The following is a 63,572-nucleotide window of genomic DNA, read 5'->3' as shown; positions in this document are numbered from 1 at the left end:
CTCTCCGAGTGCGGAGTCTGACATACGACGGCAGTTTTTTGTCTCCTGATAACGTGATCCTCCTGAGCAGCCTCGCCCGGAGATCCGAATGGGTGACTCGTTTACTTGATGGATATTTTATCCAAGAGGATTTCATCATACACTCCTGGAAATGGAAAAAAGAACACATTGACACCGGTTTGTCAGACCCACCATACTTGCTCCGGACACTGCGAGATGGCTTTACAAGCAATGATCACACGCACGGCACAGCGGACACACCAGGAACCGCGGTTTGGCCGTCGAATGGCGCTAGCTGCGCAGCATTTGTGCACCGCCGCCGTCAGTGTCAGCCAGTTTGCCGTGGCATACGGAGCTCCATCGCAGTCTTTAGCACTGGTAGCATGCCGCGACAGCGTGGACGTGAACCGTATGTGCAGTTGACGGACTTTGAGCGAGGGCATATAGCGGGCATGCGGGAGGCCGGGTGGACGTACCGCCGAATTGCTCAAGACGTGGGGCGTACATCGATGTTGTCGCCAGTGGTCGGCGGAAGGTGCACGTGCCCGTCGACCTGGGACCGGACCGCAGCGACGCACGGATGCTCGCCAAGACTGTAGGATCCTACGCAGTGCCGTAGGGGACCGCACCGCCACTTCCCAGCAAATTAGGGACACTGTTGCTCCTGGGGTATCGGCGAGGACCATTCGCAACCGTCTCCATGAAGCTGGGCTACGGTCCCGCACACCGTTAGGCCGTCTTCCGCTCACGCTCCAACATCGTGCAGCCCGCCTCCAGTGGTGTCGCGACAGGCGTGAATGGAGGGACGAATGGAGACGTGTCGTCTTCAGCGATGAGATTCGCTTCTGCCTTGGTGCCAATGATGGTCGTATGCGTGTTTGGCGCCGTGCAGGTGAGCGCCACAATCAGGACTGCATACGACCGAGGCACACAGGGCCAACACTCGGCATCATGGTGTGGGGAGCGATCTCTTACACTGGCCGTACACCTCTGGTGATCGTCGAGGGGACACTGAATAGTGCACGGTACATCCAAACCGTCATCGAACCCATCGTTCTACCATTCCTAGACCGGCAAGGGAACTTGCTGTTCCAACAGGACAATGCACGTCCGCATGTATCCCGTGCCACCCAACGTGCTCTAGAAGGTGTAAGTCAACTACCCTGGCCAGCAAGATCTCCGGATCTGTCCCCCATTGAGCATGTTTGGGACTGGATGAAGCGTCGTCTCACGCGGTCTGCACGTCCAGCACGAACGCTGGTCCAACTGAGGCGCCAGGTGGAAATGGCATGGCAAGCCGTTCCACAGGACTACATCCAGCATCTTCACGATCGTCTCCATGGGAGAATAGCAGCCTGCATTGCTGCGAAAGGTGGATATACACTGTACTAGTGCCGACATTGTGTATGCTCTGTTGCCTGTGTCTCTGTGCCTGTGGTTCTGTCAGTGTGATTATGTGATGTATCTGACCCCAGGAATGTGTCAATAAAGTTTCCCCTTCCTGGGACAATGAATTCACGGTGTTCTTATTTCAATTTCCAGGAGGGTATTTAACCATACAGTAGAGCTGAACGCCCTCTGGAAAGATTACGGCTGTTGTTTCCCCTGCTTTCAGTAGTTCGCAGCACCACCATATCACGGCCGTTGTGGTTGACGTTACAAGTTCGGATCAGTCAGTCATCGAGACTGTTGCCCTTGCAACTACTGAAAAGGCCGCGGCCCTTTTCAGGAACCACACGTTTGTCTGGCCTCTCAACAGATCTGTATCACTGAGACATGCAAACTCCCCACCAGTAACAAGATCCATGGTTCGTGGAGGAGACGTTGACATAGTTTTAAATAAAGTAAACCACTATGATTATCATAGGAGTATATTTAACAACTGTCTGCCAGCGAGGAAGCCCCTGTTTCTAATGTGAATGGACCATAGGTCTAGAATGTAAACGCCAGCACTGCTATATTTGAAGTAGGAAAAAAAAGGTTGGGTTAAGAAACTCGTGGATCTGAAAAGATTTCAAGATTTCTACTGCTTGCTCTACATATTAAGCTGGTCCCGATGATCAAAATGTTCAAGAACCTCTGTGAGAAGTTTCATCATCTCTCAGACGTGAAACTGAATGGAGCAGCGTTTTGGGGATTGACATATGAGAAAATGGCGAATAATCCCAACTTTCAATCAAGTGAGGGGAGATGATTGTCATTCAGGGAGATTGTTTCTTAATTATTAGGGAACAAAAGGAAAAAAAGAATCATTATATTTATGTTATAGCCAACATGCTAGAAAAGTTAAGGCAGTTTCTCTGTTTGATGGAACTCAACTGTCTTTTTGAACAGTCACGTTGATTTTTTTCCTCATCGTTTGGGAGATGGCATTCAGGAATAGGCTGAGCAGTTTCATAACAACATCAGAGCGATGGGAGACTACTACTGGTCACTCTATCAAATGGTTCAAATGGCTCTGGGCACTATGGGACTTAACATCTATGGTCATCAGTCCCCTAGAACTTAGATCTACTTAAACGTAACTAACCTAAGGACATCACATAACACCCAGCCATCACGAGACAGAGAAAAATCCCTGACCCCACCGGGATTCGAACTCGGGAACCTGGGCGTGGGAAGCGAGAACGCTGGTCACTCTATCGAGAACTGTATTAGGCAATGTAGTGAAGAAAAAGCTCTGTCCTATGGTTTAGAGACACGGATGGGTAACTGGCGACCGATGGGACTGTTCCTGCCCCGGTTGGTTTCAACACGGCCCGCGGAAGAAATTCGTGGGACAGAAAAAGAGGAGATCGCATTGTAATCCACCCGGGACACATTTTCCTATATTTCCACCGACGCAGTACCATTGAAGTTTATGCTTAATCTGCGCATGGGTAATATCGTTTCGTCGCCGCTAGTTTTGAATTAGGAAGAGAGGCACGTTTCCACTTTCAGCCCTGAGCTTGAAGTTACGGTCGATATGGTCATGCGCATGCTCAGAGAGAGAAACGGTTCACTACCTTGGAGGGGTGCGGGGATTAGTACTTTCGCCTCTGGATCACTGCTTACAACACACATACACGTAATTTTCTGCTTACTGCCTATGTCTTTGCCATAAACACATTAATAGTTTGCAATCACTGGTGGAAGGCGACAGTGGCACGAAAACTGCAGGAAAGTCAGGAAATGCGTCGAGTTGAACTGCGGCAGCATGGACAAACGTGGTGAACTCAGCTAGTTACCTACTGTCGGTTCACGCATAAAGTTCTGTGCTATAGCCGCGCGGGATTAGTCGAGCTATCTAAGGTGCTGCAGTCTTGGACTGTGTGGCTGATTCCAGCGGAGGTTCGATTCCTCTCTCGGGCGTGGCTGTGTGTGTTTGTCCTTAGGATAATTTAGGTTAAGTAGTGTGTAAGCTTAGGGACTGATGACCTTAGCAGTTAAGTCCCATCAGATTTCACACGCGTCTGAACCTTTTTTTCTGTGCTAATCGTTAATGTCGTGCAAGTGTTTCCGTACGTCCTTAATGGCTTCATTCGCAAAAAGCCTAGCATTAAGAAGAGAAAAGTAGATGTCGAATATCAACAGTTTCAGGAGAAATTGACGTGGGATTATTCCTTAACTATGTACAAATATATACCTAATGTGCAGTGAATCACTAGCAGAAATATAATATGAAAATGCCCTTTTTCTATAAAACACATTAGTCAACAACAGCTTACAGTGCAAATACGGAAAGATAAGACTAAGCCGGCCGTGGTGGTCTCGCGGTTCTAGGCGCTCAGTCCGGAACCGCGCGACTGCTACGGTCGCAGGTTCGAATCCTGCCTCGGGCATGGATGTGTGTGATGTCCTTAGGTTAGTTAGGTTTAATTAGTTCTAAGTTCTAGGCGACTGATGACCACAGATGTTAAGTCGCATAGTGCTCAGAGCCATTTGAACCATTTTGATAAGACTAAAATATTAATTTCCAATTTGGACAAGCAACAGCGTGTTTGCCAAAACGAGGGTAGCCACGTGGTCTTAGGCCCCTTGCCACGGTTTGCGCGGCTCCTCCCGATGGAGGTTAGAGACCTCCTTCGGGCATTGTGTGTGTTGCTTTTAGAGTAAGTTAGTTTAAATTAAGTAGTGTGTAAACCAACCACCGACGACCTCAGCAGTTTGGTCCCATATGCACTTACCACTAGCACGACAATGCAACGGGTTTGAAACAATGTTACACCTTACACCATACCATATCGTAGCCGCCCGGCTGTCCGCACGGTCTAACGTGCTGCTTCCCGAGATCCACCTGGTGGATTAGTGTCGAGGTCCGGGGTGCCGGCCAGCGTGTGGGTGGTTTTTTAGGCGGTTTTCCATCCACCTCGGCGAATGCGGAGTGGTTCCCCTTATTCCGCCTCAGTTACACCATGTCGGCGATTACTGTGCAAACACTGTCTCCATGTACGTGAACACCATAATTCTCTATCACGCAAACATTTGGTGTTACGCTCGTCGGGTGTGAGACGTTCCCGGAGGGGGGGGGGGGGGGGGGGGAGAGGGGGCTGCTGTGAGGTCCACTGTGGGCTGAACCGCACAATCACGCTGGATTCGGTGTGGGGCGGCGGTGGCGTGAGTGGACTGATGTAGCCTGTTATGGGGTTATGAACCAATGAGGGCTTTGGCGGGGACGAAGCCTCTCTGTTGTTTATAGGTCCCCTGTTTAATACACATACAAATACCAAATCTTTCTATATGAGACACACCGTCACAAATTTTGGTGTGTATGCACTCTGTCTGAAAGTCTAGATAAACGTATTTGGTGTACACATCATACCTGAGGACATTACGGTACCACAAAATGTATAAGGTAACGTAATCTATCTTGCTACTTCCCCAATATGTGACGAAAAGTATGTCGATAACTAAGCACTTGTGTCATCTGTCAGAAATCAAAATCCATCTACAAATCTAGTAAGACTGAAGTGCACTCTATATTGCCTGCAAAATCACTTGGTATTGTAGCTGTTGATACTGCTGTTCCATATCCGAACACTTGTGGAAGTAAAAAATACGTTACTGCTTTATATGACTTTTTTCCATGTTTGGTAGGCTATATGTTGCCAAGTCCGCTATGGCTGTAGCAATTATCAAAAGAATCTCAAATGATTAAATTCAACACAAGGCAAACACAAGTCCATACTAATAGACATCGAATCTTACATCACAGGCCATAAATGGAGACAATTCCTACAAGGTAATGGCTTACAAATGATTTTAATATGACATTTTAACCCGCAAGCAAATCGTTGTGAAGAGGTGCTCTGCGTTTATACATATAAGCAACACACCTGTTGGGTGCAGTATTTTGATTTGTTTGAGCAGGTAGTGAACCAGCTTTCTATTTATAATACGCAGTATACTAGCACAGACTTGATGTTGAATGTCCAAGGAAGCAACGAGTGGTTGCACCCACCTCTACAGTTTCCAAGACAAACACAATCCAAATGAAGAAAAGACAAAATCCATGGAATTTGCACAGACTGGTCAAGCGCCTCTTAGAAAACCGTAGTATGTCAAAAACTTTAAAACAACTAAAAATTAGGAAATAGAAAATTATATTTGACTCAAAACTCACTACAGATCTCCACAGATCAAACGAAAAAACAGCAAGTGGGTGCTGCTTCATGAAGAACTATTTGTCATTATGAGCGTGCCACACCACACAATGAGATTCAAGGTTTGTACCCACACAAAGACTTGTAGGAGTTTCACTGTACACAAAAGTAGTAAATTGTGGTGTGCGTACTGTAAGACCTTCGGTACACACACCATCAGATTATTTGACTTGTCGCTCTAACAAAGTAGGCGAGTGTCAGCATTATGTCTCGTGGTCTTATCGTGGCGTGTTTATCTTCTGCCGTTAGGTCAGACAATAGAAATGCCACTTGCACGCTTAGAGTAGCAGATTGATGGTGACCAACTTTAAACATTTTCGTGGCTATGTACAGGAATATGATAATCTTATTACGCGTAGACTAAAACTTGACTATTGACTAATGCAGACTAATGCAGACAAATGCAGACTGACTAATTGGAGGTCTGTGCACTCGTTATAATACCTCGAGCGTTCAGGAATCACTGCGCAAGTGTGATCTGCGGGGAGAAAAGGTTGTCCGTTAGCAGTAATCTCATTGGCTGCGTTACATATTGATACGCGGATCGGCAGAAGCAGAATTTGGTCCGTCTCTAAGGCAGTGCCATCTTGTAGTGCGGAGATGGACGAGCGCTGTGCCTGCGCTGTTGTCCTTAGCGGGGCGCGCTCTAATGGGAAAGTGGTGTGCGTGCTGACTATGTACACAATATAAATAAACGCTGTGAAATTTAAGTACTAACTATGACAATACTCCAAATCCTGATTGCCAGGTGAACTAAAACACATGGAACATCATGGTGTTGATTTCTCTGTTTGCATACATACACACACATTTATTTGAAGAACATGTGCAACTTTAAAAAAAAAAAACATAGTCTTTCGTTGCACATCAAATGATTCAAATGGCTGTGAGCACTATGGGACTTAACTGCTAAGGTAATCAGTCCCCTAGAACCTAAGATGTTAAGTCCCATAGTGCTGAGAGCCATTTTTTCTCGATCCCTGAGTCAACAGATGGGGACGATTGCAAGACAACAACCATCTGTGCGAACAGTTCGACGACGTTTGCAGCAGCATGGACTATCGGATCGGAGACCATGGCTGCGTTTACCCTTGACGCTGCATCACAGACAGGAGCGCCTGCGATGGTGTACTCAACGTCGAACCTGGGTGCACCGAATGGCAAAACGTCATTTTTTCGCATGAATCCTGGTTCTGTTTACAGCATCATGATAGTCGCATCCGTGTTTGGCGACATCGCGGTGAACGCACATTGTAAGCGTGTATCCGTCATGGCCATACTGGCGTATTACCCAGTGTGATGGTATGGGGGTGCCATTTGTTACACGTCTCTGTCACCTCTTGTTCACACTGACGGCATTTTGAAAAGTGGACGTTACATTTCAGATGTGTTACGACCCGTGGCTCTACCCTCCATCCTATCCCTGCGAAACCCTATATTTCAGCAGGATAATGCACGACCGCATGTTGCAGGTCCTGTACGGGCCTTTCTGGATACAGAAAATGTTCGACTGCTGCCATGGCCAGCACATTCTTCAGATCTCTCACCAACTGAAAACGTCTGGTCAATTGTGGCCGAGCAACTGGCTCGTTACAATACGACAGTCACTACTCGTCATGAACTGTGGTATCGTGTTGAAGCTGCATGGGCAGCTGTACCTGTACACGCCATCCAAGTTCTGTTTGACTCAATGCCCAGGCGTATCAAGGCCGTTATTACGACCAGAGGTGGTTGTTATCTCAGGATCTGTGCACTCAAATTGCGTGAAAATGTAATCACAGGTCAGTTCTAGTATAATATATTTGTGCAATGAATACCCGTTTAACATCTGAATTTCTTCTTGGTGTAGCAGTTGTAATGGCCAGTAGTGTACTTATACAGCTACCTAACTCAATCTCATTGTCGTGAACTTTATGTTATGATCTACACGTTACAATCTCGACAAAAAGTGTTTTACAAACAGCCCTCCTTGACTTAGTCTGTCCATAGCGGCACTTTTCGCATTCTACAAACCACGTATGTTCACAGCAGTTTGACCTTTAGAAATGGTTTCTGCGATGACTCTTGAGCTGCTAACTTTAACGTAGCCATCCCACACTGAAGCGCCGAAGAAACTGGTATAGGCATGTGTATTCAAATACAGAGATATGTAAACAGGCAGAATGCGGCGCTGCAGTCGACATCGCCTACATAAGACAAAAAGTGTCTGTCGCATTTGTAAGATCGGTTACAAGATTTAAGTGAGCGATGGGACACAGCATCTCCAGGTAGCGATGAAGTGGGGATTTTCGTGTACGACCAGTTCACGAGTGTACCGAGAATATCAGGAATCCGGTAAAAGATCATATCTCATACTGCGCTGCGGCCGGAAAAAGATTCTGCAAGAACAGGTCCAACGACGACTGAAGAGAATCGTTCAATGTTACAGAAGCGCAAACCTTCCGTAAATTGTGGCAGATTTCACTGCTGGGCCATCAACAAGTGTCAGCGTGAGAACCACCGAACAAAATTTCATTGATGTGGGCTTTCGGAGTCCAAGGCCCATTCGTATATCCTTGATGATTGCACGACACATAGCTTTACGCCTCGCCTGGCCCGGTCAACACTGACATTGGACTGTTGTTGCCTGGAAACATGTTGCCTGGTCTGACGAGTTTCGTTTCAGTATCGAGCAGATGGACACTTATGGGTATGGAGACAACCTCGTGAATCCATGGACCCTGCATGTCAGCAGTCGACTGTTCAAGCTGCTGGAGATTCTGTAATGAAATGGGGCATGTGCAGTTGGATTGATATGACTAGATACGACTCTAACAGCTGACACGTAAGTAAGCATCCTGTTTGGTCGCTTGTATCCATTCATGTCCATTCTGAATTCCGATGGACTTGGGAAATTCCATGTGGACAATGCAAGATTCATAGTGTCAGTTCTCTCCAGCACTATGACAGACATTAGTCGAGGCCATGCCCCGTCGTGTTGCGGCACTTCTGCGTGCTCGCTGGGGCCCTACGCTATAGTAGGCAGGTGAAGCAGTTTCCTTGGCTCTTCAGTGTATGTCAGTTTGCTGCACATTTTCTCTTACTCTTCTTGAACGAGTCACTCCTCAGTTCCTCATCATATTTTCTCAGTTTCCACTGTAACTCTGAGGTCATTGGCAGATGCTAGCCCATAGAATAGATCCACTGGTGGTTAATTCTGGCAATACCAAGGTGGTTGGGTAAGTACTTTGTGCCAACGTCTTGAAAATATTCGTCGGTTAGACCGTCAGTGAGACAGCACCGCGAGTTCCTGCTGCTAATAAGGCGAGTACGCCGTTTGTTTATGACATATTTTTTACGAGCTTCAAACAGGAGCGACTGCTTTCCATTTACCTTTGCAGTTACTAGTATATTTTTGTAATTTCTTTCGTGTTTGAGTGCTTACAAGGAGCAACCTTTCATTCTAAAAACAGTGTAGCGCACAGTATCGCCGTTGCTATCGACCACTGTATCGACCCATGTATCGTACAGCAGGCTTTCGTTTGTTTTGCTTAGAACAGTTCAGTGTCGGTTAGACCATCAGTGAGAGAGCACTGTGAGTTCTTGCTCCTAATAAGGCGACTACACAATTTGTTTATTAAATATCTTTATGAGTTTCAAACAGAGCGAGTTCAGAAATGGATGGGCACTGTGATTGCTGTGTATAGATGCGAGCTGAGTTGATGACGCTTCACTCACAGCTCCAGGCAGTGTTGGCTTCTGACACACAGCTAGAGGCGGCCACCAAGACGCATCACTGTGGGGGGTCGGATGTGGGGAAGCGAAGGGCGTCGAGCACGACCCACGTGTCCCCTGATCCCCTGCTGTGGCCACCCTGGTTACTGACTGCACAGAGGTTGTCCCCTCACCCATGGTCGAGTGGGAGATCACTCCGAATTCTGTCAGCAATGAAAGACTTTCTGGAGAGCCGATCGTAAGGCCTCCCTGTTTCGTTTGACAAACAGGTTTCGGGTGTTCTCTGTGGGTGAGAAAGTCTCTGAGCTAGATGCAGTCGTCCACCCCTTCTAGGCTCACAAGATCTGGGCATTCACAGAGAGTGGGTGTGCTGGTAGTAGGGAGCTCCAATATGAGGTGCATAGGGGGGCCCCCCTTAGGATTTTGGCTGCCAAGGAGGGGAAGGAAGTCAGTGTGCACTCCGCATGCATACCAGCGGAAGTCATTCCGGATGTGGAAAGGGTGTTTCGGGATGCCATGAAGAATACATGGTGCAGCTAACTGCAGGTGGTGGCCGATGCCGGTACCAATGACGTGTGTCGCTTTGGACTGGAGGGGATTCTCTCTGGTTTCAGGCGGCTAGTGTAAATGGCAAGGACTGACAGTCTTGCTTCAGAGTTTAGGCAGGACTCACCAGCTGCAGCATAGTCGACAGAAATGGCTGTTGTCCTTTGATACAGAGCCGAGTGGAGAGTCTGAATCAGAGGCTCAGGCGGTTCTGTGACCGTGTAGGCTGCAGATTACTTGACTTGCGCCATCGTGTGGTGGGTTTCTGGGTTCCACTTAATAGGTCAGGAGTCCACGACACACAGCAAGCGGCTACACAGGTAGCGTGAGCTGTGTGGAAGGGCCTGGGAGGTTTTTTATGTTAGACGATCTCATGGAACCACAGAAAGGGCGTCCGACTAAAAGAGGAAAGGTAAAAGACAGTAAGGTAGTTGTAGGAACGATCGGTATTGCAGTTGTAAAATGTCGTAACTGTGATGGGAAAGAACCAGAGCTCCAAGCCCTAATAGAAAGCAATGGAGCTCAAATACGTATATGTACAGAAAGCTGGGTAAAGCCGAAAATAAGATCAGCCGTAATGTTTTCAAACGATCTAACAGTGTTCACAAAAGATAGATTAAATACAGTAGGTGGTGGTGTATTTATTGCTGTCAGAAATAGTTTGCCTTGTAGTGAAATTGAAGTAGGTAGTTTCTGCGAAATAGTATGGATAGAGGTTATACTTGACAATCGGACTAAACTATTAATTGGATCGTTTCTCCGACCCCACGACTCAGAAGATATAGTTGTTGGTTCAACGAAAATTTGAGTCTCATTTCAAATAAGTACCCCGCTCATACAATTATAGTAGGTGGTGACTTGAATCTACCCTGAATATGCTGGAAAAATTATACTTTTAAAGCCGGCGGCAGGCATAAAAACACCATCCGAAATTCTACTGAATGCTTTCTCAGAAAATTATTTTTAACTATTAGTTCATGAGCCTACTCGAAGCGTAAATGGTTGCGAAAACATACTTGACCACTCAGCAACAAATAATCCTGAACGACTAGGGAGTATCATTACGAATACAGGGATTAGCGACCACAAGGCAGTTGCTGCCAGGTTGAATAGCGTAACACCTATAACCATCAAAAAGAAACGCAAAGTACATAGATAATATTGCGGGTAGAGCAAATCAAAGACTGCGATTCGTTGGCAGAACACTTGGAAGGTACAACAGGTCTACTAACGGCTTACACCACGCTTGTCTGCCCTATTCTGGAGTATTGCTGTGCGGTGTAGGATCCGTATCAGGTGGCACTGACGGATGATGTTGAAAAAGTTCAAAGAAGGTCGGCTCGTTTTGTATTATCGCGAAATAGGAGGGATAGTGCCACAGACATGATACGTGAATTGAATCATTAAAACAAAGGCGTTTTTCGTTGTGACGGGAGCTTCTCATGAAATTTCAATCATCAGTTTTCTCCTCCGATTGCGAAACCATTCTGTTGGCATCCACCTACTTAGGGAGAAATGATCATCACGATATAATAAGAGAAATCATTGCTCGCACAGAAAAATTTAAGTGCTCGTTTTCCCCGCGCGCCTTTCCAGGGTGGAATGGTAGAGAGACAGCTTGAAGGTGTTTCATTGAACCCATTGCCAGGCACTTAATTGTGAATAGCGGAGTAATCACGTAGATGTGGAGAGATGTAGATGTAATATAATGAATTACGTTATATTTAAATTATGAAGAAATATTTATTGTTTTAATGAATTATTCTACCAGATTCAATATATGTTTTAAATTTGTCTGATAAACGTAACCCAAAAATTTAAGTCTCTGTATAAGATCTCACCTTTACAATGAATGTTATATACATTATTTTCATGTGCAGGGCTTTACTTAACACATCAATATGTCATTAATAAGTATGTTGAGAGTAAAAGTCAACAACAACGAACTACTTGTGCATATTTTATTTTTGTTATGGTTCTCTGATGTGGGTGATACACGCTGTTGAATGTGCATTAATACTGCTAAGAGAATGTTAAAAGGTATTTTCAGGTTTGCATCACCTCGGTTCCCCGAACTCCTAAAGATAGACGTTGACTGTGGATATTCTATCACAGATAGATTGACTGTTCAGAGATGTCACTAAACCAGCCCAAAGATGTAAAAAACCATGCATGAGCAGGGCCTATTAGACAGCGGGGTCCGACAGCCGATCAGTTTCACCCATTCCGCCAGGAAGGAGGTACACGGCTCTTGTTGTCTGTAGTTTAACCTTGTCTAGACGGCCAACACCGCGGTTCGATCGCGTCCGCATTGTTACTTTGTGCCAGGAAGGGCTCTCAACAAGGCAAGTGTCCAGGCGTCTCGGAGTGAACCAAAGCGATGTTGTTAGGACATGGAGGACATACAGAGAGACAGGAACTGTCAATGACATGCCTCGCTCAGGCCAACCAAAGGCTAATACTGCAGTGGATGACCACTACCTACGGTTTACGTCTCAAAGGAACCCTGACAGCAACGCCACCATGTTGAAAAATGCGTTTTCGTGCGGACACAGGACGTCGTGCTACGACTCAAACTGTGCGCAATAGGCTGCAAGATGCGCAACTTCACTCCCGACGTCCATGGCGAAGTCCATCTTTGCAACCACGACAACATGCAGCGCGGTACAGAAGGGCCCAACAACATGCCCAATGGACCGCTCACGATTGGCATCACGTTCTCTTCACCGATGAATGTCCTATATGCCTCCAACTAGACAATCGTCGGAGACGTGTCTGTAGGCAACCTGGTCAGGCTGAACACCTTAGACACACTGTCCAGCGAGTGCAGCAAGGTGAAGGTTCCCTGCTGTTTTGGGGTGGCATTATGTGGGGGGGGGGGGGGGGGGCGATATACGCCGCTGGTGCTAATGGAAGGCGCTGTGACGGCTGTACGATACGTGAATGCCATCCTTCGACCGTTAGTGCACTTTGGCGAGGCATTCGTCTTTGTGGACGACAATTCACGTCACCATCTTGCACACCTTGTGAATGACTTCTTTCAGGATAACGACATCCCTCGACTGTTGGTTCTCTGGGCTAGTTTGTTTCTTGTTTATTTGGTTTTTTAAGTTGTATTTGTGTGTGTGTGTGTGTGTGTGTGTGTGTGTGTGTGTGTGTGTGTGTGTGTGTGTGTGTCGTTCATCGTTCAGCGTGTTAAGCTGAAAAGTCGTGGGATGGTCTCGGGTTCTTCAACTGGTAACTGATCTGACCGGATGCAGCGGGTGCAATATGTTGTATTATTGCTGGTTAGGCTTTATGGGATGAAGACTGAAAGAAAGACTGGATTTTCATTGACAGAACCGCTGTATAGCATCATTAAGAGGCTTAAGAGTTGAAAAAAGAAAAGAAAAAGCGTGCAAGTATACTGAAGAATTGCGATCTTCAACAGCACCCATAGAATGAAATAGCACCCCCTTTAAATAACACAGAGGCGCAAATGATCCAGTTAGACTCATGAAACGGAAATAAACACATATGGTGCCATAACTCGTATATGTCCTTTCTATGAACGGGCAGCAGTCAAATTTCTGGAAGAGTTCAATAATGCGATCAATCTCAACAAGCACAAGGACATAATTGGTAATGACCAAAGATCTAATATGCATAGTGAAGTGAAGCTAATATCCTTAATTCCTAGGGCCCATCGAATACAGCGCATATGGTAAATGAAAATCGTGTTTGAAGAACGCTTAACCACGAGTAGATCATTAGACGAATGCGCAAAGTGTTAGTACTAGTGAGGAAAGCACAAAATCCCGTCACGTACAGTCTTCTACGCTAAAGAATAAGGACTGCAAATTTTATAGAGATGGTTCAAATGGCTCTGAGCACTATGGGACTCAACATCTGAGGTCATCAGTCCCCTAGAACGTAGAACTACTTAAACCTAACTAACCTAAGGACATCACACACATCCATGCCCGAGGCAGGGTTCGAACCTGCGACCGTAGCGGTCGCGCGGCTCCAGACTGTAGCGCCGAGAACCGCTCGGCCACTCCGGCCGGCTTTATAGAGAACGTACTCCATTATGAGGTGGCTTAAAAAAGTAAGTTGCACATTATCATGGCTAGGTAAGTAACTTTTATTGAATGCTGCATTGCACCTCATAGTGACTCGGATGCGTGACACTATTTCTTAACATATTAAAAATGGTTCAAATGGCTCTGAGCACTATGGCACTTAACATCTTAGGTCATCGGTCCCCTTAGAACTTAGAACTACTTAAACCTAATTAACCTAAGGACATCACACACATCCATGCCCGAGGCAGGATTCGAACTTGCGACCGTAGCAAACCCACGGTTCCGGTCTGCAGCGCCTAGAAACGCACGGCCACAGCGGCCGGCTCAATATAGTCAACAAGTATCTGTAAGCAGTAGTCGGAACGTCGTACCAATCGTTCAACTTCTCGACGATGACGTTTTTTCTGATTGCGGAGAAAATGTAAACGGCATGGTGTAAGATCTGGACATCCCGATCATATCACCCACGTCCGTGCCGCGTTTTACCATTTTACCAAGGCGGGACTTGACGATCCATTTGGTCCATAAATCGCCAGAAATTAACAGTCAATCTGTGTGCAATACAGACGTTTTCTCACAAGAATCGTATAGTCCCTCGTTCTTCATTTATGCAGTGCGTTTCCACTTTTTGCGACGTTTCGCTCGCGCTCTGTGCTGCACCTGTTATTCGCACAGCAGCAGAACTGTGCCCGCAGGAAAACGAGGAACTGTTCTCCCTTCTGAAAATGCACCACTCTTGTTGCGCAAGGGTCTTAGTGTGGGTCGAAATGTGTAACTTACTTTCTGAAGACTTTATGTGCATGTGATGAAACTGCCTGGGTGAGTGGATCTTCGTGCCGGATGAGTGCAAGGACGACGATGCCGTACACTGAAAATTGCTCGAACCAACATACTACTCTATCACTTACTTAAGTGCAGGCTAACTTGCCTTTATCTACCATAGTTGTTCAAATGGTTCAAATGGCTCTGTGCACTATGCGACTTAACATCTTAGGTCATCGGTCCCCTAGAACTTAGAACTAATTAAACCTAACTAACCTAAGGACATCACACACATCCATGCCCGAGGCAGGATTCGAACCTGCGACCGTAGCGGTAGCTCGTTTCCAGACTACCATAGTTGTGTCTGTTCTGTATTGTGCAGGAACAACGAAATAGCAAGATCATGACGAAGCGTTCTTTAGAAACACGTGACAACCATATTTTCTGTACGCATGACAATGGGCGACAGATGGCTGAAAGTTCGTGGTCTTATGTTGTAGGAACTTGTCCACGTCACCGTGATTCTTTATTCACTACGGTAAGAGCCTGTTTAACTTACTCGTTTATTGCTCTTCGTCTTTTGTCTCATAATATCTTATCGCGACCGAAATAGTTTCTGAGCTGCTGTTTCTACCACCAAGAAGAGGCCCTCGTTAACATTCTTAGTCACTCATTATTGTGTGCAAGAGTAATGTACCGCAGTGATAAAGTTACTGGAGCAGTGTACATACATAGGGTCCAATCCCAGTTCGGTTGTCCTGATTTCAGTTTGGCTCGATTTTCCTGAAGTATTTCAGGTGAATCGCCGGATTTTTCCTTCAACACAACCACGTCTATTTTCCTTCTCCGTACTTCTCTAACGGAGTTTGTTCTCTCCATTGTTCATTAGCCTTCCTCGGAGAAATTTTTGTCCATATAAAGGTGCTACAATAAATAGCTTGCGTCAGGATACTTGATCTATCAAAAGACAACTGCTAATAAGTGGGCAAAGCGTAAATTTCTCGGCCTAGCCGTCCGCGTGTTTAGGTCAAGGCACTATTGCCCATTCCTTTTCTTTTTTCAACGAGTGGATTACATCCCCGAAGTCGATGTCTGCAATTCACCTGTCAACCGCTGTCATAAAATTTTATACGACTCAAAATATTTTCCAGGCATAAATTTCTTTGGAGGTAAGAATACGTGAAAGGGCATGGTTAAAAACTGGTAAACAGGGTGAAAGCTACATTTCCAATTCAACTCGCTTAGTCTTCCCATTTCCAAAGTATGTTTGTTAGCAGGCGTGTTGTGTTGGATACAGATGGATTTCTGTGGTCCAGGCCTCTTATAAAGTATTTAATCATCGAATTGAGCCAGAAAGTTGTGTTATGGTAACAACTTGCATAATAATGAAGAAGGATAATCTCAAAACTTAAATGGATGTAAACTTTGTGGAAAATCGACTTTCACGTTTGCCCCTGGTGACCTGACAATGTTAGAAAAGGATCAATGAAGTCTTCCCAAGATTACATTTACGAAACTTATGAGACATATCTTGGTTGATAAGGGCGACCTCAGTGTTCACTAACACTTCCTCTTAATCTAAATCTACTTTCTGGAACTTGTGTTGTGCTCATGTATTGTGACGATATTTTAGGAGGAAAATCTCGTTTAGAAGAATAAGAATTCCTATAGATCTTACGAATTTCAGTCCCTTTTTTCCTCCATGAGATACACAGTACTGTAGACATCAGCGCTCCGATCGATGCGATGCTCCTTGATTTCAGGAAGAGGGATGGCTCCTATTGGTCCTTCCCCACTACCACCGCCATTAAATATCCCCAGCATCCAGAGAGGTGACTTTTCGTTCTTAGTCTGTAGCTTGTAAGGTGTCAGGCAAATCCAACACCTTCCATGAAAACCCTGACATTATAAGCAAATCCAATAGTATGTCACATAGCTCTGAATAAATCGTGACATTAAATTAACCAAAGTAATACGAGTAACGAGTGAGCAAATGGAATACCACAGACTAACACAAGAATGCCTAAATGCATGTCGTACCTTACCACAGTGAGACTGACGCGGTTCCGAGGGGAGACACGAGAACAGAAGCCGAGAGCAGAACCGTGTTAAGTTAGAAGGGCCTAAGATAAGGGACGGACTGGACACCCACGTCGGCAGCCTACCGCTTAGACTATCACTCGCACATTTTAGCGTGAGACTTTTTCGCGCCTCTGTTACATCAAGGACCACCCCCCAGCCCATGTTAAAAGCTAGAGCCCTTCAGGAAAACAGTATAGATCTTACGATAACACAAAAAGGGCCACTACCACCTGCAAGTTTTAGGGTGAGACTTTTTCGCGTGTCTGTTACATTAGGACCACCCGCCAGCCCATGTTAAAAGATAGAGCCCTCCAGAAGAACAGTATAGATCTTACGATAACGCTAAAAGGACCACACCAGCTGCAGGTTTTAACGTGAGACTTTTTCGCGTCTCTGTTATGCTGCAAACTTTAAAAACATTGCCCCACCACGAAAAGTATAACGTTTCTCATTGAATAGACAGAATTTTTGTAGTCGGAGCTTAAGGTTAACATTGAGACCCTGATTGATCAGATCAAAACACAGCCAGATAGTTTTTTTTAAACCAACTTTGGGAAATTGTAGTAAAGAGAAGTTAGAGGAGAGTTGCCTCCGAGATGGCGAGGTGAGCGGAGCTGTGCTGCCCGGCCGCTGCCCTGACGCTGACTAAACACCGACAAGGTAATGAACGCACGCGATGCCGCACTTTTGAGCGCATAAGGCTTCACTCAGAACTGCAGAAGTCTCATCTGTTACATCCCCTTTTTTTCGGTAATACTAGTGTCGATCGTCAATTAAAGCTCATGGTGTTCACATTTGCCACTTGAAGTAAAGATCTGAAACGCGATGATTTTTCTATTTTATAGTTATTGAGAAGCCACATCAGCCACTGTAATTAACGACAGGTTAGATAAGTAATTAAAGATAATTGAGGGTCACTGAAGACCATTTTGATAGTTTTCTCTTTTGTGAAACTAAATTTAAACCTAGATTATAGATGTGATATGGCATAGGTCATCCTTCGATCCATTGTAGAACTTGGAAACCCATTCAGGGAACATCCGTTCACATTTTTGTTGTACGCAGTTGGTTTTTACCATCCTGTATTAAAACATTTGCTTTTATCAATAGTGCAATTTATAAACGATGTTTTGTGAGTAGAATAAAATTGCCAGTGGTAAACTTAACTTCTTTTTCGACGTTATTTTACCAGCTAACTAAAAATAGTAAAACCTTGAACCCTTTCCACTATATTTAGTTAGTATTAAGATTCTTTTAAAGGGAGTGCAGTGGAGCTGACGCTGAAATCATTAAGTATTTGGTTATATCATCGCTAGTCTCACTGAACTCTTCTGAATTCTACATGTCATGTGGGGTCTGGCGTCTCCTTACCAGCAACAGGTCCCAGGTTCAAACTAGTCAATTCCCTAAAAAACACGCTCAGAGCGTCGTTGCGCGAAAGTGGTAGGGAGACTAGATATAAGACAAACAGACACCACCATGAATGTTTAGAACCTCCCTCGAGCAATACCATGAAACATTTGCTATTTACAGCACAGTAATGCGACCCCTATGCTATTAACCGATTCTGTAAAGAATACACTTCTAAATATGGAACTTAACAGGACAGTGCACCAAAATACAGTCTTGCTACTCTGATAATATAGTAAATTACGTTCTTCCACGAGATTAGGGTTCAAATGGCTCTGAGAACTATGGGACTTAACATCTGAGGTCATCAGTCCCCTGGAACTTAGAACTACTTAAACCTAACTAACCTACGGACATCACATACATCCATGCCCGAGGCAGGATTCTAACCTGGGACCGTAGTGGCCGCGCGGTTCCAGACTGTAGCGCCTAGAACCGCTCGGCCACTCCGGCCGGCGAAGAGGGATGACTTCGTCCAGTAGTGGCGCATGAGCTTACCGAGTATCGGACCAGATCTGCAACTGCATTCATGTACTTCTTGTAGACAGAACTCAACACGCCACTCTTAACGGAACAAACACAACAGATTTAAAGGCAATTTCAGAAGTACCCAATGATGGTGTGATAGGACCATTATTGTTTACAATATACACTCTACAGTGAAAAAGAACGACGCACCAAGAAAGAATTATCCGAATGGATAGAAAATCGGTAGATGTGATGTATATTTGCAGATAAAAAAAACGATTACAATTTCAGAAAATGTAAATAATTTATTGGCATTTGCTGCGGGGTAAATGGATGTCCTCCTGAGGGATACTGTGCCAAATTATATCCAATTGGCGCCGTTACATCGTCAGAATCCCAAGTTGGTCGGAGGGCCCTGCCCATTGGGAGATACTGTGTGTATCTGGCGAACTTGCTGGGCAAGGCAGGGTTTGGCAAGCACGAAGACAAGCAATGGAGACTCTCACAGCGGACAGTGGGCATTATCTCGCTGAAATTGAAGCCCAGAGTGGCTTGCAATGAAGGGCAAGAAAACAGGGCATAGAATATCGTTGTCGTAGGACGTTCTGTAACGTTGTTGCTCATAACAACCAAAGCGGGCTTGCTATGAAAAGAAATGACAGCTCAGGCCATCACTCCTGATTGTTTGGCTGTGTTGCTGGCGACATTCAAGTTGGTATCCACTGCTCTCTGTACTTTTCCATACACGTCTTTGCTGGTCATAGGGGCTCATTTCGAAGCGGGACATATCCCTGAAAACAGTTGTACTTTAGTCAAAGGGATTCCAGACTGACCAGCTGAAAATGTGTTTTGTAAATTGTTTCTTCTTGGATGATTCCACTTTTCCCCCATATTCCCGTCTGTTGTGTACATAGTTCCGCGTAGTCAGTGCGTACACAACTTTCCCACTAGAGCGCGGCCCCCTAAGCGCAACAGTGCAGGCGCAGGGCTCGTCCATCTCCACACTACGAGATAGCGCTGTCTTAGAGATGGACCAAATTCTGCTTCCGCCGATCCGCGTATTAATATGTCTCGCAGCCAATGAGATTGCTGCTAACGTAGAACCTTCTCTCCTCGCGGATCACACTCGCACAGTGATAAGATTGTCAATTGTAAATAGCATCCAGTATCAAGTTAAGTAAGGTTAATGATAGTTATTATTTTAATAAATGTGCGTGAAAATTAATCAAGTTGTGTTTAAAGTTGGTCACCGTCAATCTGCTACTCTAAGCGTGCAAGTGGCATTTCTATCGTCTGACCTAATGGCAGAAGATAAACACGCCACAATAAGACCACGAGACATATTGCTGACACTCGCCTACTTCGTTAGAGCGACAAGTCAAATAATCTGATAGTGTGTGCACCGAAGGTCTTACAGTACGCACCCAACATCGCCCTTCCCCAAATTCTCCATTAAAACTTCATCCACCGATGTCCAGTTGTACAATGCAGTAGTAATATAGCCTTTCTTTCTGTATTCCGACATAATTCTCGTAAAATAGAGTTGCTATAATATACAAACATCAACAAAAGATTTGCGTCACCTCGATTCCGAGGGTTCCGATAGCTGTAGGGGAAATTGGAATAGAGATCAACATAAACATCATTTCCGCCCTTTTTATTGCTCATGAAAACCATACATTGCATGTTGTACCACCATACAGCGAGATCTTCAGACGTGGTCGTCCAGACGGCTGTACACACCGGTACCTCTAATACCGAGTAGCATGTCCTCTTGAAATTATGCTTGCCTGTATTCGTGGAGGCATACTATCCACAAGTTCATCAAGGCACTGTTGGTCCAGACTGTCCCACTCCTGAACAGCGATTCGGCTTAGGTCCCTCTGAGTGGATAGTGGGTACCGTCGTCCATAAACAGTCGTTTTCGGTCTATCCCATGCATGTTCGATAGGATTCATGCCTGGAGGACAAGCTGGCTACTCCAGTCGAGCGATGTCGTTGTCCTGAAGGAAGTCATTCACAAGGTGTGCATGATGGGAGCAAAAATTCCATCTACTACAAGTGTACTTTACTAGCAGTTTGTGTATTCAAAGAATAGTTCACACGAAAGTAACACTATCTAACTGCGTTCTAGTCGACCGCTACTTGTTGGTGGGTATTACAACGTTGCCTTCATCCACATTACTACAAAGTTTGTGGCTTTTGTAGGAGAGCACACATACCTCTCTATTGATAAAGAGGGTAAACTGAGAAAATGAGTAGAGGGATCAACTACTGATTGTACGTGAACACTCGTAGCAAAACAGATTGAATCCCACTTAGAAAATTAATGTAGAGGAAATGCAGCTTCTACAATTGTAGATGGAGAATTTATCTCTAACAATTTGTCCATTTTATTCGGACTGTTGAGCTCCGTGGCCGTGGATAATGATATTTCACTGAAAAAATACGGCAACCAGCCACTTTTTAATGCGTTTTTTTTTATTTACGCCAATATGCATTTCGGGTTTGCACCCATCTTCAGCTGGCAAATTACATGGATCTTCAGTTACTACAGTAGTACAATCTCGACAGCAGTTTGGATGCTGCAGCAGGCCTGTGCAAAAGCAACGACTCCAATCATTTACTTCAATTTCGCGAGTTTAAAGTCATACACTATCAGTTGTTCTTTTTACTTACATTCTCCTCTCCTTGTTTCTTCCTGGCTTTTCTTCTTTTTTGCAACAACACAAACACTTTTTATCACGTATTTTGCACAGGCGCACTGCGTTATCCGCCATGTTGTCGACTGACAGTTTTTGTTTACATACAGGATAAACCATTTGTATGTAAACAAAAACTGTCAGTCGACAGAAAAGCCAGGAAAAAACAAGGAGAGGAGAATGTAAGTAAAAAGAACAACTGATAGTGTATGACTTTAAACTCGCGAAATTGAAGTAAATGATTGGAGTCGTTGCTTTTGCACAGGCCTGCTGCAGCATCCAAACTGCTGTCGAGATTGTACTACTGTAGTAACTGAAGATCCATGTAATTTGCCAGCTGAAGATGGGTGCAAACCCGAAATGCATATTGGCGTAAATAAAAAAACGCATTAAAAAGTGGTTGGTTGCCGTATTTTTTCAGTGAAATATTATTAGCTCTTTCGCAAATTACTATCCGATTGGAACAATTGTGTTTCTTTTCTGTTTGGTTCTAACATTCCAAATACAATGAGATCATATGAGCACGACAGTAGCACTGACGAATAAAAATGGGGATACCAATTTTACGTCATATTCTTGTATTAACATTTTCGCATGTGGGCCTACATCTGAAGTAATTCGGATAATTCAGTGCAGTTCTACTTAAGCCGTGCTAAATATATCACTGAATGCACAACGTTAGAAACATTCTGATGAACGTATGTCCTCAATGAAGGATTGCGTATTTCATAAATTCGGTAGTTACGCTATAAAATACCGTTTCTTGCAAGACTGCTTCGATTCTGTGCCAGTGCTGTGACTGTTATTTTAGCTAGAAGATACGTCATTTTCATTTAGTTGTCAGCCATGTACGAGGAGATAACTGTTTATGAAAATGAATGGGAAGTAAATGATCAGGCATTAAATATTCGGGCTGATTGATATTCTGATTTTGCGAAACACAACAGTCCATTTTTATTTCTGTAATGTTTGTAAATTTAAGACTGTTGACAAAATGCTCAGAAGTGCTTGTGAACGTATTTTTGAATGTGTAAATAAACACGACTATGTGTGGAAATTATATCCTCTGCAGCAATTTGAAAATTTAAGGGAGTTTTCACATTCGTCTGGATCTCAGAATTCCTTGCTGGCCGCAATTTCTCTGATGATAACAAAACGTAAAGAACTGTCATCTGTTGGTTATCTTCGCCCGTGGAAAATTTCTGGAAAGAGGGTACACCAACAGCTGACATCATACGCAATAAGTGTAACAAGAAATAGGCAGTTATGTGGAGAAGTAGTAGAAGGAACTTACATACAAGTGGTGGAACGCAAATAGTCACATGCTCATGTTGGAATTTATGTCGTTTATGACTCTTGTACATTTCAGAAGTACTGACGTACTGTAAGTCTGCAGATACATAGTATCTCTCTCTCTCTCTCTTTCTTTCTCTCTCTCTCTCTCCCTCCCTCTCTCTCTCTCTCTTTCTCTCTCTACACACACACACACACACACACACACACACACACTTTCTCCCTATCTCTCTCACTCTCTTTCTCCCTCTCTCTCGCTCTTACTTAGGCGAAAATCTACAAAAGAAAGCGAGTGAATAACTAATCACAATTTAAAGTGCAATGTATATGCCAGAAACAAAAAGATATGCTGCGGTTTACATATCTGTTGCTGTGATAAATGTTGACGGTTAAAAATGTTAAAGGTATCTGTTCGCTCCATTTTTTCATTTGTTTTCTGTATGCATCTATCTGTAAATGTATAATAGTCTCTACATGGCACTGTGAACCTATGAGAGAGATCTTTATTCTCTGCTATGTACACATTGCTAGGAACATTCATCTACCAACACATAGCCCTCAGGCACACTTGTCAACCAAATTACTCTGTGATTTCATAATTGTTTTTGTTGTTTCTATATTCCAACATAATAAGTTGGTAACATAGATCTGGCCAAACTATACTAGCTTACTTAGAGGAAGAAGAAATTGACTCAAACTGGAATAATCTGCTCCTCATTTTATTCTACCATGATCGATTTCGTATGTTCTAGTCTAATTATCAGTGGCACCTGTTCAGAATAAAAACATTACAGTTACACTGTGCAGTACATAATACAGTTACATTATGTATGGTGTATGTGCTAGAATATATATTTATCTTTTCCAGTCTTGAGGATAATTAATGGAAATTGCGTTAATATCAAGAATGTATACAGTGTAACTAATAAATGGACTTAATAAGTTCAAAAATGTGTGTGAAATCTTATGAGACTTAACTGCTAAGGTCATCAGTCCCTAAGCTTACACACTACTTAACCTAAATTATCCTAAGGACAAACACACACACCCATGCCCGAGGGAGGACTCGAATCTCCGTCGGGACCAGTTGCACAATCCATGACTGCAGCGCCACAGACCACTCGGCTAACCCCGCGCGGCCGGACATAATAAACAAGTCATTTTTGTAGAGTGATGTTTCACTTACATACTTAAAAAACCCTGATGGTTTTGGTAGTTTGTTTATACTTCATCTTTTACACTCATGACATGGGTGCATTTATCACTGCTTCCTAATTGATCCATATGACTATGTCCCCCTTAGCACCATTAATGACAGGAAATTTTTGTTTATTCACCAATGGCCTTGCCGCAGTTATAACATTGGTTCCCATCAGATCACCTAAAGTAAATGGTGGCAGGCTTGTTGAGAACTTGGATGAGTGACTACTAGATCTGCATAGCGCTGTTGGCAAGGAGTACACTCAGCCATTGTGAGGCCAATTGAGGAGCCATTTGACTGAGAAATATAGGCTATGGTCGCGAAAACTGACAACGGATTGGAGACTGGTGTACTGACCACATGTCCCTCCAAATTCGCATCCAATGACGCCCATTGGCTGAGGAAAACACCATCGGTACGATTGGGCCTTCCGAGACTTGTTAAGATAGAGTTTAGAGTATAGTTTTACATACATTCAGATTAGCTGTTTTATACATAAGCTGCTGTGTGGATTACACGGCTCTAATATGCTGATAACATGCACTTGCAAATTTTTGGATCAGAGCATCATGCAGGAGAGGTTTAAACGTGAGATGCTCTTGATTCACCTGAATGTCATTTGGCAATCACACGAAACGTCTTGTACCACTGGCTGCATGTTCAGTTTACATTGTGTAAATCTAATTTGCAACGCTTGGGATGGAGATTATAGTGCTCCCTTACTCTCAAGAATGGGGTTGATGAACTTCCAGTAGGATATGAGAGTGGGGTCGCTGTAAAGCTTAACAAGAGCTTCGCTGCAGTCGCCAGTGACGCCTAGACCGTCCATTATGGCAACGCCGCGCTGGTCGGTGGCAGTGCAGAGAGGAGCGTAGCAGACGCTGTACAGGGCCAGCATGGCGAGGCTGTCCATGTCGGCGAGCAGTTTGTGGAGGGGGTAGGCATCCGCCAGGCGCTGCAGCCCCAGGTCCCGCAGGGCGGAGCTCAGGGCGCAGTGGTACTCCGTGAGCAGGTCGGACAAGTGGTGGCGGTGCACGTGCTCGCTGGCGTTGCCGTACAGGAAGAACACCAGGTCGCGTGCGGGGCTCGCTAGGTGCGACACCTGCAACACCGCCACGCCTCACCGACTTGCTTCCGGAAGTGCAGATCTTATGCTTTGGAAACAATGAACAAGTACAGAGGAATACGTTCAACAAATGCGTCTTTACAGGCTCGGTGTTCTCTGTGCGTACATTGGGAATGACAGTGTAACACCCCACCCATCACTTATCTGGTTTTGGCGTGTGTTCACTCCAGGTAATTGACTAGCAGATCAACAGAGTGTGCAAAACTGCCGCAATGTCGGATAACGCAAAGAAAGTAATAAGGCCCTGTGACTCCTGATTGAACTGTGGTGACAGTGTTGACATTAATTGATTCAGAAGTGATCCTTTTTAATTAAAAAGGGGTGCACATTGATGTTATATGCAGCTATTGAACACCAGATGTAAATGTTGAACATAAAATTAATTAAGAAAGTGACTTGGGATTTCAACTACTTGATTGAAAACAGATGCAGGCGATTAGAACCGATTTATTTTAACTCACGACCTTCAATCATCAAATTACATGACTCTCCTAACAGGCAGTGGTAATAAATTACGTTTGCGTGGAGTAAAGGGCGATAAATCCAAAGTAATTCCTATTGACTGACCCAGGCGTGATGCGAAGTGCAAGAATTCCACAGTACATGGCCCATGAAACCCTCGTGGAAACTTTTCCGACGTCATCCAACAAATTAATCAGTGGCCGGAGTAGGCGCAATATCACCGAATACAGCATGGCGGAGCGGCGTTGTTATGCGGACATCGGCCATCCTCGTGGTGCTGCAAGGCTGCGCTCGTCTATTCACTTCTAACTATCTTGCTCAGTACATAGCTGAACGAAAACTTTCTATCTCCAAGCTCAATCGTTCCGTTTGCTACATCCTAAACTGCACTGCAGAGATGCTCACTCTCTCTCAGACAAGCTGAGTAAAGAACGCCATGTCCGCACTCTAGGAAAGCTGGGAACGGAAAGTCTACAAAGACTTTCCCTAGTGCACTCTTCGCCTTGGTTTTCCTTCCAGCAGAATCACTTACGGCAATTGCAGCGCAAGTCGTGTTAATTACGCGTTGCTTCCCAGTGCCGACCAATGCCTGCTCTGGGAATGAACAAATTCCCACAAAATTTCCCTTCCTTTCAACTTCTGCGATTAGCTCCTCCCAGGCCACCCATCAAGGTTAGCGTCTGCACAAACACCAATTTTTCCGGAATTCTGACTCCCAGGAAAGTACTTCAAATTCCTTGGTCCTATGTTACCATCGGAGGCCAGCGTATTTCATTCTGTCGCTCTTCACCTGATTTACTTCAGACTCTGCTGACCGTGAAATCAGCGTGAAGTTGCTATAGTCACAAACACGCATATTTTCACCTCTGTTGACTGCTCCATCGTAGCTTTGCGCGGCTGTCTCGCGTGTTTCACTGAAAACGGGATGACGGACATTTATCAACAGGTGTACAAGTTCTCCGTCTGCTTCCCAGTACACCAGCATGGGGTCTGGGTCAACCACCCATGCTGTCACTCATCTTAAGGCGGCTGGAGGCTGCGCCCCGTTACCGCTTTCTCAGAGCTTGAGCCGCCCTAAGCTGCCCATTGTTGCTCCCCTTCACCACTCCCCCGTTGGCCACTGTCAATTCTGAATACTTCACTGGGATAAACTAGCCTCCAGTAAATCGACACGTTTCCACAAAGTTTTCATGTCATGTGAATTACTTTAAAACCATCACCCGCCATTAATTATTCCAATACATCCATACTATACCCTCTACAAGATGCATTGTGCCTTGTCAGTCATTTTTGTCCAGCCCTACGGTTCGCTCACCATGAGTTAGATGATATTTTAATGACTTCATGTCAGGGGCATAGTTCTTGCCATCTCACAACAGAAATTGTTTCAGTGTCAGTTGTTGTTTCAAGAGAATGTGTGAGTTTATTAGAACGAGACAAGTGTTGTAGTGCCCAAACTGAGACCCAGCTAAACACCAGGGCAGCAATCAGAAGAGATGTGGGTATGACGGCAAGTGAGTGTTGAGCAAGCTAGCAGAATGAATCTCTGACTCTTTGGTGGAAACAGGACGGACAGTGACCAACACTCCACTCGCAAATGACTGCCAATCATCTTTTATACTTAAAGGGGCAGTAGGCAAAAATAAGGATCTCTGCAGAAGGTAACAGCAGATCCCCACTGCTTCCACCACTTGGAACGAATCAGATCTACAGCTCTTCTCTTTATAAACTGTGATATGACGCCATTTTAAGTAGAGGAATCGAAGATTCTCAGGTTATATTCTGTGCTGGCATGCAGAGTGGTTGCGTTCTTTTTCTTTCCTTTTCATTTTACTCTTTACCATTTAATTAGCAAACAAAAGGGAATGTGTAGAAATGTATGCTAGGAAACGAAAGGAGATTTTAATGTTTCTTATGTCTTTAATATGTAAAGAGTCTAGATTGTGAGCTCTTTCTACCAGATGAAAGAAGCCACCACTGGAAACACTAAGAATAAACAGATTGTAGGTAAGAGTTACAATATTTGCAAATACAGTACAGTTCCAGATCTACAGACACAGACGATACTTGCTACAGGAAGATACTTCAAAAGAATCACACAGAACAATGAAAATCTCAAAGTACACAGTATATATACACTGGATGTGAACCCCTGCAATGGTTCAGGACAGTCGAACAAAGAGGCAGTGGTAAGGAACTGTGTCACTCCCAAGGAATTCATGAGACTTCATTAAATTAATATCCATTTATTGTTGAGATTTTTTCATTCAATCTCATCCCCGTTATACGAACGCACTGAGTGGTGGATCAACACTCATTGTGAAATCTGCATTTGTAGCCTCTGGTGTTGCCTGCAGTCAGTTCCGCTGCCTCTAGCAGAATGGAGTGGCAGCCGGCGTGTCTCCATGGCCTACTGCGACTGTGGGTGTCTGACAAAGCTTTAGTGCTCTCGTCGAGCGTAGTTGCGCTAAGCCTTGCCTCCAAAAATCTGCATGCCCCTCACGATGCTTATCATGATAGTGAGTAGGTGAAAGTCCCGACTGGTAATGTGGTACAAGCACTGCCAAGGAGTGGTGGCACCAAGCACCCTGCTCTATAATCGAACAGCCTGCAGTCGGACACATTAGTCCTTTATCCATGGAAGATCTGCCTAGTATCCACCTGCAGTCAGTCACTGTTGTGTCTTGCAGGAATGGCAGCTCAACCAAAGGGCTGCAGTAGAAGTGTACTACAAACCTGCAGCAGCTGGCAACACTTCGTTGTATGTCAACAGATTATCCAGCAATTAATGGAGCTGGTCTTCCATCGGTGATAAAAATGGTATGGCCAGACTCTGACATTGAGCGTAAGGAATGGGCGGGTTTTATAACAGTCAAAACGACGTTATTTCTGCATATTGGTGAACGAATTTGCTCCAGCTTCTCGAGCTTCGTGATGCTCTCTGCTCGACTAATGTTTAGTTTCAGAGCTGCTAAGCATTCGTTTATGCAGGGTTTTACATCTGAAAGGCGTTCTTGCATAGTCTTTAGATGCAGTTACTCCTTGTTGCTCTGTTAATGCAATATCACTCAGCCTCCTTTGCACTGATGTAATGATTCTCAATCAGGGACACCTAACGCTATCTCCTACACAGTCTGTGCTGTAGTGCTCCTTGCTTGTTTGAGCTAAGATGCCCCCGAGTAACTGTACTCGTTACGCAACTACTGGATACCGTGTAAGTATGCTAGGCCTGGAAGTCGTTCCAGGCAGCTCAATAATTTTATTTGCCACTCTAATACTTTCTGTGGAACATTCCCCATCCTTTATTAAATTTGTCCCGAATGTATACACTCAGACCCTCTCTCTCACTAACCGATATACTTGTTAACACCTTCATCACTAATTTATCCAGCGTTGGGTGTCTTTTCCCTCCAGTTACAGCAAAACATTATCCCTTACATATGATTCCTCAGTCTATTGAACTGACTCCCAGACGGATCTTCCCAAATGGCAGGAAACAGGTAACTGACGCACAGTTAATTCAGTATGTCATTCAGTCTTCCACTTACAAAAAACGCAAATTACACAAATGCCGACCAGAATCGCTACAGTGCCTGTGGCTGAAACGCTTATACTCTTAACATGGTTACGCTACCCCTCTCGACAGTGCTCGATTTGTTGCAATACCTGTTCTGTGAAAAGCTGAAACTTCTGCGACTCTCTAAATCTATCTAAATTAGATTGGTTTAAGGTATCGGCCAAAGAAGTCCAGCTGCGATCTGCTGGTATATCCAATGGCTTCTCTGGGCAAAACAGAAAAAGGTGTGTCAGTTGGATCATTGTTGTTCTACTAATCACGGCTGAAAGGCAGAAGGTTGTTCCGTCTATGTTAAAAACCATACCACGAAGTAAGATGCCACTGACATTTCGTTCCATCTTTGTCACACCCTGTGGCTTCCCCTTCTCATGATAATTCAGAATTGTAGCCTCGGAATGAATAGCAAACAAATCCAGAGTCAGCTTTTTCTCTGAAAACAACACTCTGCTGCATAGGATTTCCCTAGGAGCAACTACACCTCACATGCCTATGCGTTAGTTGGGACTACCTTGATTAGACAGATTACGTTGCTCTCTTACTAACAATCCCATAGCTCTTCCAAGGACATTAGAGCTTAAGTTTCTCTGATTTCTGAGACAATTAGCACTTCACTAGCTCTTCCCTATGCCCACCTTCCCACAGTGCCCCATTTCACCAGGTAAGGGTATACAATAAAACTTTGACACTGTTTATTCAAGCCTACTACTGGAAAACGAGGATGCCGTCTTGTATCACCCATAGTGTCTTTGACTACTGACATGTGATGAGACAATGTCATCTACCTTGTCTTTTAAAAGCTTCTTCCATTGTTTATGTATTCTTCCATATCCTTTGAAAATACAATTACGTCGTTGGGCAGACCTTACACTCTTTTACGTTTCAGTCCCCAAAGCACTCCATTCAAAAGTCTCTGAAATGCAGCCTGTTCATTCTTCAGCCCAAAGAGCGTTCTAAAATACTCGTACTGCCCCCATAGCGTCGTAAAGGCTGTCTTCATCTAGTCTCCTGATCTTCTGGGACTACTTCAAGCTGGTGGTAGCCACTCTTTGAATCCATAGTTCAGAAGTATCTACATTGATCCAAATTGTCGACTGTTGCCGTAATGTTAGGTATGGGATATCCAGCAATGATAGTTCTCGCATTGAGGTATCAATAACCAGAACAGAAACTATATCTCTTGGTAGTATCCAATGAGTTTTTGGGCACAGTGACAGTGCTCGCACCCATAGAATATTACTGTGTTCAATGATTCCATCATCTAAATGCTGGTCAATGAATTCCTCTACCAATGGTTGTAGATGCTTTGGGACCTGTATAGCTTCCTACGCTCTGGAGTATTGCTTTAGTCACTATCCTGTGTTGTGTGATAGGCGTAATTCGTAATGGACCTGTTGGATTGAACAAAGCTGTGAATCTGAGCAATAAAGCTTCCACGTTTTCCCTATCATTCCTTTGCAAGTGCTTGTCACCCCCACTAGTGTAGAAATGCTAATGGTACACCTGTGGCTATGGCCATCATTCGGTCTATCATTATCATCTTCCTCTAAGACACCGAGACTGGCAACCATTAGGCCTTTTATGGACTAACCTCGTCAATGCCACAATTGACTAAACTCACTGGAACCTCTCCATCGATATCTGTAAGACGCACTATGCTTCTGTGCATCATACAACGAGACTTATCCAGTTTATCATTGTAGTCTAGTGGTTCTACTATGCACTAACCTACATCAATTTCCTTATACATGCTAGTATGTGTTATCCCACACATTATCCGGCAAGTGGGGCCGAGCGGTTCTAGGCACTTCAGTTTGGGACCGCTTGACCGCTACGGTCGCAGGTTCAAATCGTGCCTCGGGCATAGGTGTGTGTGATGGCCTTAGGTTAGTTAGGTTTAAGTAGTTCTAAGTTCTAGGGGACTGATGCCCTCAGATGTTAAGTCCCATAGTGCTCAGAGCCATTTTGAACCCACAAATTAACCTTTAGAGCATCTATATGCAATTTAGCTGGCAGCACCTTCATGGCAGGCGCACCTTATGACATTGTTTCACTAGGAGTCCTCTCACACAGCGGAAACAAAGTTACACCAAGATGGATCATACACAGTGAAAGATCAACTATAGCGCGATTTTTGTCCAGAAAATCAAATTCAAGAATTACACAGTACCCCTTACCAATGGGAGGCAACACCCCATATGCACCTTAAAACCCTTAGCCCCCAATGCTAAGGGTGACTAGTGCTGTTTCCAATGATTCCCCCTCATTATCACCCATTCCATATAACCTATACTGTGGAGACTGAAGTCTCTTCCTGCCCAAGAGGTCCAGTCTAGCAACGACACATACGCATCCGTGTCCAAGTATTTATGTTCCCCATTATTTACAGTCCTAAGCAAGCAGCAATCTGGCTTTGCACACGTCCTTGCAGTGTCCCGTTTTATTGGAAACAACCTTAAACGGTTAAGGCACTCCTACGTGCATCTGAAGAATGCTTCCTTGATTCAATTTATCCTGCTTCCTACTCTTGAAATCACGTGCCCTATTCCCAAACTCACCACACTCAAAACTCTGGTGTCATTAAATCTTATGTGGCCCATCTGTCCATATCTGTAACGTTTGACATCAGCGGAGAAGACACCATGGTCACTTCGTTTCTGAGTCGTAATATTGGATCTCTTCCAGCTGCATGGCAACCATGAGACCCAAGTATAAATGACTAACATACTCCATCCTCACTCGCCGCGACTTATTCCACGAAATATTCCTTACAAATACGTCCAAGGTTCTATTCTTTGCTTCCTGCAAGAGCACTCTACCTGCCTCTTCATTGGGTGACACTTCGTATGTGTACGAGTTCACTTTACGAATTCTGTCACAGAATGCTTCTACCGGCTCATTGTGCTTATGCGTTAATCCAATGAGTTCTTCCCTGGAAAACCTAGCACTATTCTGCTTGCGATATCTCTAGAAGAACCCTTCAGCCAGCTGATCAAATGTCAGACCTTAACTTTTCCTGGCGAATTGAATGTTCAAATAACTTACGGGTTTGCTGCCGGGTGACGTCGTCGAACACCGCCGATATTTCGACAGGAGCACACCCTGCCACTCTCAAGGCACAAATGCAAGGAAGAAGAAATGTGCTAGCAAATTTAATACCTCGGTTCACAGAGGAGAAACAAGGAAGACACCACACACAGGACAAGTGTCAACACAACCAAAGATAACCAACATCAGAAATATTGATAGTTACTATTAATCAACAGGTGAAGTAGCACTAATCCTGTCCCTCTGTTTTTTTATGAGAGACAGAGCCGGATTCCAAGCAGCATTTAAACAAAACCCACCATCTCTGTTAATAAGGTTGCTTGATAGTCTGATTTAAACAGCTTCCTTAATGACACTATCGTATTCCTTGCAGTTGTGTCATGTCATATATTGGTCAGACAATCAGGACTGTGAAAGACCGGTGCATTGAACATAAGCGTCACACACGCTTACAGCAGCCAAGCAAATCCGCTATTGCAGAAAATTGCCTTGACACCGGTCATCCTATGGAATACAACAACACGGAGATTCTGGATTGCACGTCCAGCTATTGGGATAGTGTTATTAAGGAAGCTGTTGAAATTAGACTATCAAGCAACCTTATAAACAGAGATGGTGGTTTTTGTTTAAATGCTGCTTGGAATCCGGCTCTGTCTCTCATAAAAAAATAAAGGGACAGAATTAGTGCTACCTCACCTGTTGATTAATAGTAACTATCGATATTTCTGATGTTGGTTGTCTTTGGTTGTGTTGGCACTTGTTCTGTGTCCGACAGCAAACCCGTAAGTTATTTGAACAGCTGGTCAAATGTCTGTGCTTTACTAAGGTCTTCATGGTACATGACATACGTTTAAGCGTCACTCACCAATTGTAATTTAGGCACATACAGACGTGTTTTATCGCACCAGTTACCTAACTTAGCTGGTGCCCCCCATAGCACCAAGAAAGGCCCACACGACCTCGGATGTCTTTCCAGCAAAAGCCATAATGAGACTGGCTGCCATAGGATCAGTAGTCGGGAATGGTATGTTCGCCAAGGTCTTGGTGTCCACTCTTTGGGATTACTTGTGCCGACCCATTTTTCAACATGTCCAGTTCCTTCTGCAACTTCTCATTTGCCCAGTTTTGTTCCACTTCATCCTGGAGTAGCGTGGATACCTGACTCTTCAGAACTTCCGTGGCTTCGTTTAAAGATTCTGCACGCGTTTCTGGTCGTTGTACAGCCTCCGTTCTGAATTATGCTATAGAATAAACGAGAACCCAATGCATTGACCCTACACCAACAAGCAAAACAATTGCACTAATTTCCCCCGTGTATCAAGGCCCAGTGAGACACTGCACTGCTAAGCTTCGTGGCCGACCTCCTTCTACCTGGCACTCTCGCAGTACAAGATAATACATGCGACGACAAATTACAATATTAGTAGGTCATAAAAGAACCGCTAATTTATGAAAGGCCTCTGATCATTTTTTAAATAAATCCACTTTTATGTGAAGAAGGAATCTTAATGCTTTCAGACTTAGTTTATGAAAGGACGCTTTTCCCATTGCTCCAATACTGCCATTAGACCATATGAAAAGTGTGTTTATTTAAGAAAGATCGCTTATCACGGACAAGGGGTTTTTCGTAACTAAAAGCGTTGTGGCTATACTGGGACAGCTGTTTTTTTGTTAGTTTAATCCTGTTGTGTTGATCACATTTGTTCTCTGCCACAGATTCGTGAGCACTCTCTTCTCAAATGGTTCAAATGGCTCTGGGCACTATGGGACTTAACATCTGAGGTCATCAGTCCCCTAGAACTTAGAACTACTTAAACGTAACTAACTTAAGGACATCACACACATCCATGCCCGAGGCAGGATTGGAACCTGCGGACTGAAGCGACTAGAACTTCTCGGCCACCGCGGCCGGCCTCTCTTCTCATTTACACTGTGTCAGTGCAAAGCAAGTTTCACTTTAATTCTATGTGAAATATTGTTTATAAAGTGTTCTCTTGTCTTAGTGAATTCAAAAGTGTCAGATAGTGAGAGAGCGAATGAAGCTGATTTAGAAGTAAGTAAAACGAGTAAAAAGTGCGTTCATTGACCTACGAGCTACAAAATCACTCGAATGAAGAATGAAAGAATTCATGGACATGAATATGTTAACTACAAAGGAAACATTGTGGAAGCCTGGGAAACAGGAATGCCTTGCTTGTAAGTAGATTAATACTCTACTTAGATAGTCTACGTTTGACATGATTCTGCTAGTACTGTAGGCTAATTTAATTTTTTTTTCAGCTCCAGACTGAAAAGTTTCAATAAAATAATTGAATATAATCAAATTGAAATTCTACACGAAAGTGAAGATTTCAACAGCAAAGAGAAACAAAAGCAGTTTTTCAGTCCTTAATAGAAGCACATCCTGTGAGGACCAGTCGTCCTTGGCTTAGAACTACGGAATGTAATGGGGAAGTTGAACTGCAACGCAGCCCCAGTCATTCTAAGCATCATGCAAGTTCATTTAATTTTTCTTGTAGTGAATGGACAATCAAGAAGTAAGGTAGATAAAAAAGCATTTTAAGTGTTCTGGCAGATCGACAAGCGTCGACACGAAGATGAAGAACATAAGAGCAGAGAAGTCTGTGAGACGACGTCGGCTAATAGCCCGCTGACTAAAGTGCGCATCATTTATGACGGAGGCCGAGTTTAGGTTCGTTCTGCGCATCTGACGTCACAAGACATAGTCAGCCAATGAACAGAGAACGACGTTGCCAGAGCTCGACTGTACTGCAGAGCACGGACGAGTGTCTTCAGTTTTAGAAATGTTCAGTCATAGATAAAGTAATTGAACAAAAGCAATGTCTTGATAGCAGACTTCCTTTTATAGAAAGTTTGGAAAAAGCATTCTTTATACCAATTGCTTCATATTCTCTTAATTAATTAAACCAAACAAGCAATAAGCCTCCTAATTCAGGCGATAGCAAGGAAAGGTGTTTGTATCGTTCTCACTAACTGCTTTTTCGCAATAAAGAACAGCGGTAATTGTTTATTTCCAATTGTACTTCGAAGAAACGTGAGCAATTCATAATCATACCAACAGTGTTTGTCAGTATTTTGTGTGATATTTAAAGTCCTCCAGGAGCTGAGTTAGTGCAATGGTTAAAGTGTATAGCTGCTACGTGAAAGGTTCTGAGTTCAAACGTTGATCGGTGCATAACATTTTCTTTATTTAATAACAATATCGAAATGTCTTACTTCATGAATTTTATTCGTTTGAATGTAATTTTTCGAAATTTCTAGTGGCAACTAAAATCGACCATACGGAAAATATACGCTATGGACTTTTACCTCTGCAAACTCTTCAAAATTTCGTGCAATGGTTTACTACATCTAATGCTGCACAATAACTGCGTTCACCATTGAAACAAAATTAAGTCATTTATGGGGGGAAGGTATCAGTCAAGAAGATGTGTAAAAATCAAATTTTTGGGCCAAATAGTTTTTGTGAAATCGAATGATAAAGTGTGTCAAAGCAGTCGAAACACCATGTGTCTGCACAGGGGAGCAGTGCAGTGATGACAAAATCACGCACAGCACGGAATGCGAGGAGCACGTCTCTGTAGCAGCGAAAGTGTTGATGCAGCGGTGGTGGCTTTACTCCATAAACTGCGCGCTCTCCCCTAAAAGTAAGTTTGCGAACTATATTATGGCACTGCTTCTCTTGGCGCGTACAACTGGCAACGCAGCAATCTCCCGCGTCTGGGCAGGCATGTGCGAACCGCCAAGATAAAAGAATTGAACTATAGGACTGCACCACGAGAGGAGCGGCCTGTACAAGAAGAGAATATAAGGGCCGCTCCTGCCAGCTTCGGCGGCACGGTGCTAGACCGGCACTAGAGAGCACTACGATAGTAGTTATTAGTGATGCATATCGATTGCTTGTACGGATATAGTATATAGAGAAAGACAGTGACTGTTTGCATGTCGCCCATCGCTTGCGACACGTTCTTGTAATACAAGTTAGGCATAGTTTATCTTCTTCATTATAATAAAAACTATTAATGTGATTTGTGTGAATCATTGTACAGCATTCTGAGAACGCAGCATCGTTTAGGCACGCTGTACGAGGCCAGTGGGCAGGACCCCACATTAAGTCTGCATGGTAGTGGTGGAAAACGACTGAGAAGCGTAAAAGATATACTGTTGACAGGTAAGAGCCCCAGAGATTTCAGGGAATAGTAAAACAATCCCAAGACGTTTCCAAAGGACTTTACAGACATGACTCACAATCATATTTGTTCGTTTTCTATGAACAAACTATGTTTCCACGGAAATCAAGGACGTAGACGCAAATCTTGACATCAAAATGAGGCATTCTTTGTTCAAATAAAAATACAGCTTAGCTCATTGTGATTTAAATACAGTTATCAGTACAAAATTTCGAAGGAACATTTCAGTTATTGTTAATACAGGCCCCAAACAGATGCGTGAGGTGAGTGTGGACAAATTACTGTAAGACTTAAAAACATGCAGGTCGATGATACTGCAAAAGAATAGCACATGCACAGCTCCCTGTCCATAAAAGGAGGCGTAATAAACTATGTAGCAGTTTGCTGAATACTAAAACGTACTGTAACATCAGTGAAAATCGTATCACGAGGGGGGTTGCACAAAAGACAAGTAATGAAGTATGCGCTGTTTTAGTTACATACACCAATGAGAATGATCATTCTACTGTTGATGAACTCCGCCTGTAGACTGACAACAGCGAAGGTTACATAAAGAACATTTCTTTGATAATATTCTTAGTATCTGTTACTGACGGTAGTGTATTTAAATAAGTAGTCTAATGGCTACCAAGGGTCATTCTTATTTACCCTATGACAGGGATTTTGGTCTAGTTAAAAGAAAGGTGAGGGAAAAACAGTGTTCTCGACAAAACAAGGGACATTTGCGGTTGATCTTCAAACAGAAGATAATTTGGATTTCCAACAGTGATGGCCCCAGGCTTAAAAAACCACAGCTTCTGAGAAAAATAAGAAAGAAATAATTTTTTTTACTGTATCGGTATTCCATGAAACATCTTTGAAAAGTCAAGGAAAGGAAAAATCTTAGTATGTGACTTCATTTTGGTGGAATTGTGAGGAAAACGTTCCAGCTTACTTTCTGCAAATCAGATTTTGCCAGTCTACCAAGGAATAGCGCATATGACAAAAAATGGCTAATCTAGGAAAAGGTCAATGACTTGAAAAATATATTAAATTTTATACTTCCCTCTAATACTTTTTTGCTGCTCAATAATGCAGATGTCTGAAAGGAAATAACTAGTGGTTTTCACGGTGATTCTAATGTTAATGTATCGTCCTGCTGCATTTAACAGTCCCAATGAGGTCTTTGTGTGTTGATTATAATGTTAATGTATCGTTTGCTGCATTTAACAGTCGTAATGAGGTGTTTGTGTGTATATGATTTCTGTCATTACTTTAAATGTGACGAGCGTTCAGTATACTTTGAACATTTGTAGACAAAGTGGACAGAAGAACAAAAGCAGGATTAGGTAAAGAAGACACAACAGGAGAGGTAGTAGAGAGGGAATAAAAGACCAGAAGGGAGGCAGGAAAGGTAAAAAGAGCAAGAGTTTTTCTAACATTTTCAATAAGCATTTGATGAATTTACAATAGAGATGAATGTTAGTCTTAATCAACAATTAATGACAACAAATAATCAAGTAACATTTAATGCCTGCACTGCAAAAAGAATTGTGAAAGAACGGTCCAGAATGAGATTCGGAATGTACAAAAGAAATCAGAAAGATTTAAACCCAAAGTGAAACTATTGGATAAGAGTCCTTAGATCTGTAAGTAAATGAAAATATTGATGAAGTGCAAACTTGTGCAAGTAATGAAAAGTAATGATGGGTGACATGTCTGTGATCAATGACAGTGCCACAAGTAATGAGTATTGTCACAGTGTGAAAAAACAGGGAGGTAGCATAATTAACAGTTATGATACTACCATAGAGTGATGATAGAGTACTGGGGAAACTTGAACGTCCTCGAGCAGATACCACTGTCGATAAGAGAGGGTGTGTATCGTGAATTCGAGAGGAAGTCGTGACTGGTGGGAGGAGGTTCACTTTGAAATGGACAAAGATATGACAGAAATTTCCTACTTTTCATCCCGAAGGTAAGACTCTACTAGTTTTGTTGTGAGCGCTTTTCGATGTTCTTTAGCCACATCATGCTGTTGTGGAAGGAAAATTCAATTTTAACTGACTATTTAGAAAACAGTACATGTTAATGGAGTCATTAAATGTGTAGTGATTTCAAAGGGGGGCTTCAAAGTAAAATTGTGGTCATCTAGGACTCAGCAGTGTTTAATGCTACAGCTACTAGAAATTTATGATGAATAGTATGGAGGATACAGAGTGGAGTGTGTAACAGATCAAAAGCTTCGACACTATTTGTCGTCATGTTAATTTTGTCACCATACCTTGTTGATTCAGCACCTGGGTGTATACGGGGTTTCGCGAAAATACACGATGGCAATATTTCAGGGAGAGTTCAGCACATGTATCATGTAAAAAATATTCATATTAACATGCATCATGAAATGGGTATTTATTGATATATCAGACATGGGGGTTGGTTACCAAGGACCGAGAACATCTACTTTATTTTCACAATGATGCACCTATCTCACTACCTTATAAGATGTATTCTAAATGCCCACCCTCTACTAGTATGCATGTTCCTGCACTTCGTCACACAGAGGCATGAGCACTCTCAAAAAATCCTGAGGTTTTACATGTTGTTTGACTTCCTGCTTGAATTCTTTCAAGAGCTGATACTCTATCCTCCAAAGGTGTGGCATACACCAACACCTTTAAATGGCCCCACAGGGAAAAGTGCAGTGGGTTCAAGTCATGTGAGTGGCGGTCAAGCATTTGGTACACATCCACAATGCAGTGTTTACATATCGGAGAACAAGAAAACTAAAATGGGCAGAGGTACCACTGTGCATGAAGTACATCTCTTGCAAGAGGTGCGCAAGATCTCCAGTATAAGATTCAAACTCCTGTGCAGGAATTGTCTGTACTTCCGCCCATTCAGATGATAAGGAAGTATGTAGGATCCTATCAAGTGGTCCTCGACGTTCCCATCCCATAAGTTGACGGCAAATCTTCATTGACAGGCCATTTCAACAGTTGCATGTGGATTGTGGTAACCACTGATGCTGATTATGGAAATTATGAATACCATCACGCATTAGTCTTGTCTCATTCATTAACAACACTACTGCTGGAAAAGCAGGCCTCTTGCCAAACTGTTGATAAACCATCGAGAAAGTAGGTTTTGCAGAGCAATCCTCTGCATGTGATACAGATACAGCTGATTCATGCAGATGTCACCAAGAGATGCAGCTGATGATCTAAGCGCTGAGTGCTAATGTGTGGATTCTATTCTGCAGCATTAACAATAGCTTCATCAGTTGCTGACATGGTGCATCGACATCAATCTCTCGTTCCAGGTAAAGGTATGAAACTACCATGTTGATAATCAAAATATCCACGGGTGTACTGCCGGTCTACAGCGTCCAATGGGCCCGTTGGACACTGTAGACCAGCAGTACAGCCGTGGATATTTTTATTATCAAATACCCCGGGAGAAACTCGGGAATCATACCATGTTGATGCTCATGTAAGTGGCAGTGACTTCTTGGAATGTAATCTTGTCTGGACACCATGCTCTGGATATCGTTTGTGGTATCCCGCTGATTTTATCCAGCATTGCCATTCGTCAACCCATACATGAAATGCATGGATGCATGCTTAGAATTTGAATACACCACTGTCTAAAACAATATGTGTAGGAGAATAAGCTCTCACAGTACAACTTTACAGCAGCACATAACGTGCACCTGGGGAAATCCACCTTACTACAGGGGCAGTGGTGTATGTGCTAACAGGCTTATACCTTGTTGTCCAGCAGAGATGTCTATAGGGCCTGCCACCAAGTATAGTAATTCCAGCCCAGCCACAGTCTGTAGAGACTGTTGTCACACCACAGAATCATCACACAGTACTGTGGGACCACTAGATCGAATTCGTAGTAAGCACTAGTAATGTGTGTGGTAGTCAGCATCCATGTCCAGTATCTCAGTATGTGTCCATGTCTGTAACGTACTTTGAGTCTTGTGCATGGGAATCAGGAGACTGTCAAGGAAACTTTTTGGGACCTGCATGATACGCGACTTAAGGTCCTGATAAATTTCTGTCCACAGTGGTGCCAGCAGAGGAAGAAATGTCCGATACAACTCTAGTGGGGGGCCGTCAAATCCGGGCAACTTTTTCATAGAGCCCTCCTGGATTGCATCGTGGACATCATCCTCCGTGACGTCGGCAAGCAGATCCATCGTTGCATCCCCAGGAACCAGGCGAAATGAGAGCTAGGAGACCACCATGATGGTAGCAGGGTGTGACATTGCACGGAGTACTATGTATCATAATGTGCATTAAGTATCTAAGTTCTATCCATCTTCAGTTGTATCTTAGTCAAAGTATTCTGATGGTGGTGCCATTCCACTATTGTGTGGTTCATAGATGGTCACTCCTGCACTAACTTTTTATGTATACACAGCCTGACCATAGGTCCTTCAAGGTGATGTCGAGAGAGGACGGTGATCTATGCCTTGGCGTGATTCACCATCACTTGATGCTCTGGCGAATACGGCATCATAGTACTGTATATTCCCATGGAATGGTGAAGTACAAGTCGTAGGTTGATTGCCACGCCGGAAGCTACCTTCCAGAAGTAAACAAAGCCTTGTGGTGGGCAGGCTTTGCACAGAGGACCAACTGTGAAGGGGCAAACTGATATGCATCGCAGCGTCAACAGCAGGCTGTCCATGTGGTCTTGTCGAGCTGCCAGCATACGAGTGAAATAAGATGGTTCATTTTCAGTTCCTAAGGTCACCGGTCGCGCCACACCCTTAGGCGTCAGAGATTGATGACACAGATAAAGGTGTCATGATCAGAGAATGCAACAGGCCAGAATTCAGCAGCCTGGACCCCACCGAAAATATCGTGGGAGATGCAAACACGATCGAGGCTACCGGAAGAACGGCTAGTGAAATACATAAACCCCAGACAATCACCGTGGGCATGCTCTCAAGAGTCCACAAGATCGAGGTGTTGGATAACTGCAGCTAGTGCTACGCACAGTGAGTGACATGACAGTTGGTCTTTGGGCGCCAGGGTGGTGGTGAAGTGGCCACCTCAGAGCAGAAAGTGGAACATTTGCAGCAGAGACCTGAACAAGATAGCACATAGATGTCGATGATCCTTGGAGCCATACCTCTAGCATCCAGGAGATAGGCAACTGCATCAACGACGATACCATCACGTAAGGTAATCGCTACCCCACTACCAATTGGGGAAGCGCGGGAGATGTTTTGCTGTACAGCCATGAGAACACCACGAAGTTCAACATGCACCTCCTGAAGGAACGCAACGTCAATGTCTGTATTAGGCAGCATTTCAGGCAGTAATACCAGTTTATAGTACGTTCAAGTGGTATTGACATTGACCATAGTTATGTGATGATTAAAAATATCTCATTGCCAGGAGGATGGGTTATATAAACATAGAAGAAGCATAGGGCTCCTTGATAGGCTCCTGTGGAAGTACATATAACTGTAACAAAGAGAGAGTGAACCCCTCAAATGGGGTTCCATCGCTCTGCCCACCTCCAGAACACCAATCCTCAGTATCAATGTCGTCCATCCAGGAGACAGACGACTCACTGGGCCATTTCAATGGAACACTACCAGAGGTGCGCCCACAGATAGCGTCAAACACAGTAAAAGGGGAAACACCATCAGAAGGAGGCAAGGAAATGTCTGTTTGTAGGTGGATGCCGACCAGAGACGGAGTGAGGGAGAGACATCACGTCCTCTCGTGCCAAGGCTTTGGAGGACAGTGCATAATCAGTATAAGGATAGTCATCCTGTGCACATATCGAACGGAGACAGTAACCACAAGTGGTGTGGAGCTGTCTCTTCCGGCGACTGTTTCTTCTTAACATGTTCTTCTGTGTCGGAAAGTGGGCGGCTGTCTTTCGACATGTGACCAGGTGGTAGAAAAGTGGGGTCAGTACAGCTCTATGATTAATATCTATGGGGTCGGGACGGATGTATGGCGCCTCTGACGGCCATCCTCCATTGGTACTGCCTCTGGCGGCAAAACGTTCATCGAGGCAACGAGAGTAGATGACGCTGGTGTCGACTGATTCAGAGGAGCCAAAGGGGGCAGCCCCACCATGTATGTTTAAGATAAAGCTAACACATTGGGTGTCGTTGGGAGAGTGATGTCTCCAATTAGCGTCTGAACCTGTCTACGTCAAAGACGTTCAGAACCAACATGACCTATCTTACCACAACTTGAACAACTGCGCACCTGGCCATCATAAGTGATGACAGCCCTGCAGCTGGCAATAACCAGGTAATAACGCACATATTTCCTAAGTTCAGTTTTTATCTGATGAACGCCATTGAACACATGGTAGATTCTTAACGTCTTCCATGTGTCAGTAACGTGACTGACAACGTCACCATAACGTTTACAGGCAGTCAACACAACGTCCCACGGCACCTCAAACGTAGATCTATCTACATTGCCCTTCAGTATTAAACACATTAAAGCTACTGTGCCATTAGGCACCATCAAAAGTAAAATGCCAGCAGCAAATACGTATTGCCAAATATATTAAACACTTTCTTGAACATCTTAAGTCGACGGGTACGTAACACTCTCCGAAGATCAATTATGAATTAAAGGCAACTGCCCTTACTGATAGCAGATTATACTATCAGGTAAGGTATATATTCCAACTCTGAACTATGTTAGCGTCCAGCGTAAAATCTTTGGAAGTTTATATATCAGATTTCAGGAAATAATGTTTAAAAAGCATAGTAATACAGAGAATGGTTCTTTGGTCGTGTCAAAACATCTTTATCAGCATTGTTTGGGAAGCATAACGGAGAGCATGAATACATTACATTTCGAATAAAAATGGTGGTCGTTGTCAAACATAGAAACTTTTTTTGCTTTTTTGCACGTCAAAAGTAGGATACATGAATATGTGAATCGTAGACAAAGATGTGTAAGGGGTACTTCTCGGTCCATTTTAGTGACGTCGTCGTTGAGAAGCAGCCACCAACACAATCCATTTAGTGATCGTTGATGGCTAATGTTTTCTGTTGGTTATTGTGTACAGATGTCACACAACATTGTAACGAAGGTGCGTTATTGTTTTTTTTATTTTGTTTATTTCCTAGGTTATCACATATAAACATCAAAGATTTTACCGTAAATGGTATAGCTATTGGATAGGATGTATACGTGACATGATATGTTTGGTTGTGAAGGTAACTGCATTTAGCTAGTAACTGAGCACCCTGAGAGTGTTTTGCGCCGACATGAAATGTTCAAGTACGTTTGACGGAGCTGCTGGCTTTCTAGTTTTGAAAGTGTCTAATGATTTAGTTACTTCAAGGTATGAAATACTACAGGGCAATGTAGATACCTTATATGGTTGTTAGTACGGTATGTGTAGTATTGATATGATATGTCTTTCCTTCTCTTATAGCTTCCTATGATCGGATAAATTAGTCCCGAAACACGTTATAGTAAATAAATCATGTAATCGACAACTGGTGTGTAATATTGTCAGTACTGATTCAGGATACAATTGTAAGATGGTTTCACGACAGACAAATGGTAATCTCGTGACTGGAATACAGAAAACGTTTGGATGGTTGTATTCTCAGTCGAGAAACTGTACGCCAATGTTATACAGCAAATGTGACCAAGAAACAAACGAGGGACAGTAACGTATCTTGAACTGAGACATTCTTAGATAAGTTTTAGATTTTCATTGTAGATGAACAAGTTTTTATTTAAGATAGTTGCTTTAACTCTCAGTGGCCATTATAAGGATTTTGCGACTTTTTTTTATAGGAATCATGCGGAACACTCAGGTTGCAAGTGAATATTGCTATTGGATATTGATAATGCTGCTAGTAATCAAAACTTACAGTGATACAGCATTTTCTTCATGATTCGTATTATCTTTCTGTGGTTTTTATTTATTTATTTATTTTATTTATTTATTTATTTATTTAACCTGGCAAGATTAGGGCCATCAGGCCCTCTCTTACATCTAACCAGGCATTCTACTTATTTTACAGTCATATGTTTCAGTAGGCATGTTAAACTACATCTAATACAAAAAGTGAGACAAACAATTAGAAAGGTACACCTCGAAAAATACATTATTGAAGAGAAAGATTTAAGATAGGAGTGCTGGCAGCAGGGAGTATGAGGGAGACTCATGGTGAAGGGAGGAGAAGAATAGAGAGACATGATGAAACATAATTAAGGAAAATATAAAGGAAAAGGAGACTGCATGGCTAATAGAGATAGATGAAGAGGAAGGCATCTCAGCAGCAAGATACGAGACGCTAGCTTTGCTATTTGACAGATGAGAGGATTGGCCTTGCACATTACTTTTGTGGAGAATTTTATGCGGATGATAGTAGGAAATGCTTCAACTTCTTCTTAAAAGCAACAGGAGATTGAATTTTCCTCAAGGTAAGGGGCAGTTTGTTCCAGAGGCGGACAGCGGCAACTGAGAAGGAGTTTGCAAAAGTTTTTGTTTTGTGAGTGGGCACAGTTAGGATACTAGATAAGAGTGACCTCGTGTTTCGATTATGATGGCATGACAGGTTTTTAATCTCTGAAGCTAGGTACTGGGGTGCTTGCGCGATGAGGAGTCGGTGAAGTAGACATAGAGTGCGGTAGTCACGCAGTTTGTCCGGCCGCAGCCACCCTAGCTCGGAGTATGAAGCACTAACATGATCATATCGGCGAATGTTGCAGGTGTAACGCACACAGGCATTCATGGTTAGCTCTAGCCGTCTTTTGTTTTCACTACTCATGCCTTGTTGAATCACATCACAATAGTGGAGGTTCGGTAGAACGAGTGCTTGCACGAGCTGGCGTTTCAAGTCCTGTGGGAATATGTTCCGAAACTTTTTGAGAGCATAGAGACAAGCAGACGTCTTTCGGCACACTGCGACTGTATTCTCCGCCCAGTTGAGATGCTCGTCCAAAGTTACACCCAAGTTCTTCACTGTTTTCTGATATGGTATTGGAGTACCTTCGAGCAGAATAGGAGGTAGCCGTTGGCGGAAATCTGAACTTATTAATTTCTGATGGGCTATTAAGATTACTTGCGTCTTTTTTGCATTTAATTTAAGCCCCAGATTTTTCGCCCATGTCACTACCGAAGACAGATCATCATTCATCAGAGCGATTGCAGTGTTTACGTCTTCAGGTCTGACGCTTAGGTAGAGCTGGAGGTCGTCGGCATAGAAATGATGTTTACAGGAGGACAAAACCGACGAAATATCGTTGACATATAAAGAAAACAAAAGTGGTCCTAAGACTGATCCTTGTGGCACTCCCGAAGAAACATGTTTCCAGGAAGATTTTTCATTTGCGCAGACAACACATTGCTGTCTTTCTTTTAAGTAGCTTTCAAACCATCTCATTGCACTATCAGAGAAATTAAGCTGTTGCATTTTTCTGAGTAATATGTCAAATTTAACAGTGTCAAAAGCTTTGCTGAAGTCCAGTAGCGTCAATATTGTTGCCTTTCGATTGTCGATGGCATATTTCAGGTCATCAGTTACTTTAATTAGAGCAGTGTTTGTGCTGTGATGTTTACGGAAACCGGATTGAAATTTGTCATATAGACTGAATTCATGCAAGTGTTCAGTGATTTGGTCATGAACAATATATTCAAGTGCTTTGGAAACAGCAGGCAGTATGCTAATTGGTCGGTAATCACTAGGCAGTTGCGGGTTTTCGACCTTAGGGATGGGTCGAATTATGCTTCTTTTCCATGCAGTGGGGTATATTCCGTTCACGAGGGAAAAATTAAATATGTCAGTTAAGACAGGTACTAAGATATCGGCAACATTCTTAATCATGGCTATACCGATACTGTCGTTGCCTATTGCATCAGAAGAGATTCTCATTATTGCTTTTCTTGCCGTATTTGTTGTTACATGTTTTAGATGGAAGGTATCGTTGTTAGTTATCCTGTTTGGAGATTCTTGTGGACGGTAATTATCAGCCGTGCTGGTATTCAGAGGTGCAGAGAAGAATTCATTTAATTCGTTAGCTGACACATGAAAAGTAGTTTCCGATTTTGCCTTTCCGACCCCCAAGCTACGGAGATTCTTCCATAGAGTCGTGGGTGTCAGATCGCTGCATACAAGGGAGCGAGCGTGCCTGATTTTGGCATTGCGAATGCATTGTTTCACTCTGTTCCGTAGCTTTCTATATTCTTCAAAACGTTCGGGTTTCGGATCTGCCTTGAAACGCCTGTGGGCAGCATCCCTATTAGTCATCATTTGACGTAATTCACCTGTCAGCCATGGAGCAGGAGATTTTCTTACACGGACTGTGAGCACAGGTGCATGTTTGTCATAGAGGGCAGTGAGTTTATCACCAAGTTCATTAATTTTGCCGTCGATTGTAGGTTCTCTGATTATTTGATGCCATGAGATTTCTGAGCAATCGGCTGTTAGAGCGTCAAGGTCAATACGTTTCATGTTCCTACAAGTTATGTAACGCGATTTGATCCTTGGGGGCTGCACAGAGTAGGCCAGGAATATTACATCATGTGCTGAGAGGCCAGGGGCCGATGATTGACCAACATCTCTTACTTTGTCAGTCTGTTTCGTTGCGATCACGTCTATAAGAGTATGACTGTGCGCCGTATGGTGTGTAGGTTGCAGTGGAAGAATGTTCATGCTATTGCAACTAAACAATCTTCTTAGGTTTATTGCGGAGGGAGTGTCTCTTAGCAGGTCTATGTTCAAGTCACCCATTATGATGACATGTTCGTATTGACACTGAAGTGAATGTAATTCCGACTGGAAGGAACTCATTGAGCTTATTTTTGGCGGCTTGTACACGACGCCAGTCAAGAATTTCCGACTTTGTATATTTATTTCAATGAACATGAATTCAGCCTCTTTTTCTTCAGCAGGATTTGACGTACATAAGACTTTCGCTTTGAGATCTGTTCGTATATATGCGCCGACCCCGCCACCTCGCTTTTTTGATCTGTCTGCCCTAAGAAATGTGTACCCTGGGAGATGAATAGATGCAGAGGATATGTGTGGTTTCAACCACGTTTCGGATAAGAGGATTACGTGGTAGTTTAGTTGGTGGAAGAGGAGGCTAAGTTCTTCGTAATGTGCAGGTAAAGACTGAATGTTGCAGTGAGCTGCTAAAACCTCGGACGCGTTCCGCTGAGCAGCCTGGAGTAGGGTGGCAGACTGGTTTGTCCCTTTGTTAGGCACTACCTGCCGCGAGGGGCACTGACCGGTGTTTCCGCCAAGTGACATATTACAGGGGTGTCCGAGATTTTGCGCGCCCTGTTTGTGACTCCGCGAGAGCCGAAAGAAAAGCGACTGCAAGAGATTTCCTGAGGTTGCGGGAGTATAGAAAATGGATTAGTGGTATTCGGTGCAGGGAGAATATGACCAAAATGGTGACAGCTGTGTGTCACTGAGTATCCTATGTCGTAAGAGGAAAAATGTAATTAGAGTATTTGAAACAGCTTAGGGTGGAAATAAGGGAAAGAGGAGTGATTTAAGAGGCCGATGCTGCCAGCAGAGAGAAGTAAGCTTAATATTTAATAGAGTATCGTAGGAAGCTAGAATTAAATTGAAACTTGCTAAAGTGATACTGATAGTGATTTTTGTTATGAACAATTTTAACCGAAGAGATGGTTGACTAATGAACTAAAGGGGAGACTAATAATTGCAATAGAACTATTACAGAATGGAAGAGAATAAACTGAGAAAATGAAAAAAATATTAGCAGTAACTAAAACTAAGCAATGGCTACAGCTAAAGACACAAAAAAATAGTAAAAAGTTAATACAGTTACAAAAACAATTAGTTGAAGGTACAAATAATTAAAAAGTTAATACAGTTACAAGAACAATTAGTTGAAGGTACAAATAATTAAAAAGTTAATACAATTGCAAGACTATATCTGAGTATAGGATTGTTAAGATTTGCAAATGGTGTTAAGTTTGACTTTTGGCTCGAGTAGGTTCACTTAATACTATTTAGTTCTGTCATGTTTGTGACTGTCTTCTTTCCAGCTGCAGTCTTAATGATTACTCTGCCATCCAGAGTCCACACATTCTGAAGACCGAAATGGGATATGGCACTGTTTAAAATCTTTAGCCGCTCGTGTGTCAGATCTTCCCTTATTGTAATCCCTGTCCTTGCTAACTTCTTCTTCTGGGTAAAGATCTCAGCCCTTTTTCGGTACGACACAAATTTAATTATTATTGGACGAGGTTTGGTAGCACCTGGTAGTTTTCGTCCCACCCGGTGGCTCCTGTCAATGTCTGCCTTGGTCACTTCGACGCCTAATTTTTCACACGCAACCTGTATAAGCAGGTTGTCCGTGTCTTCTTCTTTAGTTTCTGCTACTCCAAACAGTCGTAGACTATTTCGCCTTTGGTACTGTTCTAGCTCGTCTCTGGCGGCAGATAGTTTCACTTCCAACTCTCGTGCCTTTTTCTCGTATTCAGACACAGACTTTTTTAGTGCTGTAATTTCGGCAGTATTGGCCTCAACAGTTTCACGCATTTTGGCCAATACTGCTGCCGTTACAGTATCTGATATGGTGCCTGCTATCAGATCGAGATTGTTTTTATCGCGAAGCGCAGCGTTTACCTCAGAGCGAACCAGCTCCGCTATACCGGGAGCCGCGGCCGCACCTTCCGCCAGGAGCAGGCCCGCCGTACCTGCTGCTTCCCCGCTGCTGGACGCGCTGCTGTTGATTCTTCTGTTTACCATTTTCTCGCAGATATTGGCGGAGCACAGAAAAAAAAAATAGCACTACTACACAGAGCACTGTTGTTTACACGATTTGCACTTGTACTAGACAACACCACCTGCGAGAACACCTTCGAATTCGACTAAATTTCGCGAGCCGAACTTAACACGTGTTACACTGCAGCCGCCATGAGCATGGATTTTACCACATGGATAGTAAAAATTGCAGGTCGAGTATGAGCGGATGCTTTAGCACACTCTGTATGTCGTGATCCTCTGCAAGATGACTCACAAACTGGCTAGGCAAAAACAACAGAATTTATCTCACTTTGTCAGTTCAATATATGAGCGTTGTCACGGTCTCTCTGTAATCTTGTTGTTCTACTAAAATAGCTGACAAATGAGCGATATTCATTAGAAAGCAAACCAAGAGTCGTGCAGTGTTGTTGGCCAGGAGACTCTGAGGTTTAAGTTCAGTAATTGTGTCGGTAAGGGTTTTCTTGCTCCATGTACAATGTCCCTTTCTCTTACGGCGTGTTAAGAGTTGTGGTGTAATTGTATGTGTGGGTGAGTGTAACATAGGTATATGAAGTATGGTCTCATGTTTATGTTGTGATGGTGAGAAAAAGGAGAAGAGAAACCCGATGCTGGCACAAACTCGAACAGCATCAAGGAGACGACCGAGCTGAACGTCCTCAGTGAGCGGGAGGAGTACGATCAACATTGTCGCTCGCCCTCGCTGCACGAAACACTGCGGAGGGGTTTCTAATTTAATCCACGACACTAGCGCATAGTCTGGCGACCAGCAGCGTATGGCATCTCTCTTGAAAGCCTTCTTTGTCGGCCAGAATCGCACGACAAATAATTTCCTCCGACAGCAGGACTCGAACAAGCCGTCTCCAAGTGGAGCGCCACCGCACGGGCGTACATCAACTACCTGTACAACGTAGGCAGGTCTTCCTTAGAAACAGTAACTTAATTTGAAAATTTGATTTGCACATATTTCCTAAATACAAAATAAAATACAGTTTGTTGGACAGCTGTCGGAAGTAAGATACAAGATCATTCAAAAAGAACATACGTACTTCAAAAACATGTATTTATCAATGTGTAAGATTTATTAGTATGTAACTTGGGACACATACTTACGAATCTCTTTAAGTTTAGATTATAGATGTGCAATATGTCCTCCATCAGAGACACGAACAACACCACGTCGATACTCGAATTCCGCCCATAATGCGGTAAGCATGTCCATTGTTAATGATGTTATGGCAGTACGCACCCGGTTCTGCAACTCTTCATAACCAGCCGAGTTTTCAAAACACGCGAATTTGTAGTTGTAGACAGGTGTAGCTCCCGACTGGCAAGACAAGTGTGCTTTATAGGATTACACTGAGAAGCGGTTGCAACTCATGCAACATTTTCGACGGAAACACTAAGGCGGTCAGGACTCTTTCTTTTATAGAATACGATTGGATGGTTGTATTCTCAGTAAAGAAACTGTATGCCAATGTTATATATCAACTGTGACCAAGAAACAAGCGAGGGCAATAACGTATCTTGAATTGAGACATTCTTTGGTAAGTTTTAGATTTTCATTGTAGATGAACAAGATTTTATTTAAGATAGCTCCTTTGACTCTCAGTGGACATTTTGAGGGTTTTTGACTTTTTTTAGGTCTAAGAACTGTCGATACCATCTGCGAGTGTTCCATGTATTCGGATGATGAGCTTGCTACCACAGGCTGAAATATCTTTGCACCATAACCACGGAATTACACTTGACAAATTCGAGGACACAAAATGATTTCTTGTGGGGAGCAGCCTTTTCACAACATATGAGTCTGATATGAAACTTCTTGGCAGATTAAAACTGTATGTCAGACCGAGAATCGAACTCGGGACATTTGCCTTTCGCTGGCATGTGCTCTACCATCTGAGCTACGCATGCTACACTCGTGCGCAGTCCTCACAGCTTTCAGAAGTTTCATATCAGCGCAAATTCCGCTGCAGAGTGAAAATCTCATTCTGGAAACATCCCGCAGGCTGTGGCTAAGCCATCTCGGCAATATCCTTTCTTCCAGGAGCGCTAGTTCTGCAAGGTTCGCAGGAGAGCTTCTGCAAAGTTCGGAAGGTAGGAGACGAGATACTGGCATAAGTAAATCTGTGAAATCGTGAGAAATCGTGCCTAGATAGCTCACATGGTAAAGAACTTGTCCGCGAAAAGCAAAGGTCCAGAGTTCAAGTCCCGGTCCGGCACATAGTTTTGATGTGCCAGGAAGTTTCAAATTAGCGCACACTCCGCTGCAGAGGGAAAATCTCATTCTACGGGTTTGTGGCTCAAATAACTGAGCCGTGGCGCAGTGATCGATAGTTTTGACAATACAGAACTTTTTAATGCGTATATTTTTTTTGGAAGAGCGTGAACATTTTTTTTATGATACTGAATAATTGCAATAGACGGTACATAGATGACGTCTAAGAATATGAGCTATCTACCAGACTACCTGTTAATAATTTTGAATAATTAAATATTTGTTTCATCAACCAGCAAATGGTACACTATTTGATCAAAAGTGTGTGGATACCCACATGTAATGCAGAATTGGCCACTCGATGACGTCACGAGACGCCAGACCGCTAGTATAAAAGGTGGCGTGGAGTATTGTGTTGTCGGTAGAGAGGCAGTGACAGCAATTGGTCAGGAGAACACCGTGACTTCCAACTGTGCTAGTCGCTGGATGTCACCTGAGTAAAAAATGCAACTGGGACATTTCAACTGTTGCAAAGTTGCCCACGTCGACTGTTGGTGATGTGGCTCTGAAGACGTAACTTGAAGGAACAGCCTCAGCTTAACCAAGACCAGGCAGGCCTCGTGCACTGACGCACACGGACCGTCGATGATTGCGGAGGGTGGTTGTAAAAAATCACATGAAATCACGGGAAGGAATCACTCTTGAGTTCCAGAGTGCTACCAGCAGCTCAGCTAGCAGAATGACTGTGCATAGGGAATTAAAAACAATAAACTAAAACGGTCGAGAAACTTCTTACAGGCCACACAGTTTAGATCAGCGCTTGAGGCGGTGTAAACAGCGACGCAATTGGACAGTGGATGACTGTTAACGAGCGGTTTGGAGTGGCGAGCCACGCTGTACTCCGTACGCTGTGGCTATCCGATAGCAGAGTTGTTTGGGTTTCGCGAATGCGTGGAGAAAGTTGCTTGTCGTCATATGCTGTGCCAACAATGAAATATGGAGGAAGTAGTGGTACGGTGTGAGAGCAACTTTCGTGGTTGGTGTGTGGTTACTTAAGAAACCGCTAATTGCGGAAGGTTGTGAAAACCTATCAATTGTTTACAGTGAAGGAACACTTCAGAGACGATGATTGTATCAGAATGACAAGGTACTCTGTCATAAAGCAGCATCTGTGATGTGAAACGGTACAAACCCCCGTTACTAGACGAATATTTCTAGAGTGCAAGGATTGTTTTGTGGAGAGCGAGCGCGCTACATGGCGCGCGATTCGCGGAAGGCTGTGGCGCGCCCGCGCGAGATCTGCAACGGTCGGTGGGATGGTCTCCGGCAATGTGGCCCTAGCTTGGGGCATTGTTTGGTTTTTCGCGCATTACGCGAAAACTATGTAACTTACGGCGAAGAGCGATGCGACAGTGGATTTTAGTCAGCAATATGCACCTTCTGAAAGATCGATCTTTATTTCAAGTCACGAGACGCAAAAGCTACAGTAACCTCAAAATCGGTTAATATCATAAATACTGAAAGATTAATAAGAATAGTAAATAACAACTTACAGGGATGAGCGAGCACTCTTTAAAAACGTCTCGTCATAGAGAATTGAGTGCCGTAGTCATATGTTAAGATTCATAAATAACTAAGTCCATAAAGAGCAATAAACAAACTTTGAGTGAAAATTGTTTATAAAATTCAACAGAAAATTAATGACGTAAAGAACGGCCCTACATAATATTTTGGGTGGGATCACACGTATTTTAAACTAGTTGAGTTATACTATACACTTAACTTGCAATAGTTTTCATTGTTTGCAAATTATTATTAACATTTATCGCTAATAATTAATTAATTATTATAGATATGAAGATTTTGAGCAGTGATATGTGTAGATCGCTATAGATTACATCTAAAAATGGTGCTATATGCAGTTATATGTTAAAAACTTTGCAGCAGGGATGTCAACAAACAAATTTGCGCTAAGTGGCGAAATTTTGCAAAAATTAAAACTTGATTTACGGGCGATGGAATAATCCTAGAAATTAATGTAACATAGTAAATAAGATTTACTTTTTAGCGCCGTTCCGATGGTGAACTTAATTCTGTCGGGGGATCTATGTATCAAAATTTGTTACCTTAATTGGTGAGACTGGTACTTAAATAACCAGGGGTTTGGACATCCGAGCCTATATAAACGAGCGGCCATCTTGGCCAGGGGTGAGTTATTGATCAGTCGTTTCGGAGTGTGGATGGCGAGCAAGCCCCACTTGAGAGTGGCCCATGTGGTCGTTCAAGTAAGAATTTTTCGCGCCGATTTATTTCGACAAGGAGTATTGTTTAATAGTGCAAGTGTGCAAGCATATATTTTGTGAACTGGAAGTGCTACGATTATTTGTGTGAGTGCGATTTACGAGGTATACAGCGTCGTAAGTGAACATGTGGCGAACTGTGATTTCGCGCCAAAACTGTTAGAAGAAAGAGGACAGTGGGACATGTGGTTCTGTTCGAATTATTTGAACCATTTTCGTTTATAGCAGCCTACATTATTAAAGTAAAACTGTGAACCGTCTCACCAGTGCTAATTTCATTGTGTGAAGGAAAAGGACAACGCCAATTAATAGTGATTGAACTCTGTCGTGAAAAACTGATTTTGCTATAATAATCGCCTAATATTTGTTCCCTAGCATAAACTGTACTCGTGTCTGAGTGAATAATTAATTCAAAAACTATAACAAATGCACAGTTGTGGTAGTGTACTAATGCACCAAGTGTGGAAATCATCCCCTGAGACTTACGCGAGAGCAAAAATTTGCAATAACATTTTTAACCAGCATTTGTATGTGCAAATTCGTGTGAACGTTCACAACCGCACTTCTTCTTCTTTATTTTTACCGCTCCGTCGCAGAGGGGATGGGTGGTCGACAAAATCTTTCCTGTGATTACCTCCCCTGGTTTCACTTCTTGAAGTACAATGTTCTACTATTATTAGGAAACGTTCAGACATCTAACTCAAAGTGTCCACAGCACAGTTCTAGCCGTCATAAATGTGAAGAGTGGACACCCCCTATATCCACTAAAACGTATCCCAGTAATTTTCATCAGATAGTGTATACCCTCATTGGATAAATCATAATAGTGTAGTGTGAATACTCACCTGGAAGTCGACAAACCGTAAGTCGACAGGCTTTCCATCTCGGTACTTAACCATTATATTCTTATTCCATACATCTGCATGTACCAGAACTTTGAAATCGCTCTGAGCACAACTTCGAGTGACTGCATGCACGATTTTATCCACCCATTCCTCGGAGTCTGTCTTGTATTTTTCCGAATACTTGCGACAGTCAGGGAAGTTGCCGAGCGCGACCCCGACGCTGCGGAACTGCTTCCTGTGGTACGGCAGCAGCAGGCTGGCGACAGGCGGCTGCCAGGCGGGGTCTCGCCGCAGCAGGGGGTCGGCGCCGGAGTCTGGGCTGTCCAGGTCCAGCGTGCAGGAGGCGGCGTGCCACTGCGCCAGCCGGTCCAGCACCAGGCGGCAGTGCTCCAGGTCCAGGAAGCCGGCTGGCGGGGGGCCGTAGCCCGCGGCCGACAGGTCCTCCATCACCAGCACGTCGGCGGGCGAGCTGGCAGCCAGCAGGCAGCGCGGACCCGCGGCCTTAGCCTGCAGGCGGCGCAGCGCCTCGTGCACGGCAGGCACCAGGCTGGTCAGCATCAGCGTCTCCCTGGGGAACAGCTGCTGGACCCTGCTCACCTCCGACGCGATCCCCGTCTCATAGCAGCACTTCACTACCAAATGCCATGGGTGAACTTCCGCCTCTGCTGCTACTTCCACTTTCGCGGTGACTCTGTACAGCCTGCTCGTATAGCCTCTCTGCGTCTTGTTGGCGTTTTCCACACTCATGGAAGTCACCCTCAGCGATTTACCACTGTACTCTGGCTTCAGAGCGACTGCGATGAATCCTGCGTTCAGCCACTCTGGAGGCTGACAATCAAAGTCTCTTCCCATACTGAGCTTTCTTCAATACCTGCCTGATTCCAACCAAAATAATCAGTGAATCTGGTTGCAGAGTGTGTGCTTAAAAAAATATATATATCATTGTGAGCTGTACAATTTTCAGTTCACATTTTTTTTTGTCTTTATCAAGCACATATCACCACAGCATATCAACTGAATGAGCTGATGTTCATACACTATTGGACATTAAAATTTGCTACACCACGAAGATGACGTGCTACAGACTCTAAATTTAACCGACAGGAAGACGTCGCTGTGATACGCAAATCATTAGCTTTTCAGAGCATTCACACAAGGTTGGTGCCGGTGTGCGACACCTACAACGTGCTGACACGAGGAAAGTTTCCAACCCATTTCTCATACACAAACAGCAGTTGACCGGCGTTGCCTGGTGAAACGTTGTTGTGATTCTTCACGTAAGGAGGAGAATTGCGTACCTTCACGTTTCCGACTTTGATAAATGTCGGATTGTAGCCTATCGCGATTGCGGTTTAACGTATCGCGACGTTGGTTGGTGGAGATCCAATGACTGTTAGCAGAATATGGAATCGGTGGGTTCAGAAGGGTAAGACGGAACGCTGTGCTGGATCCTAACGGCCTCGTATCACTAGCAATCGAGGTGACAGTCATCTTATCCGCGAGGCTGTAACGGATCGTGCAGCCACGTCTCGATCCCTGAGTCAACAGATGGGGACGTTTGCAAGACAACAACTATCTGCACGAACAGTTCGACGACGTTTGCAGCAGCATGGACTATGAGCTCGGAGACCATGGCTGCGGTTACCCTTGACGCTGCATCACAAACAGGAGCGCCTGCGATGGCGTACTCAACGACGAACCTGGGTGCACGAATAGCAAAACGTCATTTTTTCGTATGAAGCCAGGTTTATTTTACAGCATCATGGTAGTCGCATCCGTGTTTGGTGACATCACGGTGAACGCACATTGCAAGCGTGTATTCGTCATCGCCATACTGGCGTATCACCCGGCGTTATGGTATCGGGTGCCATTGGCTACACGTCTCGCTCAGCTCTTGTTCGCATTGACGGCACTTTGAACAGAGGACGTTACATTTCAGATGTGTTACGACCTGTGGCTCTACCATTCATTCGATCCCTGCGAAACCCTACATTTCAGCAGGATAACGCACGACCACATGTTGCTGATCCTGTATGGGCCTTTCTCGATAGTGTTCGACTGCTGCCCTTCCCAGCTCATTCTCCAGATCTATCACCAATTGAAAACGTCTGGTCAATGGTGGCCGAGCAATACACAAGTTACTACTCTTGATGAACTGTGGTATCGTGTCGAAACTGCGCAGGCAGCTGTACCTGTACACACCATCCAAGCTCTGTTTCACTCAATGGCCAGGCCTATCAAGGCCGTTATTACGGCCAGAGGTGGTTGTTCTGGGTACTGATTTCTCAGGATCTATGCACCCAAATTGCGTGAAAATGTAATCACATGTCAGTTCTAGTATAATATATTTGTCCAATGAATATCCGTTTATCATCTGTATTTCTGCTTGGTCTAGCAATTTTAATGGCTAGTAGTGTAGCCGATATGTAAAGAAATGAGTTGTCAGTGATATTATGTCAAATACAAATGTACGTTATATTCTACATCGTTCTCTCAGATGTATGAGAAAAATTCCGTTCCTATTTGACACATCATACTAATATCTGTAGGTGGTTCGACATGTTACCTGTTAGCTGACTGTTGCCTGTTAGTGACTAAATATGTCAAAATTGGCCATCGGCAAACAAACTGAAAATTGTACTGCGAATAATGCACAATGTATTCTTTTGAAAAATATGTCACAGCTGTGGTACCATATGCAAACAAAATATCATGCTTATGCGAACAAAGGTACTCAGATGACCACTCTAAATCTGTGATGAGTCTCCCCATGGGCGTGAAGGCGGAAAGATGCGTTTCCCTAGACAATGACATACCATGAGAGATACTGCAGAAGCCAGGGAGACAAGATAGGCATGTAGTATGCACTGCTGGCCTGCACGTTAGAGGCACAACGGAGCTTCCATTCGAACAGACGCAATAATATTTACAACAAGACACAGAGTTTTACAAATGCTGACAAATATAAACTTTAGTCATAAATATGTGAGCTGCTTTAACAAAGTATCTTTCACAACAAGTGCGTGTCTGGCCTTTAATGTTAATAAAATCCATGTCACAAGAGCAATGAACGTTGGTACAAATAATTCACTTGGCCATTGGGGTTGTGCTGTGAATCTGCAGTTTGTGGCATGTTGTTCATCCTGCCTTTGCAACCGACTGTGTCAGCGTTACTCTGGTCCAAGTCTATAGTCAGAGGGTGTGGTCAGTGGGATTCAAGCTGCAGTTAGTTCCGGTCCAAGACAAGATGTGATATCATGAGACGATCAATTTCTCCTGGAGGCCAGCTCTGTGGCTGCAGTGCAGAAGCCAGGAAGTCACTGGTGCATCACTGATGGTCAGTGCAGGGCGTGGCAGAGTGTGGAGCGATAGTCAAGGCTGTTGGTGACAGTGGGTGGCGTTTGGAGCGGTCAGGCAGTGTAGTGGGGGACATGGTGGTGACTTCTCGAACATCAGCCGGAAGCTGCAGTGCTAGTAGCTGATGAGTATGGGGATGGCAACGAGGCTGACATGGGTCACTGGCATGATACATTTTTGATGGATGTGGCAGGCCAAACACGTCGTAGTGGGCTGCAGTCAGAGTTGTGAGAAAAGAGTGAAGATGATGGAAATCAGTTTGAATTCGTGCAACATCTTCTTCAGGAGCACGAGGGCGTCCAGGACTCCTTCTATTACATACACATCCTGTATCTAGAAGCTGTCGATACCATATGTGAATGTTCCACCCATTCGGAGGATCAATTTGGTACCTTAGCCTGAAACGTCTTTGCACTGTAATCACGGAATTGCACTCCGCAAACTAGAGAGCACAAAATGATTTCTGCTGCGGAGCAGGCATTTTAAACATATGACGGTTACCAAGCAAAACGAAGACAACTGACTTCTAGCGGTTATTAATGTAAATTAGACTATGTATTCCTTTCTCCAATAGCCAGGCCGAGGCGCAGCGATCGATAGTTTGGACAAAATAATACTTTGTAATATGTATATTGTTTTCTAAACACACTATATTTTATCATCCAGTCATCGTTTATCTTCCTAAGCTACACTTGTCTAGAAAATAGGCCGATCAGAGTGCTTCTAAACCAAGGCACACATCTTGCTTTCCCATCAGAGGCCAGTATTTTATAGGTCATTAAAACGCGCAATCAGCATGTACCTTAGTGTCGGACATCTTGTTCTCTCTACCACACTTGGTGACAGCTAAAATTTGATCTTTGCACCCCTATTTGGTTGAAGGTACAAAGGATACTGAAATTACATATCATGAGATTATTTCCACGTCCAGATTGTCTGTATTATCATTCTATGAAAGTAGACAAGTGGGTATTTATTGGCACTATAGACTGAAGTTGCAGATGTGGTACACGAGACGACTAGTATAGATAGATCTTTGCACCAAAGAAAAACAGTATTTTAAAGAAACCAAAAACTGTCTGTATTATGTGTTAAAATATTCTTCTATAACGTTACAAAACACACATGGCTTATGGTGTAAATCATAGTTGACCAATCTGATTAAGTGCCACATTGTTATTTCAACGTTTAAATTGTCTGTACTGTCTATCACAAATATGCAACTATTTTTTGTTGACATAAACATGATGACTGTGGCTCGATCTTTGTTCACACTTAGTGTAAGGCAGAATGAAGCCTAAAATTAAATATAACGATGTTATTCCCGAGTCTAAATTGTCCCTAGTGTTTCCCCACAACTAATCATAGTTTGGCTATAACTGGTACAACAGTGCCAGAGTCCAGCGGTCAGGGCATAGCAGACGTGGGGAGTGAGTCCTCCCTACTCAGTACTGGAATCTAAACGAGGATGGACACAGCTGTTGTATACACCCCGTGTGATACTCGTAACGCGAATACAGTGATCAAGGTGCAACACATGCTACGACTAGAGCGTGGCTCCATGTTAAGGGAAACCACAACAATCAGGCACTATACTTGTGTACACCCTGTAGAACACTTCTTCTTGCCAAGAGTGTCTAGAATTTTAATATCGTCCTTTATTTCCTGCATATTAATAGTGGTAAGACATTACACATACTTTTGGGTACAAGATGGCAGCTCGTCCCCACGTCCTAACGGGATTTACGTACAGAACTTTAAATTTAGTCCGTTAGCAAATACATGGTAGTTAAATGTAATTATTTATCATCTTTAAACTCTGTAACCTTTAGCAAATGAACGGTCGTTAAATGTAGTTATTCCAACAGCTTTAAATTCTGTAACCGGCTTTTCTATTGATAGATGCACAATGTTAGGAACGACCGTACGTAGGCACACTGCAAACTTCTAAGCAGATCCAAATGAGGATGGAGGATTACAAACAGAATTCTTGTGTATACTCTAAGGTACTTAATGTCCTTGGATCCACCACTTCCTGAGAGTACAACAAGATATGGCTACTTTACATTGGCATTTACAACAAATACTGATATATTGATTCTCCCCCAGTTATATCCAATTGTTTTTCATATAATGAGTTTAAAATAATTTGTAACCCTTTTTTATACATCTGCAATGGATTGTTCTCCCTTCAGTGGCTGATTATATTCTTCCATCGTTGCAACTATTTGTGTCAAATGCTCTAGTTTGTGTTCTTTGAGGTCTTTCATTTGCAGGCTTCTTTTGTGCACACATAATACAGTAACTGCGTTCAAAAGAGAACATTCTGTAGTAGGGAATAGTTTGTGACTGTTCGATATGTTTGATCTTCTTCTTAACACCTGCCGAATAACATTATTCGTGGGAAGCAATCCAGATTTGTCACATCTATATTTGCTAGTATTGTGGAGAAGAGTGTCCCAAATTGAGAAAAATATGTTTCTAAAGCTTTAATGTAACGCTTATGTCTGATACATTATTGGCCATTAAAATTGCTAGACTACGAAGATGACGTACTACAAACGCGAAATTTAACCGACAGGAAGAAGATCATGTGATATGCAAATGATTAGGTTTTCAGAGCATTCACACAAGTTTGGCGCCGGTGGCAACACCTACAACGTGCTGACATGAGGAAAGTTTCCAACCGATTTCTCATACACAGACAGCAGTTGACCGGTGTTGCCTGGTAAAACGTTGTTGTCATGCCTTGTGTGAGGAGGAGAAATTCGTACCATCACGTTTTAGAGTTTGATAAAGGTGAGATTCTAGACTGTCGCGATTGCGGTTTATCGTATCGCGACATTGCTGCTCGCGTTGGTCGAGATCCAATGTTAGCAGAATATGGAATCGGTGGGTTCAGGAGGGTAATAAGGAACGCCGTGCTGGATCCCAACGGCCTCGTATCACTAGCAGTCGAGATGACAGGCATCTTATCCGTATGGCTGTAACGGATCGCCAGCCACGTCTCCATCCCTAAGCCAACAGATGGGGATGTTTGGAAGACAACAACCGTCTGTACGAACAGTTCGACGACGTTTGCAGCAGCATGGACTATCAGCTCGGAGACCATGGCTGCGGTTACCCTTGACGCTGCATCACAGACAGGAGCTCCTGCGATGGTGTACTCAACAACGAACCTGGATGCACGAATGGCAAAACGTCATTTTTTCGGATGAATCCAGGTTCTGTTTACAGCATCATGATGGTCTCATCCGTGTTTGGTGACATCACGGTGAACGCACATTGCAAGCGTGTATTCGTCATCGGAATACTGGCGTATTACCCGGCGTGATGGTATGGGGTACCATTGGTTACACGTCTCGGTCACCTCTTGTTCGTACTGACGGCACTTTGAACAGTGGACGTTACATTTCAAATGTGTTATGACACGTGGCTCTACCCTTCATTAGATCCCTGCGAAACCCTGCATTCAGCAGGATAATGCACGACCGTATGTTGCAGGTCCTGTATGGGCTTTTCTGGATACAGAGAACGTTCGACTACTGCCCTGGCCAGTACATTCTCCAGATCTCTCACCAATTGTAAACGTCTGGTCAATGGTGGCCGAGCAACTGGCTCGTCACAATACACCAGTCACTACTCTTGATGAACTGTGGTATCGCGTTGAAGCTGCATGGGCAGCTGTACCTGTACACGCCATCCAAGCTCTGTTTGACTCAATGCCCCGGCGTATCAAGGCCGTCATTACGGCCAGAGGTGGTTGTTCTGGGTACTGATTTCTCAGGATCTATGGAGCCAAATTGCGAGACAATGTAATCGCATGTCAGTTCTAGTATAATATATTTGTCCAATGAATATCCGTTTATGATCTGCATTTTTCCTTGGTGGCAATTTTAATGGCCAGTTGTGTACTTACATCAGTTTTCGGGGGAAGTGCTTTCTTTTTTTTTTTTTGAGTAATTAGTATTCTGGCTGGTTTGATGCGCTTCGCCACGAATTCCTCTGCAGTGGCAATCTCTTCATCTCAGAGTAACATTTGTAACCTACGTGTCAGTTATCTGTTGGATGCATTGCAGTCTCAGTTTCTCTCTATAGTTTTTATCCTATACCGCTCCCTTTAGTGCTATGGCAGTTATTCCGTAATGTCTCTTTCTTTTGTCAGTATTTTCCATATATTCATTTCCCCCGATGCTCTGGAGAACCTTCTCATTGCTTACCTTATCAGTCCACGTAGTTTTCAATACTCTTCTGTAGCACCACATCTCAAATGTTTAGATCCTTTTCTTTTCCGGTTTTCCGACAGTCCATGTTTCGCTACCATACAATGCTGTGCTCCAAACATACATTCTCAGAAATTTCTTCCTCAGATTAAGGCCCATGTTTGATACTAGTAGACTTCTTTTGGTCTTTTTTCCAGTGCTAGTCTGCTTTTGATGTCCTCCTTGCTCCGTCCGTCATTGGTTATTTTGCTGCCTAGGTAGCAGAATTCCGAAACTTCATCTACTTTGTGACCATTAATCCTGATGTCTAATTTCTCGCTATTTTCATTTATGCTACTTCTCATTACTTCTGTCTTTCTTCGATTTACTCTCAGTCCATATTCTGTACTCATTCGGCTGTTCATTAAATTCAGCAGATCCTTTACTTCTTCTTCACTTTCACTGATGACAGCAATGTCGTCAGCGAATCTTATCATTAATATCATTCCACCTTGATTATTAATTCCACTCTTGAAGAACCTTTCTGTTACTTCCGTCATCACTTCTTCGATGCATAGATTGAACAGTAAGGGTGAAAGACTACATCCCTGTCTTACGCCCTTCTTAGCCTGATGCCTATGTTGACAAATTTACAGCACGTTGTGTCGTAAATGTGTTTTTAGTCAGTTCAGTTCAGTGCCTGTTCATTAATAATCCGGTATTTATATATAATGTTCAGTATTCTTTAATAGTGTACTTCAGCACCTTCTATAATCATCTAGTGTGAAATGTTTAACGTCCACATTCTACTTTTATACAAGGACAAACCCCTATAAAATGAACGAAATACTTTCAGAAAAGATTTTCTAAAACAAATTTATATTCCGTTTTATCAAATTCCTCTCTTTCACGAATCCTTTTCCAGCTGCTGCCAACCTGCCCTTTTATACCGTCTGTAGTGTGGCCATCGTTAGTTATTATACTGCTGAATCTCATCTACTGATTTTAGTGTCTTATTTAATGGATTAGATTAGATTAGTACTTGTTCCATAGATCATGAATACGACACTTTGTAATGATGTGGAACGCGTCAGGTTAAGAAAAGGTATCTATACAAGATATTTCATTACACAAAATATTACATGCACTTAAAATTAATTTTTTTTTTGTGGGGCTTGGGGAAATTACCCACTTACTATACCCAAAAATTCATCTAATGAGTAGAAGGAGTTGCCATTATGAAATTCGTTTAATTTCCTTTTGAATGCTATATGGCTATCTGTCAGACTTTTGATTCTATTAGGTAAGTGACCAAAGACTTTTGTGGCAGCAACTCCTTGTGAGCCAAAGTTAGATTTAACCTTGAGTAGTGAAGATCATCATTCCTCCTAGTGTTGTAGCCATGTACACTGCTATTACTTCTGAATTCGTTCGGATTGTTAATAACAAATTTCATAAGTGAATATATATATATTGTGAGGCTACAAGAAAGATCCCTAGCTCTTTAAATAAGTGTCTGCAGGATGGTCTTGGATGAGCTCCAGCAATTATTCTGATTACACACTTTTGTGCAATGAACACTCTTTTACTCAATGATGAG

The 63,572-nt window shown here is 43.4% G+C and overlaps 1 protein-coding gene across 1 annotated transcript; it reads right to left on the bottom strand.

The window, feature by feature from the left end:
• Window positions 1–24,590: 24,590 nt before the first annotated feature.
• On the bottom strand, window positions 24,591–55,265 carry LOC126335815 (uncharacterized). The gene is made up of 2 exons (XM_049999280.1): window positions 54,414–55,265; window positions 24,591–24,986 (listed from the first exon to the last, which is right to left on the bottom strand). Exons 1-2 carry the CDS (start codon window positions 55,263–55,265, stop codon window positions 24,591–24,593), a joined length of 1,248 nt encoding a protein of 415 aa, XP_049855237.1.
• Between the last annotated feature and the right edge of the window lie 8,307 nt (window positions 55,266–63,572).

This window comes from Schistocerca gregaria, chromosome 2, assembly GCF_023897955.1.
Source record: "Schistocerca gregaria isolate iqSchGreg1 chromosome 2, iqSchGreg1.2, whole genome shotgun sequence".
NCBI lineage: Eukaryota > Metazoa > Arthropoda > Insecta > Orthoptera > Acrididae > Schistocerca > Schistocerca gregaria.
This window is presented reverse-complemented; position numbering and strand designations above follow the sequence as displayed.

Bases quoted from the DNA above. Each gene is read 5' to 3' on its own strand.
- LOC126335815 (XM_049999280.1), bottom strand. From the start codon at position 55,265: ATGGGAAGAGACTTTGATTGTCAGCCTCCAGAGTGGCTGAACGCAGGA. The intron at 24,987-54,413 runs GTGAGTATTCAC...GCGGTGTTGCAG, and splicing joins TACGGTTTGTCGACTTCCAG to GTGTCGCACCTAGCGAGCCC.